Here is a 72,089-nt window from a genome sequence, read left to right on the forward strand (position 1 = left end):
ATCGAATTTATTGATTTCTGAGAACAATAATGTTTCCCCAGAGAAATAAACCAAAAAATGTGGACATTCAAGTCATCTTTCACAATGTTATACGGTAAACTAGCTGTCGTTTTGCAGAATTTTAAGTTAACGAAAAACTGCATGGTTTTTTCGACACGTTTTCTCCCCTAGAAAAAGTATCTAATGACACATGCTTTCGTTACGTTTCAACGATTTGACAAATCTTCATTCGATGAATATGTTATAACTTTATCAAATGAACGCCTACATCAAAACTTATTACAGATTCAGAAAATAGACAAAATTTCACGAAACATTTAATCAACATTAACTGAATATACTGGAAGAGGATTTTTTTATGACCGATAATGTAACGTAACGTTACAACGCGTCACAGATTAGAACTTTCAACGTATTTCAATAAAAGTCAAACCATCATATTTAAGTATATTCAGTTCATGTTGATTGAATCTTTCGCGAAAATTTCTACTTTCCGAATCTGGAGTAAGTTTTGATGTGGGCGTTCATTTGATAAAGTTATAACATATTTGTCGAATGAAGATTCGTCAAATCGCTGTAAACGTCACGAAAGAATATGTCTACTGTAGATCAACAATAATGATTCACCTTTCTAGTCCTAGTTGACTTTGTTCGGTAGCTGTGTTCAATTTTCTTATTTTGGTACAATATATACGCGAACGGAGGTCTTAGTGGAATGTACGTAATGTTTCAAAGATTTTCTTCCATTTAATTCCACTATGTTTTTATAGTTAGATGCACTTGCACTTCACTATTTAACAGATACCGGTATTTCGATTACTACTTGTAATCTTCTTCAGTGTTTGTATCAGGCTGTGGTCGGTGCGTACCTAGGTGCATGAAGCTGACCGTTTTTTGCATGTAGGTAAAATTTCGAAGAGCCATGAATATCCGTTACCTTGGTCTCGATTTAATAAGAAAGGAGACGAATGTTTGAAAATTTCCAGGCTTTCAGCTACGTCTAATTTCCAAGGATTAGAGACTTGACGCTGAATTTTAATATTAAAATTAGTAATCGAGTAGTAATCGAAATACCGGTATCTGTTAAATAGTGAAGTGCAAGTGCATCTAACTATAAAAACGTTTTTAATCCACCTAACAGTGCGATGAGACATTTCTTATAACTCTCTTCGGATATTATATCGTTTTAGAACATTTAGAACTTGATGCTTCGCGATGTTTTTGATAACACATACTACATGGGATAGTGGCAGGACTCAGAGAATCGCTCAAATCAGCATAGGACAACATCAGTGCTACAAATCTCAAACCAAATCAATGGGAAAGCGAAAAAATGGCCCATAAAATAGACATACCAACGAATTATTGTTAATGCTCTGTTAAAAAAATATCTAAATTGTGGTGGGAAAACTGAATTTTCCTAAATTATATATTGTACTGAGCCAAAAAAATCGATTTTTTTTTTGAATCGATGTGAAGTTTATACTTTACTCAAATTTCCAACGCTACTGAGAACTAAGAAATCAACGCTTTTTTTGAAAAGGGCGATACTAGCAGTGATACCATTCAAAGATAATCAACAGTGAATATTTCCAGGTTTGGTTTTATTTCCTATTTAAGAACTATTGTGTTTTTTAGATTGTATGATTCAGTGATCGAAACCCAAAACTTCATAAAGTATTTGAAATTATTAAATAAAAATTTGTTTTGCTATTGAAATTGACAAATAGTATCGCCCTTTGGCAATTGTTTACTTTTTCGGTCCCACCTATCAGCATTGAAGTATCATGATCATCATCATGTAGCATTAATGAAAAAAGCCTTAAGTTTTCATTTGTAAGTATCACCCTTTTCACAAAAAAAGCGTTGAAATGAAATCGCAGCTCCTGATATCACGCTATCTCTGAAGTGCATGCATGCATAGTTCCAAATTTTACTTCGACATCGACTTTTTCTAAAGGTGACTTCCCAGTAGTATCCTTGATTTGAATTATTATCGCTAATCCTAATGCCAAAGAACAAATAAAAACCTCTCGAAAACGAACCGTTTGGGAAAATCATCGATAACCTTCCGTCACTGGGTGCACAGTGCTCTGAAAATCTAGCGAAATCGTCTTAGGGCACCAGCGGGTCTAATTCAGAGCTATCTGCGCGGCGAGTTAAATCTGTAAAGAATACTAAAAATTAATTTCTATTCCATAATTTTCAGTTCAGCAATTCGAGAGATCATGCTCACCGCAAGCCATGAAAAATAGACTACGTTGTGAAGCGATGGTCACTATTTATTAAAAAATCACGGTTAAATAAAAAAAATAAACTATTGAAAAAATTCAATTAGTTTATAATTTTCACATACTTATTAGGAAAAATTGTTTAATAAGCTTTCGTAATATTATGTAGGAAAAAAGCTGAAAATTTCAGTATTTTCTCTATCTGCAACATATAAACCCTTAAGTAAACCAATTAATTGGTATACGAATTGGAATAGGTTCGCCAAATTTTGGAAGAAGTTTATAAAATAACCCTTTGAAAACTACCTAAAATTGTTGTAGTTCGATGCAATAAAAAAATCTACAAAAATGTGAAACACAGTGAATAATACATACAATAAAGACCCATTTTTATCAATCTCATGGTATATTTTAGGCTGACAAAATGGGGATATTGACTAAATCGGACAATTTTTTTTTCTTTATAATAAACTGAAGCTGTTAAAATATTCTTCCCGTCCCTTGGTGTAGTCTGATAACTATTTCTGATTATGATGAACTTTTTATTTTTGCATATTTCCATCTCCATGATAAGGAAAACATGCTCAAGAAAGGATTTACTCGAATTCAGTCTTGTTCGTCTGCTAGAGCCCATCAAACATATGTTCATATTTGGCTGATAAAATCGGGGTTTCAATGTATTATAATAGATATTCAGCATTCGAAGAAGTTTCTTGCGAGCGAGTGTAGAACGACTTTGTTTCTACTTACTTGAAGTCAGCGGCGTAGCCAGAAATTCGGTTTGGTGGGGGTTTGGTGAAATCTATCTTACTGTCCAAACGGCAGAATTCCGAAACCGTAATTTTTGAAGTTTCAAAATTATGCAGAATTAATTTTTCAGAAAATAGTAACAGAGTTCGTGTCTTTAGCGAATTTGTTGAGACTTTATTGCAGTCATGAATATTAACCTGAGAAAATTCACCATAAATACGTCATGGACGATATACCGTCAAAAATAATTTTTTCAAATGATGCGCTGTTTAACGTTTGTAAAACTCATCGAAGATACTAAACCTCCGAAATCGGCGGTTTCAAAATGACGCTATCTTGACCTTAAATTACTGTTTTTAAACATTTGACCTATACATACATACAACAAAAATCAAATTCTCATCAAAATAGATCAGGAACTGCTAGAGTCGAATGGAAATCGTAATTTTTCATAAATTTCTCTCTACATTCGGAAAGTGTTATCCTCGTTATCAATCATATTACGTTTTCGTCTCAACTCGACTTATTCCCAAAATAAAAACCGGATTTAATCCACCTAGTGGTGCAATTGTGCTTTTCTCATTTGTCCAGACTACGATTCCATGGCTGGTTATGTTCAATACAATGGTGGAAATGAATATTACATGTTCAGTACGATTTTCAGATACATACAATAGATCGACAGCCACGATCCTGAGATACTATGTGATACTGAAACATCGCTTGAAACCAGCGGCGGATCATGGAGAAAGATCCGGGAGGTCCAGGTCCTGCCGAAAATTTTCAACTTGTTAAGAAATTTTAAACTAGTATTAATTTTAAAGTAGCAACCCCTCACTACATTCTCCCTCCGGGCCGGTATGATTGACGATTTTTAGAGTGATTGCCTAACCTTTCTATATGAGAAAGGCACAAATGTACCAAAGTCCAAAAAAGGCAATTTTTGTCGATCATCTCAATGTTTCATGCATTTTAAAGTCATTTGGCATCAAAAATACAAATTTGATTTTGAAAATTTTTGATTTCAGTTTTATCGGAATTTGCTGTGTGATTGCACTTCTCAACTCGTAACTCCGGAACCGGAAGTCCAATCAATAAAAAATTCAATAGCAGCCGATGGGAAGGTTGTACCTTTCATTGGAGACTAACTTTGTGCAAATCGGTCCAGCCATCTCTGAGAAACAAAGGTCACATTTTTTTCCACATACACCCACAGACATTTTCCGATCTCGACGAACTCAGTCGATTGGCATATGACACTCGGCCCTGCGTGTCGGAATAGATTGACGAATTTTAGAGTGAATGAGAAAAGCAAAAACATTTTTAGCAAATGTTGAAAGTTATGCATTTTTTTGGTGAGCAGTTCTATGTTTCATAGACAGTAAATCAATTTTTACTTCGCTTTCTATTAAATAAAGACCCTTATTACAGTACATCTCTACAAAACCGAGCTCAATTTGAAAATAAATCTGAGGATTATGATTGATTACAGAACTCTGGAAGTTTCTATTGGAATGGTTTCAGGCAGGAATTTGATATTGATGCAATTAGACAACTGTGAAATCAAGACCAATAGATCAGTTACATATCAGGACCCCATTCCGACAATTTATCAAAAGTCCTCATGATGTTTACAACAACAGGTTATCAATCTACGGATCAGATAATTGTTATTGTAATATTGAATTAAATCAGTTTGCATCAATAAATTTTCAACTTCAATCCAATATTTTTTTTGGGTGTGGTGGAGGGGGGGGGGGGGGGTTGTATGGTGTTAAACACCTTCTCTGGGCTACGCCGTTGCTTGGAGTTATTTATTTGGCTTTTCATTTTCCGATATGTTTCAGATCGATCCGATGATCATTAGTTAGAAAAATTGCAGTCAGAAGGTTCGCACAAATGAACATTTTTGCACTGATAAGTTATCAAGTTCCTTCCAGACAACTTGGAAGTGTTCGGTGATTATTTCTAGCTGTTGTAGATAGTAAAATGAAATGCAAAATTCGATATATCGAAATAATGTTTAGCTTATTTCAATGGATTATTACTATATTGTACAATAAATAGGTGACAAAGAGTAATCAACAAACAACAAGCCATAACTTTTAAAATATTCAAAATAGATATTTGAAGTCTTCAGTAAACTTATTCGCAAAAGTAAGAGCTACAAATTTGCTAAAGACATCATTTCGATATAATCACTTCCAAGAAAATTTGTGAAAATATCTCACTCATAGGGGGATTAATCAACAAAAGCACAATACCAAAAGAAAGGGCATATTGCCTCCATTAAATTCTCCGAAGATACTATTGACCTAAAATAAGCCGTTTTGGCGTTCATAATAGATTACATGTTTTTGGTCACATTTCTGGCAATGGGAAATGATAAAAATCTTTCGTCCGCATTTAATGTTAAATATCTCTTTTGATAATAGTCCGATTTCAACAATCTATAGCTTGTTCGAAAGGTATTCGTTCAAGCTGTCTAAAAACATATAAATTGTTAATCTATGTTGTCAATTTCGGCAGATAATTTTAAAAAACTGCAAAAAACGCCATTTTTACGCATTCAAACATTCATATCTTGGAAACTAAACATCAGAATCAAAAACAAATTAATAGCGTTCATACTGTTTTTTAGTTCTTTCATTTAAAATTGGTTTGGATAAGATCGGTTCAGCCATTGCTGAGAAACACGAATGAGAATTTGTCCGTTACATACACACACACACACACACAGACACACACACACACACACAGACATTGTCCCAAATCGTCGAGCTGAGTCGATTGGTATATAAGACTCGGCCCTCCGGGCCTCGGAAAAAATCTTGAAAGTTTGAGCGAATTCTATACATTTCTTTTATAAGAAATGTAAAACATAGTGGAATTAAATGGAAGAAAATCTTTGAAACATTATTTTGGTAATTTGGGGCTCGAAAATCCTCGATAAAAACTACATCATTTGTGTATACCCCCTAGAAAGCATTTACATAGTTACAAAATGTAACTGAACTAGAAACAAATTTTATCAAAATTGTTCAGTTGAAAATAGCATTTTTCATACTTCGCACCGATTGCTGTCACCCGAACCATACGAACTGGCTAGTCGAGTGTCGGAGTTGAAAGTGCCAATGGATGGTTTATGTTTTGTCACTTCTAAGAATTCTGGAGATTTAGAGTAAATAAAAACATCATCATCCTCGTCGTCGTCGTCGTAGTCGTTGTCGGTACTGGTGGCGAATTCTAAGCCGGTCATATCGCAAACGGTATGTTGCCTCCAGAAAATATCACACTCCGGTCCAAGTAGGTATGTCCCGGACTGATGGTAGCAAACGGATTCCCTGCTACCGTTTGCTATGTGTGTTTGCATATGCTGATGCTCTAATACCTTGTGGCTGTTTTTTCTCATTTTCGTGTGCTTATTTTTTATTGCTGAACCCAGCTAAAACTTGCCCGGGTCCATCGGGACTACGAGTGAGTATCCGCATACGTTTATATGGGTGACGAAAAAGGATTTGCATCTTTTCCAACCATATGACGGCAGTGGGGGTGGGGGTTCCAAGGGTGGAGGGTGGATTGTGTGCACTTCGCCCACAGCTTTTGCACTTATTCTCGAAGCCAAGGCTGCTAAGGACGTTCGTTCGCTCTTTCGCTGTGTAATTCGTATCATGCATGAATCATGCGGGAGACGTGAGTGAGTGTACACTCCACAAGCGGCACACCGACCGGCACCAAGAGCGATATTGTGTACCGGTCGGTGGGTCGTTCAGGCAGATACATTTTCAAGTAAGATCATATCCTTGCGGGGATGAAAATATTTCCAGAGCTTAGAATTGCACCAGTGCTTTTGACATGAATATTTTATGAGGTTATTATATCGCTCTATTGCACGCTGGGTTCGTAATGAAACCGTGCATGTTACGGATCTCAAGTACGGCTACTTCAGGAAGGATGCACGGGAACCGATTTTAAATAGTTTGTAAATGATTCTGCACTTGCCACGTGGATGCATGGTAGGGTTACAGTGATAGCTTGGGGGCCTGTTCAATCATTAAAATGTAGTTTGAGTTGGGTCCCAAGCGTTCCGTGCGACACTTGCAAGTCCTATTTCTTCGACGAGAGAAGGCTCAATAGGTTTGATAAGTTTAATCTGAATCTTAGAGCATTTCTTTCGTTAAGGATGTTTGTAGTAATCTGACAAAATCATCTGAATGTTCTGTATTAATGCATGATTTAGAGATTAAGAGATAGCCCATGTAAAAACTGGGTTCGATATTAATTGCAGAATGAATGAGATAGCAATTTACAACCTTATTAATAATGGGTATATTTGATAAATGTATAAGAAATGGGTTAGTTGCCGATCCTCCCTTTGTTTATCGCTCATAACTTTTGTCTAAATGCATAATGGGGGGACATATGCATAGCAATGAAAGCCACAATCCTTAGCTAATAACTGCTAAAAAATTTCATTTATTCCGTCAATTCGTATATTTTGATTAACATTTTAGTGAAATGATCATTTGTTGCCATTTAGAAAAATGTGACCTGTTGGCGGCACCCCACTGAGCAGTAGTCAAATTTTCAAAAACCTGTTTTAATCCACCTAGCGGTGCAATTGTGCCTTTCTCAATCATGGACACAAGAATTTTTTAGTTGCTTATATTTATTAAAAGCTTTCAAATGTATACATTACAATTTTATTATACATGACTTGACAACTATATACAAGAAAAGAAATCATTATTCGAGTTCTAAAATTTTGCATAAGAAAAACCAGCCACGGTAATATTGAATTGAAAAAAAAAACGCGAAATCGGCAAAGTCCAAAAAAGTCGATTTTTATAAAAAAATATTTTTTTGTTATAACATAAAATCTCAACGTTTTATACATTTTAAAGATGTTGGGCATTTAAAATACGAATTCGATTTCTGGAATTTCATGGGGTTCCCCCTTTGAAAAAAAAATTGAGTTACGGCTTATATGGGAATTTCATATGTGACCGGACGGTTCAGTCTATATTTCCGGAACCATATCAGCGATCCATGCGAAATTTTGTAGACATTTGTGGGGATATTATAGCTATCATTTGGGACTAAGTTTGTGAAAATCGGCTTAACCATTTCCGGGAAAATGATGTGAGTTCGTAAATTTTGAAAGATGGGCGCTTTTCCCTTCCGGTACCGTCTATGGTGGTCAATGTAGTCATTGAACGTTTGGTTGGCCGTCGGTGACCTAAAACAGCAAATTTAAGTTGTTTGAGAGACATTTTAGCGAAATTTTTACCTTTTTTGCTTTCATCGGAGTATCGGTTTGAATCACAATTTGCTATGTGATCGCACGCCACAACCTGGTACTCCGGAAACGGAAGTCGGATCGGGATGAAATTAAATAGCCATTTACGGGGACGCAATACCTTTCATTTGAGACCAAGTTTAATTGAATCGGTCTAGCCATCTCCGAGAAACCGATGTGACTGTTATTCTGAATTTAGATACTTCTGCCGGGGCTTCCGGAACCGATGATGGTGGCCAATATGGCCAAATAGACTTTGAATGGATGTTAGTGACCTAATATTACAAATCGAAGCAGTTGTGGTCATATTTCGGAAAAATTTTCATCTTTATACATTCATTGCAGAATTTATTAAAATCGACATTTTCTGCGTGTTCGTACTCATCACCCTGTAATTCCGGAACCGGAAGTCGGATCCATTAGAAATTCAATAGCAGCCTATGGGAACGTTGCACCTTTCATTTGAGACTAAGCTTGTCAAAATCGGTTCAGCCATCTCTGAGAAAAATGAGTGACATTTTTGATCACATACACGCAGACGCACATACACACACATACATACATACATACACACAGACATTTGCCGAACTCGACGAACTGAATCGAATGGTATATGTCACTCGGCCCTCCGGGCCTCCGTTAAAAAGTCGGTTTTCATAGCAATTGCAATACCTTTCTATTGAGAAAGGCAAAAACGTTGTCAAGGGCATTATTCTATATAATAATATTTCTTAGTAATTTCTGTATTAGATGGCAACCATGTTGCGTGTGTTTACTAAAGTTTTGCAACACTGTTAACTGTCAAAGATAGAGGTTTTTAATTCTTTTTGGCTGCCTTGAAGTCACGCGTAGAAACAAAATCCTCCAAAAATTAGTGATTCGAATTGTTCCTACTCAAATATCCTATGTTTTTAATAAACAAAGGTCAGCGTAATATTTTGGTGTAGATGGTTCTATATATTTTAAAAAATATCAGTTTTATGAAACTTCAATAAGTAGAAAAAGTTTATGTTCCCAATCCGTCTCAGTGAAAAATCTTGTACCCCGATTAAGTTCTCGCGAACCGAAAGGTACCTATCTCCGACCGTTTCTGAGATACTAGAAGCGCGGCGCACCACGATGGTCATTGTTTAAAGAATTCACCGGTCCATTCTTGTCGGTTTATGTATATCTGAGCGTATGTGAATGGTTTCTTGTTTTGTTTTGGGGACGAGATAATCGTACGGAAGAAAGAATATGTCGAACATGTTAAGAAGCGTATGGGAACAAGACTACGAAAACTGAAGAAAGAAAAGAAAGGTATCAGTGGGAAAGGGGAGGGAAAGTTGACGGACAAATTATTCGGCGAGCTATCAAAATTTTATGGGCTGGCGATTCGGTGAAACTCAAATTCTGTAGAACATATGCGGAATGCAATGCTGCTCGTCATCGAACGAAAATCCACAACACTCAAAGTGTTCACTCTGCGTGGTGCAAGTGGCGTCAGGCTGAAGCAAAAGGAACTTTAGAAACTATCGAACACGTCAAGATCTACGAAAGTCTATCATATAATGATTTATTAGAAAAATGCTTAGGAGCTCACACCCAAAACATCAATGAGTCTCTGAATAGTGGAATCTGAGCCTTAGCACCAAAACACTTGCACAAATTCTGGCAGGCAGGCGGACAATATTGCGACTTATTTGGCAGTCAGTATCTTTAACCAAGTATTTTCATCGATACTACAAGCTATGGAGGTGATGGGAATTATGTTGGGGACTGAAGCTGAAAGAGGTGCTACTCGACTCAACAGTGAACTTCGCTCTGAACGTAAAGTGGGTGTCACAGCAAAACAAGCCCCAAATTCAACAGAGCGAGTACAATATGAACAACCAAGAACATCGTCGTGATGAGGAAACGGCTATAGTAGATTAACTAGTAAGGTGCTACAATCGACTTATACGCCGTACTTTATCTTCAAAATCGTTTTCCCATAAGTAGTGTTTTTTAAGCGGTCAAGTAAAACTTTTAATAGAAGTACTGGCGCGATTTCAATAAATTTTTTTTCAATTGTTCAGAAAACATACCGCTATGTTTGGTCGAGAGGGATTTGCAATATGTCAATTTGTTCCATTTTTAGGCCCCTAATAGGTAAAAAAATAACGCAAATATTGGAAATTTTCACAAATCGTTGCATAACATTTACAAATTATAAAATAAAAGAAATCCCTCTCTTCCAAACATAACCAACGTGACTACGATTATAACAAATATAAGTTTTCTGATTACAGATTACCCAATTTGCCACTACTTTAGTTAAGCGGGACCCATGCAGTTTCAAAATCAATGTCATCAATGAAATTTCAAGATCGTGAGAGATTTTTTTTTCGTCTTCAAAAGTAAAATTGAAAAGTCAAAACATGTATCTTCAAAATAAAAAAAAAGTTTCTAAATCCATTGAGTAGATGCTTTACAGTTTATTCCCAAAAAAGGCCTCGCGAGTAAAATAGGGGAACTGGTGGTAAAATGAACACGTTAAGCAAAGTCATTATTTTCTAACTTATAAGTGATTGAGATACTACAATCATCTTATACGTTTCTTGTTAGACATGTTTTGTACATATTTGGTGGAAATATTTCGACAAAAACACAAGTTTTCAAACATTATTCTTGATTTCAAAACATGTTCAAAAAAGAGACATGTTTATAGCGTGTGGGTAAAATGAACATGTGCTGGTGGTAAAATGAACACCTTCTAGTGACCTGCAAAATGTTTTGTATGTATGCAATGCTTAGCGTTGAAAAGCAATTTCCGAGCAATGCTGATGTCCCAGCGGCTCATGAGCATTGCATACACACAGGGCATTTTGTAGGCAAAAAAAACTTGTCACGGAAAAATTAAATTTTCATGTAATACTAACCAATTTACAATTCTGTGACATGGAAACACATCTACAAACTTGGGGTTATCCATAGGTGTTTAAACTTTAAGGATCTGTTGGAGAACAGTGAAGATATAGCAACTTGAACTTAGCGATTAATTTTGAGGCTTGGTACTTGGAGCAGCAAGATGGTTCATATTACCCCCACTACAACCTGTTCATTTTACCCCCTAAGACATTTTATTTTCAAACAGCCGTTCCGATTGAGCCGATTTGTCCTGATCCCTACTTATTGCTGTGAAATATCTGCAAGAGGTTCAACTACTGTCATGTAACACCATTTTCACATTAAAATTAAAATTTCACCACAAAAGACCTTATATTCTACATGTCGAATTTAACATCAGCGACAAACATGAATGCCGATTTTGGTTTTCATCATATTTATTTCATATTCGACAGCTTTTTATCAAAAGAAATTATTTCAATATCCTTTGAATACTCGGCAGGTTACGTTTCTCTGAAGTTTGTTCTAAATTTAACTAACATTGACTTGATTTGGCTACCTGTTCATTTTACCCCCCCTGTTCATTTTACCCACAAGTCCCCTACCCTCTTAACGGACCACTTCAATATCAACTGTGGTAATACCGCACCTGCATTATTTGATTTTTTTTCTCTGTTTTGGCAATCAGATTTGCGTCCAATTTTCTTCAATACCTAAAACAAAGTGTAACTAACATTTAAAGTTCAAGTTACTTTCTTTGAGCATATGTAAGAATTGAACGCTTGGTAGTACGCGTAGAAAAAATTGTGCACAGCTTTGCCGCCGATTTATCCTTACAAAGCATTCATTAAACTCTAAAAGAAGAAAAGGTCAACAGAAGTGATCGTCAAAGATTCCAAATTTCAAAAATGGATTATGAATTCCTTGCTGAAACGTTACCGGAAAACTATAACGTTTGGTCATGCAAAGCAAAACAAACCTAAAGGTGGAATATATGACTGGATAGTACGAGCGAAAATCAGTAAAGTAGTACAAAAGAATACTGGGATATCCAGTAGTGATTTGACCAAAAAGCTCACTTTGGTGTACACTCCAGCTTGGCAAATTTGTTTGCGAGAAGGTTGTCAGTCGAAACAAGTCAGCAAGCATGACAACAAGACTAGTTCCTCAAAACAATACCAGGAAGTAGTACAAGCATGTTCTGACCAAGTATAATGCATGCATTTAATGCATCGTAGTAATAGACTTTGGACAAATCCTTGGTCTAAAACCTTTAATTAAAACTACGAATCTTAGTGAATTTCACTTGTTTTCGTGTTTTGTCATATTCATTTTTAGTTACCGCAATTTGCAAGCAAATTTGTTGTCAATTTTCACTCCATGCATTTCGTCGCATGATCGGCTTATTTTCTATAATTTAGAATTATACCATTTTTCGCTCTTTTTAGAAATATGTGCATCGGACAGTAATTGAATAATAATCGTAAGGAGTGAATAATAATTGTACAGATTTTAAAAGTTTTATGTAACTATGTTGTATAATATTTCAATATACATAGTTTGAAATAACTGATAACATCAATTCTCATAAAAGCTACATCTTCTAGACACCCAAACATCTCAATGCGTACATACAAAAGAAATCTATCATTTAACAACACACCATTTAAAATTCGATGCATTATAAACATTATCGGCATTCACTGGAACCATTCATGCTTCATTCGTGAAAATTCACTTATATTATATATTATAATATTTTTCAATGTCGGCCATTTTGCATCCGTCATTTTGAATTTTGAAAATCTGACATCAAAATCGTAATCTACGCTCCAAAAAACATGGTATGTACCTTAGCAGGTAAAAAATACCTTTTTCGGCTTTTGACCAGGTTTCTAGAGAAATCCGCCACTGTGCACTGTAGCTCTCTGGACAAGTTATCTACGTAAATGCTTCATAGAAAACACTAAACATACCTTGATACCTTCGTGATAAGTAGAGTAAACTTTTATAATTCACAGTTTCGTGAAAAATACTACAGGAAGCGAAATTTCCTGTCCGGAAGTTTTTTGTAAATGCATGTTTGTTTACATGCACTTCAGCAACACTATGGCATACGCAGACGTTTGTATGCACTGTGTGAAATTGGTTGAAATGTGGTCAAAATTGAATATCCAACAATTCGAATGCCAAATATTACATTAGAGGAATTCCACGAAGATCCGTCCGAAAATCTCTAAAATCGTGACCGACCATCTTAGATTCCGATGAAACTTTACAGGTTTAACCGGCATGGAAGACTAAACATTTTCCAAAGTAAATAAGATTATTTTGACTAACGCGCAATTTTTTAAAAGGGCACAGACGTTTCTACTTGCAATATTTTAATTTTTTTTGTTAGATTACACTATTTTATACAGTAAAACTATCTGAGAATGAGTTACAGGTAATGAATAATTCTGCACGAAAAAATATACACTGAAAAAAAAATTGTGTCATTTTTCACAAAAACAAACAACAATAAAAATAAAAATTCAAATTGCAAAAAAAAACATTTTTTCTAATTTTTTATATTTTGTCAACAAAAACCTAAAGAGAAAAGAAATATTTTTAATGTGATTTCATGATGGAGAAATTATCAGAAAAAAAGTTTTTGTAACAATAACTTTATACGTGTATTTAAATTTCTTCCTGATTGACATACAAAACTGTAATTTTATTACAGAATATAATTCTAAGTATCATTTTAAATCAAAATGCATTTAACAAATATCTTCCAAAATGCGACAGTTTTCGAGATATTTGGAATTTTGCTCCAACATTCCAACAAGTTATTCGGGTTACCCCATAATAAATTGTCAAAAGTCTAATGTTTATCGCTTTAAAGCCATAAAAGAAGCTTTTTTAGTGTATTTAGATTAAAATATAATTCAACTATATAGTTTAATCATCAGATCCTATGGTTGAGTCATATTTTGATTGTTTTTGTATAGATTTCAAACGGTTTACAATATCGCATTGATGTAGAAAGTTATAGGAAATGTTATGGGCCTTACGAAAAACTAATTGTTGTCGATGGAGAAACGCGAATAACTTCTGAAAAGGTCGTAATAAAACAAAATAATTGTGTAGTTAAAACAAAATTTAAAATATCTCGAGAACTACTATAATTCAGAATTTTTTTGTTATGAGCATTTTGATTTAAAACGGCGCTTAGAATCACATTCAAAAATAAAATTGTACTTTTGACTGCAAATAGTATGAATTATAAACATTCGTCAAATGTTGTTGTTAGGAAAACTTTTTTATTAAAAGCTTATCCATGATCCAAATACACTGAAAAAGCTTCTTTTATGTCTTTAAAACAATAAACATTAGACTTTTGACAATTTATGATTGGGTAACGCGAATAACTTTTAAAAAGGACATAATTACATGAATTAATTGTTTTTGTTGTAGCAAAATTCCAAATATCTCGAAAACTATCGCATTTTGGAAGATATTTGTTAAATGCATTTTAATTTAAAATGATACTTAGAATTATTTTCTGCAATAAAATTACAGTTTCGTATGTCAATTAGTATGAAATTTAAAAACATGTATAAAGTTATTGTTAGAAAAACTTTTTTGCTGATAATTTCTCCATCATGAAATTACATTCAAAATGTTTCTTTTCTATTTAGATTTTGTTGATAAAATATAAAAAAATTAAAAAAAACGGTTTTTTTTGCAATTTGAATTTTTTTTCGCAATTATAAATTTTTGTTTTTGTGAAAAATGACAACATTTTTTTCAATGTATATTTTTTTGTGCAGAAATATTCATTACCTGTATTTCGTTCTCAGATAGTTTTACTGTATAAAATAGTGTAATCGAACAAAAAAAATTAAAATTATTGGACGTAGAAACGTCTACGCCCTTTTGAAAAATTGCTCTTCTATCAGAATATTGAAATTGACAGAAAAAATCATAGAGATTCATAAACGGAACACAAATGTAAAGTTTCGTTCAAATCGACGATGGTCATATTTTGCGGTCGGCCGGTTTCTCATGGAATCCCGCATCAGTGATGAATCAAACAGATACTAATAGTATTGTCTCTTCGTTGCAAATACGATCGGTTTCCAGTTTGCAGGAGAAGTAAACGTACCTGGCTGTACCACTACTCAAAGATTACCGAGATTTCAGTGCAAGACTTCTCATTAGCCTGGATTACGCCAATCTCGAGCACCGAATCAAAAGTCGTGAGGGTAGGCGAAGCGAACCGATCGCCGTCAATACCCGCTTGGGGTGGACGATTTACTGCAATTGTACTGGTAACGGAGACGTCGCACAATGACTGGAGGCCGGACAAAACCTCAAAAAGTTATCTATAAAATATTGATATTTTATATTTTTCCTAAATTTCTTATGCATTGAATGACGGTTGGAATGTCAAAAATTGTCGATTTTCAACCGCCTATTGATTGGTTTTTACTTAATTAAAAATACTCTTTCCGGAAAAGTTGCAAGATTTACCCATTTTCAGGCATTGTAATTCTCTCTTACTCACGCGAGAAGAAGCTTATCCGATGTCCAACTTTTCCGAGATAGGATGAGTCGCAAAATTTTCCGTCTCCACAAATAGTGTGAGAATAATTTTCAGGATAAAATTTATTTGATTTTTTCCATCTCACCGGAGAAGGTGATAATATTTTAATTTCGTGGAAATCAATAAAAGCGTCGAAATATACATTTAATTTCAAATAAAGGCGGCAAAGAAGTACGATAGATTTGTTTTTTCGTGTTTTGGAATAGCGACCAGTATTGCCACATTTAATTCTGTACCTAGAGTGAAAAATTCTTTTCCATCCGTACTATCTTTTGAGAAATTCTGTACCATAATCGGTACCAGTGGCGGATCCAGGGGGAGGGTCCGGACTCCTCCCGAATTTTTTTAACTTGTTGAGAAATTTTAAAATAATTTTTATTTTAGTTCGTTCTAAACTCAAAATCATTCCAAACAATATTAGACAACCAAAAATTAAATTAGTTTATTATATATTACTTATTGTACAATGAACATTTCAAAAGCGAAATTTCGGACCCCCTCCGAAATTTTTTTCTGGATCTGCCCCTGATCGGTACCAATAAAAAAGTTAATACATTCGTTTAACTAGTTGTATAATAATGTTTGGTAAATTTGGCCGTTTTTCACATCATCCTTTCCAAGCTAGTTTTATTCTTCCGCCATTAATAATTAAGGAATTCCACATCAATAATTGAACTGGTTTCTTTGACTTCCATCTTCTGCCTCAATTCCTTCTGCTCAAAGTATATTCTTGTCTTGTAGTTGTTCGTTCATGCTAACTAAGCCTAGGCATTGAGCTCTTTTTTAAATTCTGTACACACATTCTCTATATTATTTACTATTAGAAATGTTAAACAAAAACGGTTTTACAATTTTAGCTCCAAAAATCTGTACCATACTGTACTATTTCACAAAATTCAGTAATCTGTACCGTCAGAATCTGTACCAATAAAATTGAAAAAATCTGCACTTTTGTAGATAATTCTGTACTTGTGGTAACACTGGTCATAGTAAGAGTTGTTCGGGATGGGCTCAGGTTGTGGCGACCAATCGGTTTTGATTTGTTTGTGAAATCGTTTTCAGACTGGAGTTCTTTATCAAAAGCAGGTTGTTGAATGAAGGGTGGCGAGGACAATAAATTGTCTCTCACGTTTTTAAGTTTCTCAATTATCGTCCAGCTCAAATACGGAAGTATTTATGTAGGTATGTAAATATTTGAATACTTCGGAATTCCGCGCACACACGCACTAAAAAGGGAATTCATTAAAATTTTGTTTTTATGGAAGCGTTTTCGTGGGATTTTTAATTTTTCTGTTCACGGAGTTGTTTGAGGTTTTTTGTTTTTATGGTTAGCACTAATTAACCGATTTCATCAATTTTCTCCATCATTATTTCAGAGAGCGAGTAAAGGCGCTATAACCTTGGCTCATTAGCCAGGACAGAGCTAATAACTTCTGGCCCATCCCAGGAACTTGGTACCAAAGGAGTGACATTAACCCTCTTAGCCAATGCATTCCCAACGATTGCATTCGTCGTTTACAGATAACCGATATATTATATTTGAAACAGCATGATTTAATCACTTCTGCAAAAACAAAGCGGTAGTTCTCAATTAAAACATGCGTAATACCCCTGTCGACATCTCCTATTAATGTATATATTTGGAATCATTTCTAGATTTATGACTGCTTTGATGTAGTGTGATAAACTACAGTGAACACGGCACTGTATCATATCGCACAACTGCTAATCGATTCCACATTTTTCCATTAACTCATCCGCTGCATTTTTTCGTGACAATTGATTTCCGCATGACAATAAACGTGTGGCAGATTTGGCCGTCCATCGCTCATCCACTCTTCACGGTTCCATCATCCGATAATCGGTTTCCAAAAATCAATTAAAATTTTTGCTTACAGGTGTTCATTTTCGTACCTGCTGGTCCCCGTGAAGCACCGTCATAAAAGTTCAGCTGTGCGTTCAGGGTGGAAAGGTAGGTTGTGTATGTAGTTAGCTAGGGGTACCTACATACATAGGGTGTCTACGGGGCACCAGAGGAGGAAGCCCTCCAGCGTAGAAAATTGTGATTTTCTTCGTTATTCCTTTTTGCTGAACTGCGCAGATTTGTTCCTTGCTTCGACCACCTGAGAAAGAGGGTTCGGAGTTTTGAAAAAAATATATATCACCGCTCTAATCCTGCCCAGCGAAATCCATCAGCAATTTCGATGTTATTTTTCGCTTCAACGATGTTGTTTTTTTGCTACACGCCAAGCGAAAATAAAATAATTTCTGTTTGTGCTATCCATTTTCCGTCCATTTTCTTATTTGGCTAAATAAACTTGCTACTGCAATTGATTGCCCTTCGTCTTGAGGTATTGTTCCGATAGTATTTTTTAGAACTGCCGTTTTTCGGTAATCCTTAAGAAAATAAATGGATCCATCGGATTACAATAAATGGGAAAAACATTTTTTTTGCCTTTTGAACAAATATTAACTGGTTCGTATTGTTATCTTTCGACTGAAGATCCGAGCGATGAACTGAGCAAATCGGTGTCGTGTTGTGAAAGACGAGTGTGACATAACACTTCAATTTGATCAATGATCTTCTGGGTCGAACAAATTCTAGTATTTTCACAGATGAGCAGTTGGATTACTGGGGATGAAAAGAATTGAAATGTGCTCAGCTTACTGGTCACTTTTTTATAGAAAGGGTAATGAAAAGGTTCACCTGCATCCTGTTCTTTCTAACAGCATAGGTTTTACCGTTTAATCTATTTCTATTGGTTTTCTTTACCTACCTACAATGTAGAAGATGTTATTTACATCCTGGTTTTCTGCGATAAATGTTCAAACACATAATCATCTTCGTTGTTACATTAATGGCCCCTATTTTAAAAATCATTGCCGCGTGCCATCCGACGGGTTGACCTCAGCGAAGAATTGAAGCCCTTAGGGCTGATTTCTTCACCCTCGCTTAGCGCTTAAGCCAGGTTTAAACATACTGGTGAACCTGGTTTAAAAGTTAAGAGAGGGTGAAGAAATCGGCCCTTACTGTATCAAGAAAATTTCTGAATTTCGGTGAATGTTTGTTCCTCCGCAAATTGCAACCTTGCAGGGTTTATTATGAGCTTTTAGAGCCAACATATCTTATAGATGTTTTTCGAGAGTTTTCGTTTTTCTAAAAATAGCTTTTCCGTGATCACGATTGCCAAAAAGCTACTGAACCGACTTTCTTCATTTTTTTTTCAATTGTTGATAATTAATTTTTCTCGTACCTTAACGATTCCACTTTTATACAAAAATTTTTGTTTCATAGTTAATAATTTTTAAGGCAATTTTTTGAAGTCATTTCCTTGGCCAATACTCTAACAGGCTATCGTCACAAATAAACATACAAATACAAAAGTTTAAAACATAGATTTTTTAGGAAAAACGTTCCCGTATGAAGGAAAAAAAATATTATTTATTTAACTAATCGTGAAGGTACGAGGAATACTCCTATACTAATATATATTTTTTTGAGTTTTGGGATTTCTGTTGATCTGTTGGACTTCCATCGTGATCAAGTCAGGTCTCTTAAATAAAAACCTGTTTTAATCTACCTACTGGTAGAATTGTGCCATTCTCATTTATCAAAACTATCATCTAATAGCTGGTTACATTCAATATAACATTGCGGAAATGACTATTACATTCTTATTATACTCGGTAAGTATTTATGAGTGCACGACTGCCACGACCCTGATGAGCAACATGTCGACGATGACACACTTGAAACAAACAAAAATGTTAAATTTAATTAATTTAATCAGCGTGAGTTCATTGTTGTCTTCATATTAACATATTTTGAAATGCGGGGTGAGGGAGTGAATGGTAGGTGGACAATTAGTGGGAGGGGAGGATTTTACATATTTTGGTACACGAGTGGGTGAAGGGAATGCGGGTGTGAGGTTGGTCCAAGAGGAGGGGGGTGAAAGAGTTAATTGGTGAGGGGTTTGAGAGAAAAGAGGGGGAGGGATGGAGGGCGGGGGTGCAACAGCCAACTTCATATTATACCTTCCATTTGAGACTAGTTTAGTGAAAATTGGTTCAGTCATCACCGAAGTGGAATTCGTTCTGGAATATGCTCGGATAGTGCCCAATATATTCCAAGCATCGTTGATTCACCATCAATTAACTAGGCCAGCGAATCAAAGTAATTTGATGTTCATTTCAATAGATTTTTGACTTATGAGGTACTACGATTATATCAGTTGATAAGAGAAATTCCTATGTGACCGCAATAACCAACCACTAACTCCGGAACCAAAAGTCACTACTGAATAAAATTCAATAGCAGTCAATGGAAGAATTATATTTTTCATTTCAAATCAAGTTTGTAAAAATCGGCAAATACAAGATGTTTGGCTTCTATTTTAGTAAATAAAATCTTGTTTGTATTTATCGCGGTCCCGGTTTGAACAGTAGTTTTCTCTGTGATCACACTCCACAACCCGCAACTCCGTCACTGGAAGTCGGATTGAAATAAAATTTAATAACAGTACCTAATACGTCGATGAATGTAAAAAGGAAAAAAAATCCAAAATGTGACCACCACTGCTGGGATTTGTAGTTCTAGGTCTCTGACAGTCATTCAAAGTCTCTTTGGTCACATTGGCCACAATCGACGGTTCCTGAAGCCCCGGCGGAAGTATCCTATTTCAGAATAACAATTACTTCGGTTTTTCAGTGATGACTAGACCCATTTGACCAACTTAGCTAAACAAAATGAACGGTGTTGCGTCCCTTACAACTGTTATTAAATTTCATTTCGATCAGACTTCCGGTAGCGGAGTTACGGGTTGTGGAGTGTGGTTACATAGAAAACTCCTGTACCGATACTGCGATGAATGCAAAAAGAATTTTTTTTGCTAAAATGGGAATCGAAGTCTTGTTGACCATATTGACCACCATAGAGTGGAAGTGCCCGGGTAATGTGACCATCTTTCAAAATCCACAAACTCACATTAGTTTTTCGGGGACGGTTGGGCTGAGTTTCACAAAATTTGTTTCAAATGACAGGTATATTATCCTTTTAGACTGCTGTAAAATTTCGTACGGATCGATTACGTGGTTCTGGAAATATAGACTGAATCGTCCACATACGAAATTCCCATAAAATCGGAACAAATATTTTTATTTCAAGATGAGGACCCCATAAAATTTCAGAAACCGAATTCATATTCATATAAAATGCATGAAACATCGAGATTTTAAGTCATCCCAAAAAAAATTTCAGTGATGTCCAAAAAATCGTTCAGCTGAAAATCGATCGAACCTCTGTACTGATTTTATACGTTCACCCTATTTTTTCAGTATAACTTTTTTTTGTTCGAACAAGCTGCAACAATTTTTCAGCGTTTGTTTTAAAACTTAATCAGTAATGTTTCTCGAAATTTCGATGCGCTTTGTTCGTTTGCTATGAGAGCTTAAGTGAAAAAAGTGGTGTCCTACAATTATACGTTCGCCCTACTATTCTTTGGATAACTTTTTCTCTATTCACTGCAAACTGCTCCAGATTTTCAACGTTTACTTTAAAGTTTAATCAACGATTTTTCTCGAAGTGTGGAAACACTGGTGCATCTTGTTTGTTTGTTATAGCAATTTAAGTGAAAAATGTGTCCCTTATTTATCCTTTCATCCTATTTTCTCTGATTAACTTTTTTCCAGTCAAACGTGCTACACAAAATTTTCTAAGTTTATTCTAAAGCCTAATTTACGAAGTTCCTCAAAAATTGGAAGCTTTGGTGCGTTTTGTTCGTTTGGAAACAATTTTGAGAAAAATCGTTGGTTAAGCTTTAAAATAAGATACCGGCTTGAACCTCCGTTTGAACCGGTAACAAATCTTGATAGCTCCTGGTTTACCTAGAGTTTTTCAACAGCAACAGTCGTTCTCAAGACTATCTATATTTTTTCGACAATTAGTGTTTCTCAAGACTACCTACTTTTTCTACTCAATCAGTCTTTTTCAAGACTAAAACATTTTTCAAGAACAATTCAGCCTAAAGAAATATTTAATTCTTCCAACATACCTGGGTCCTCCCAGAAAGGTCGTGTGCCAAAAATTAAAGCTAAACGGAAAAGGGTATCTTCTCCACCCGAAAATTCAATTGACTGCAGCAACTCATGCGATGTTTTATTCGAATGTGAAGCTGATGAAATTTCTAAATTTCCTCGCATTGCGCATAATGCCAATGAGAAGAAAACGCAATCACCTCCGCCTATAACAGAGATGATTTCCGACTTCAAAGCCTTTCGAACTGAGCTTTCGACGTTCCTTCCGGACGTGAAAGTCTCTTTTCATTCTGGCCGAAGAGGAGAATGTCGAGTTACAGCGGAGGAATTGATTGGCCACAAACGACTACTCCAGTATCTTACGGAGAAGTTATATAAATTTTATTCATATGATTTCAAGACAAATAGACCATTCAAGGCTGTCTTGAAAGGGCTACCAAAAGGTCAAAGTTTGGATGAAATATCCAACGAATTGAAAAATTTACTTGGCTTTTCTCCTACACAAGTTATTCTTATGAAGAGAAAAGCTTTCGGCGATAACACGCCAGTACGCTCTGGAATTATCCAGGAGCTTTATTTAATTCATTTTAACCGTAATGAGGTTAATAATTTGAAAGTATGTTCCACGTGCGAGTAAAGTGGGAACATTATAGACGCCATGGGGGCAGAATTCAAAATCTGACCCAGTGTCGTAGATGCCAAGGCTTTGGGCACGGCACAAAAATTGTCATTTGGATTCCAAATGTATGATCTGTGGTGATAAACCGCACACGAAAGATACTTGTTCGGTGAAAAAACCACGAAAAGTTTCAAATGCGCTAATTGTAGCGAAAATCAGAAATTGAATTTCTGGGGTTGTCCTGTTCGAGAAAAATTATAAATTCTCGTTCTAGACAACAAAAACAACAAATAAAAAATGTACCTGCTTCTTCAGGTACACTTCAAGAAAACACGTCCAAGCGTGTTAATCCGATTCAAAATAGATTAACAACTTCTTGTACCTCCGTCACACCATTTTACAATGTTGTGTCATCTAATGCTTCAGTGGCAGGTAACAAGGCCAAAATAACGGCTAGCGTTACCACGCCCAAAAACTCGTTTGCACCCAACGCTTCCTTTAGTTCAATGGCTCTAGGTATCGTAACGGAAGAAAAATTAAAATACCTGCAGGACTCTATGTTACCTATGATGATTGCTATGTTAAATTCTACCTCCATGTTTGAAGCTTTTCAAGCGGGGTGGGAATTTGCTAACAAAATTGTAATGAAATTAAAGTTTAACAATGACTTTAAATAATCATTTAAATTTATTAAATTGGAATGCTCGTTCATTAAAAACGTGTGAAGACGAGTTTTTCAACTTCTTGAGGATACATAATGTGCATATAGCCGTTGTGACTGAAACTTTTTTAAAGCCAAATATTAAATTGAGGAGTAACTCTAATTTTGTTATTCATCGATTTTTTCGAATTGTTGGATTCGGCGGAGGAATCGCAATAGCGGTTAATCGCAGGATCAAACATTCCGTTACGCCGTCTCTTGACACCAAGGTGATCGAGAGTTTGGGTATCGAAGTTGAAACTGATCTTGGTATCATTTTTATTGCTGCAGCCTATTTGCCTTTTCAGTGCACTGGCGAGCAAATTAATTTCTTGAAAGGAGACTTACAAAAACTTACAAGAAATCGGTCGAAATTCTTCATAATCGGTGATTTTAACGACCAACCACCGAGCCTGGAATAATGCTCAAAGCAATTCCAACGGTAAACTACTTTTTAATGATTGCTCTACTGGTTATTATTCAATTTTGTTCCCGAACGGTCCTACGTGCTATTCGTCTGTAAGGAATCCATCAACAATTGATTTGGTTTTGACAGATTAAAGTCACCTTTGTAGCGAATTGATTACACATGCTGGCATTGATTCTGATCATCTTCCAGTAACTTTTTCACTTTCTCAAGAAGCTGTTTCCAATCCCATTAGCTCAGTGTTCAATTATCACAAAGCGAATGGGGAAAGGTACAAAACTTATATTGAGAATAATTTTAATCATGACCTTAATTTACAAAATAAAGCTGACATTGATACGGCATTACAAAATTTAAGTGATTCTATAGTTGATGCTAGAAATTTATCAGTACCAACAATACAGAAACAATTTAATACTCCTATTATTGACGACGATCTTCAACTTCTGATTCGCTTGAAGAATGTTCGAAGACGTCAATATCAACGTTCTCGTGATCCTGCTATGAAATGTATCTATCAGGATCTTTAAAAAGAAATTAAGCATAGATTCACACTCTTAAGAAATGAAAATTTCGGGAAAGAGGTTGAATAAATCAAGCCAAATTCTAAACCTTTCTGGAAACTTTCTAAGGTTCTTAAAAACCTCAGAAACCAATTACAGCCTTGAAGGAAGGTGACCACATACTTCTTACAAACGAAGAAAAAGCCCAAAAACTTGCTCAGCAGTTTGAAAGCGTCCATAATTTTAATCTCAACGTTGTGAGTCCTATTGAAACCGAAGTCTTACATAAATATGAAAACGTTTCAAATCAAGTATTGTCTGTTGACGATATTGTTGAAATAAACTATGATGAAATCAAATCCAGCATGAAAAAGTTAAAAAATATGAAAGCTCCAGGTTATGATGGAATTTTCAACATTCTTCTTAAAACCTTTCCGAAATCACCATGAGATACTTGGTCAAAATATTCAACAAATGTTTAGAATTAGCATATTTCCCTGAAAGATGGAAAAATGCCAAGGTTATTCCTATTTTGAAGCCAGATAAAAACCCAGCAGAAGCATCTAGCTATCGACCAATTAGCTTACTCTCTTCTATTAGTAAATTATTTGAAAAAATCATCCTAACTAGAATGATGTCACATATCAATGAGAATTCTATTTTTCTTCCTGAGCAGTTTGAATTTCGTATTGGACATTCAACTACTCATCAACTTGTGAGAGTAACTAACATGATAAAGGCAAATATCTCAGAGGACTATTCCACTGGAGTTGCTCTTCTAGATATCGAAAAAGCTTTCGACAGTGTTTGGCACAAAGGATTAATTGCCAAAATGTGGGATTTCAATTTTCCAAATTATATAATAAAAATAATTAAAAATTATCTTACTAACCGTACACTACAGGTTTCTTATCAGAATTGTAAATCTAATAAGCTACCCGTTAAAGCAGGCGTCCATCAAGGATCAAGCGTCGCGCCAATACTATACAATATTTTAACCTCTGATCTTCCAAATCTACCTACAGGCTGTAAAAAGTCACTTTTCTGTGATGATACTAGCATCTCAGCCACTGGTAGGAGTCTTCGTATTATCTGCAGTCGACTGCAACGAAGCTTAAATATTTTCAATGATTACCTGAAAAAATGGAAAATTTCCACTAATGCGGCAAAAACACAATTGATTGTGTTTCCGCAAGCCAAGAGCTTCTTCTCTTAAATCAAATAATAACCATATTATTAAATTTAATGGTTTGAATTTAACGTGGTCAGATCAAGTTAAATACTTGGGTTTGATTTACGATAAAAAACTCACTTTTATGGATCACATTGAAGGAATCCAAACAAAATGCAACAAATATATGAAATGTTTATACCCTCTTATAAATAGGAATTCTAGGCTCTGCCTAAAGAACAAACTATTAATTTATAAACAAATATTTAGACCGGCAATGCTATATACAGTGACAATCTGGGCAAGTTGTTGTGCTACCAGGTAGAAAACGCTTAAAAGGATTCAGAATAAAATTCTGAAAATGATTTTGATGCGTCCTCCCTGGTTTAGCACAAATGAGTTGCACAGACTCGCAAACATAGAAACATTAGAAATTATGACGAACAGTATTAAAGCAACTTCCCACAAAAATCGTTGCAATCTTCAATTGCAACGATTAGCTCTCTTTATAGTTTATAAGTTAGTTTATAAGATTTGTTTAGCTCCTTATTCAGAAGGTTTAAAACATCCTACTGAAAAAAATACTTAACTGCGAAAGCATATTATATCTTAATAATAATTAACCGAATCATGTAAACAATAGAGATGAAAAGTCACCACTTGTGGATGAACACCCAATATACTAAATTAGAAATGTAATGCAAACAAAACAATATAATCAAACAGAAAATAATATATAAAAAAGCTTTAAAATAAACGATGAAAATCTGGAGCAGTTTGTGTGAATAGAAAAAAGTTATCCAAAAAATAGTAGGGCGAACGTATAAATGTGGGACACCAGTTTTTTTTACCTAAACTCCCCTAGCAAACGAACAAAACGCACCAGGGTATCGAAATTTCGAGAAACATCGTTGATTAAGTTTAAACGAACGCTGAAAATTTGGTGCAGTTTGCTCGAATGAAAAAAAAGTTATACTGAAAAAACAGGGTAAACGTATAAATGTGGGACACACTGTACACAGTGATGGAAAATCGGTTTCTATGATCTGGTGCAACAGCCAAGAAAGATTGTTCATTTTTGTTATCTCCGATTGATATCATACACTGCTAAAACTGGGAAAAAATCATTGAAGGAGAATATAGTAGACTTAATTGTCTAAAGATAAAACTGATTTAGTTAAAGGTTGGTTTTCTGATGAACGTTCTGAAGGGCATTTTGCTTTGCATATTTTCGTGAAACCATAATAGAGCAACGTGTTCGTCAAAATCAACAGAGCTAGCTTATGAATAAACTCGACCGTTGTTTCTCGGTTATCGCTGGTAAGAACGGTTTGTCTTCGTCAGTTTTATCTTCACTATGGCGCTGAAGCACGGTGATCAAAATGAGGTTCCTACTAAATCGACGAATTTGGCATGGACAATTCTATTCGGTGGTATATTCCTTTATGGAAACTTTTTGGTACAATTTTGAGAGGAAATTCCTTCCCAGCACTGACCATATTTAGATAAAAAATCTGCTGACACGTGTTTTGGCGAGATGGCATCCATTCGAGAAGGCAAATGTCACGACACTCTACACATGGCAAACATTTATCGGAAATCATACAGCAGAGATCCAACTATCTAAATTACACTTCATCACAACTAGAAGTATGTCTCAGCGGTGTCGTGCAATATTAATGGTTTTGACGGCCATGAATTTTGGAATATTGGTCTTAATGTTACTTTAGCCACTCCACCATAGGGTGTACTATAACATAGAGTACACGTAACGGTAACGATTGTGCAAAACGTCCCAACACTGGAATCTTTGTTCCGAGCTTTTCCCTTGATTTTGCGTCCTGGTTAGCGTTATCACACCTTTTGCTCAGAGTGTCGTTTTGGATGATGTCCACTGCAATCTGAGGTTCAACTAGTCTGTCTGTTATCACGTTATCGTACACGTTCATGTCGTCATTAGTACTGATTTCTTGCAAACGATCGGATGTTCTTACGGATCGCTTTGGTATATCTGTCTTCATCGGCGTTTGCTTCTTTTTTGGGGGTGCTGGTTGTTGGTTTGGAGGCGTTGGGTGAATTTTTCTTGCAGAATTCGGTGCATAGCGTTCCATAATGCATCGTCTGGATACAGAACTGTCACGTGGAAGTCAATATATCCCCATCATTTGACTTAAAAAGCGAAATAGGTAGCGATAGTTTTTGTCAGCCGAATTTTCAGCCGATGGGAAAGCAAGACAAAAGTTTGCCCAAGTATAATTAGTAATAGATTCCCAACTTCCTACTGCACCTAAGATTGTTCACAATTCCCATTTGAATAACAGGTTCGAATTTCCAACCCAGGCTAAAACATTTATAATAGACAACAACAAAAATTAATGGTTTTAAGAAAACAAGTCATTATTTGTCCAGTTCTGTCTTTGATGAGAAATTAATTATTAAAATATTCAGTATCACTCAAAACCAGGTGATAGAAAAAATTTGTTGATGGTCCCATACTATATAATAAATATCCAACGCACATACTTTCAAGAAAGTTTATATTGAAGTTTTCATCTGAATGTAACGTAACAGTCCGCGATTTGGTCCATAAGTAATGGTTGGTGGTATTGCCATTTCCCTCATTTGTATAGAATCCAGTACCGTCGATTCCGCGTGTCCCTAACGAGGAAACAGTTGGTCTAGGGAAAAATTTCTCACGTCAAAATTGAGCACATCGTATTCAAATATCCATCAATCAGCGCAGGGCCGGAGGTGAAACAGAAGAGCACTTGGACGACCACACCTGTTAAAATTTTCGGTGTGGCAGCACGATGCGCAAAGCAGTTCAGGTACTTTTCTCGAGGAATATCGAACGCACATACACGTAGGCATCTTACCTTCGTTCGGCATTCGAATGTTAATGATTTGTGCATGTTTTGCGCCGTAACTTTCAGACCATTTCTACCACGCACCGCCGCAGGAGGCCTTAAGCTCTACCCCGGACCGAGAGCGAAGGCCTCCTAGCCGGTGTGACTCCTCGACGCATTCCTAATGGCCTACCTCCGATCGCTAGGAGGCTTCAAAAGTGCCAGAATGTCTGCCAGAGAGACACATAGTGGGTTTTAGGGGCCGGCCGGATAGTGGTGTGGGCCATTCCAGCCCAGCGCAGCCGTCCACAGTCGGACGCTGAAGAGATTACTCGTGAGAGGCTTCTTATTCCGCTTGCTGCTCGCAGGCTCCCATCCCATGCCAGGCTGGATAGAGTGAAGCAATGGAATCTTCATCAACATGAATGCTTCGAGTGATACTCTCTGAGAAAAAAAATTAGATGGAAGAGCCTATGTAGGCAAAGTGGCATTTAAATTATGTTAATTGATTTCATTTGAATAATATCGAAACGTGTTGAATATCATTCATAAATTTTGTCGGCTCAAGTGGTTTATGCTAGCTACTGGAACTGTCGGAGAGGAAAATTTCGATTGCGCAAAATTCGAAGGAAAATAAATAGGCATCAAGAATCTCGAGAGGTGCCTCGATAGCTCGCACTGTGAGTGCGGATGGCTCTTCACACCACCGTGGGGCTGCTGAGCGAAGAACGAATCTGACTGAGTTTAGCAAAACATTGCCTACGTTAGCCCACTTGAACTTTGCTATCGTAAATCTGCTGCTCGTGCAGATACAATGGCCGATTTGAGGCGAATTAGAGCCTGCAATTTAGATCATTCATTACGCAGAAACAAACGATTAGCTACACAACATTACACCAATTAGTCAATCGCGAAACACCACTGCGCTGTCCAATATGGGGAATTCATTTAATCGGCACAAATCTAGAGAGGCGAAAAACTAAAACCGACAACAACAACCACAGTCTCGGCCACGGTTTCGACAAACATAACACGTATGGTTCCCTCATGATCCACAGATGAATTCCCCAGCATCGCTCGTTTACATGGAAGCGTTCAACCCGTGCCCCGATTGTTCTAGCGAGCAGATTTATTAACGTTATTGGTGCAATCGAGAATTATTATAATAATAGAAATCGTCCCCAGAGGCAGATTGGCAAACTTCACTGGTTTATGGCGTGGCAAATTCCACTTTCTCTCCGGATTGTGCCTCCAGTTCGTTCGTTAGCTGATGCTGTTACGGAAGGTTTATAACGTATTACTGCCTCTTGGGAACACCAGCTGGGGATGCTCATTTTGTTTAACTAAACATTCGATAACTTGTTATCACTGAATTAATGATTTATTTCTATATGTAATATTAACAAATTTAATTTGTAGTTTTTTTACTTTTTAACAACATTCAATTAGCTAGAGATTACTGAGAAGGGAAAGTTATTTAAATACAGATCAGAAAACTAGAAGTCGCAGGATCAGAAAACGAAAAGTCGCAGGGTTATTAGAAACAGGCTTAAAATATTACTGACTAATCTTTTGTCTTCTGCTGGCAGGAGTCGTGCTTAGGCAGCTTTACTACGAATCGCTCAAGTCTACCAATATTTCTCGTGGCAAAGACAGACTTGTCCCTACTAAAGAGGGTTTAAATGGGATTTGTTATGTGTGATCGTACTATTCGATTCATTCTTCCGAACCAAACCTCCGATCCATATGAAATTCAATAGCAGATGATAATCCCTACCAATGGTCATTTCAGAAAATTGTGCAAATCGAGTCAGCCATTTCTGAGCAACAGTTGTGAATTTTAATATAGAAACTTACAAGCCACTTTTTCGAAGTTTCCGGTTCAATTGGAAGGTACCAAAGTGGTCAAAAAAGTTTAGCTGGGCATCAATGAATTGAAGTTTAAAATGTAACCAATTTTGAAAATATATTACTAGGGATTATCCATAAATAATGCGTTTTTTACACTTATTGAGGATGGATGGCACGAAAACCATTAATGCAAATGGGGTGACACTTTTTGTGTTTGAATCTTGAATGAACCCCTCTGAAAAATGTAATGTCAAATGGCTATCGTTTGACACACGGTTTTACATTTCTTACAAAAGAAATGTATAGGATTCGCTCAAACTTTGAAAACTTTTTCCGAGGCCGGGAGGGCCGAGTTTCATATACCAATCGACTCAGCTCGACAAATTGAGACAATGTCTGTATGTGTGTGTATGTGTGTATGTATGTATGCAGGGCCGCCGAGAGGGGGGGACCGGGGTGTTTCCCCCGGGCCCGGAGTTTTGAAGGGGGCCCGGATTTTTAACAGAAACTAAAATTTTGACAAATACTTTTTCGACAAAAACTTATTTGAGAATATAATTAAAAATTCAATATCTTGTGTATGAGGTAACTAGAATAGCGAAAATTCTAAACTACTGCATATTCGATATCAATTATGTTTATACCAACCTAATTCTCGCATCGAAACAAGATCAGACTCGAGCGGGCATAGCCGAATTTGTACATTGAATGCCATGTACGCAGCTTACCTGGGTTCAAATCCCAACCCCGCACACAGGAATAGAGATTTGTTGTAGGAAAATTCCTAACCTGAATGAAGAAGCGAATGACCTTAAGGTTAAAATGTCTATAATCGAAACAAAAATATGATCAGACTTGTAAGGGTTAAACAATTAAATGGTTTGATTAGAAGTCATGAGGTTGTCTTCAAATTTCGCCAATTTGAAATCGATTTTTTTGATATATTGAATTTCCAATCTTCGAAAGCGTATTAGTATCGAAAATAACTATTGAAAGAAAAAAAATCCTGCTTAGGGTTGCCACAGCGGTTTTGGGGGCGAATTCCGTGTCTTCGTTCAGGTAAATCCGAATTCGCCCGGAAGAATCCATTGGATTATTTTGCAATTTTGCGTTGCCCTTTTTTACCAGGAATCGCCTAGCACCCAGTCCTCATAAACATCATCCTCGGGCTGCACGCCCTAATTGTTAAGGAGGGCCCCTCTTGGCGTTGACAAATATTATTTTAAAAGTGCCATTTGGGTTTACTTTACCCCATTGAACCTTCGTTTCAATGGATTAATGTTCCTCACAAAGATTCTCGAAAGAAACTGAAGTGTGATTTCACACCCCGTGAGGAGCAGAGCAAAGCTCGCTCGGGTTATCCTTCACAGCGAGAGTAGTTGGTGCTTTTAGATTCTTTGTGAATATCCGAGAAAGCAACATCAGTTACAACATCGAACTAAATCAACAAAACTGTTAACAAATGCAAAAAAACATACAACTAAATGTGAACGGCACAGAAAGGTGGAGTGCTTTACCAAAACATTACACTCTGCGGTGAATGTGATGAAAATAAGATATTTTTCCTCCTAGTGCTACGAGCTACAAAGGAAATAAAAAAGTGCATACCTATTTGTTTTTAAGCGTTTTATACAATAAAAAGCAATGGAAGCGCTCCAAAATTCTGTCGAGTGATCACTTTAATTCGAAATTCTAATTGATTTCAACGCATACCCATGTGTCTCTTGAAGTCTGCTCAGTAAAATTCTGCTGGTCAAAGTACCACTAGAGGCGGTAACCCTACCTCTATTTGAGAGCTCAATTGGTCAAATGAGTCATCAAAAACTCTTGATATACCAAAAGAATTCGAAATTAATCCAAAAATTTAAATTTAAAATTTAATATATTTGGTTTGCCGTTCATTGATACAAAATTTATAAAAAATCATATTCAGATACGAGATGATACATAAAAACATTTTTGTAAAGGGGTCATACTCAAATAACGTAGCTTTTTTCGGCGATTCTCGACTACCAATTCCCCCTAGCAGAGGCCAGGGATGGAAAAAAATAAATACGTTTTACAATTCTTTCAAATACGGCCTTTATCAACATTTTCATTATAACAGCAAATTGCGTGCACAACTTCAAGCCACTTTCGTGACGCGTATAGTGTTAATAGTTTTGTTTTGAATTTTATATGTCATGGAGCATGAAAAGAAGATCTCTTAGTTCACAATCCTTCAGCTGCCAATGATTCTAAGAAGCATACGTACAACTAAATTACTAAATTGTGTTTGATTGATTTCGAAGAGAAAATTTAACTCTGCTGCCAAACTAAATCAACTAGTTAGCAAGATTACCTAACACAGTGGCTCAAAACAGCGTTTTGAGGTACTTAATTCATTGGAGTCAAAACTGTTCATATTAGAGATTTTACATATTCTACAATGTTTATGTGTGTGAAAAGCGCCACATTTTGGCAACATTGTTGTTTTAAAAAATTGATCATAGTAGGCTATAAAAAAATTAACTTTTGAACCGAAAGAGATAGCGCTTGGCCGTCTTCAACAAAGTGTTAAGCTTCCAGCACACGCGCTAGTACACAGAGTGCGCGCCACTCAGAAAAACAAGCGAAAGCGTCTTTGAACACCAGCGCCTACTCGTTCAGTGAGCCATACGCGCGACTTCAAGAGGTCCAGACATACAGCTTTCAACAGGGTATAGCTTCTGAACGGGTGATAATGGACAAACGGTTTTGCCTTCGTTTTATAGGTGAAACCCAGTCCTATTAGAATAATTGATAGTATAATTGCAGTTTTTGCCGAAAGCTTTCGGGTTCGAAAACAGGTTAAAATAAAATCAAAATCAGCCATAAGTCTTTACACAGCATTCGCAGCTATTTTGTTTCTTCGAAAAAGTTGTGTGTTTTGTAATGATAAAAAATACCTTCGAACATTATTAACGGGAAAAATCAGAAACAAAAATGTTTTAAGTAAAAATAAGAATTGTAGAACTTCTTCATAGAAAAAACCTTATAACTCAATAACTGTAAGTGATAGAGACAACATGTCTTCTGCAAAATTTATGAAAATACTCTCCTCTACAACTTTGAAGACGGCCAAGCGCTATCTCTTTCGGTTCAAAAGTCAAATTGTTTATAGCCTACTATGACCAATTTTTTAAAACAACAATGTTGTCAAAAGATGGCGCTTTTTACACACATAAACTTTGTAGAAAATATAAAATCGCTAAAATGAATAGTTTTGATTCCAATGAAACGTAGCTTTGAGCCACTGTGTAATGTAGCAAGTTAAATCCGCATACAAAATCTTTTCGTTTTAGAGGAGTGAGCGTGAGATTTTGAACGTCGCTTCCTGAACGTAACGTTTTTATTTTATTTTTGAACTATTTTCTAGAAATCAGTTACAACATTCTTGTAAAATATTTTAAGGTATGCTAACACACTAACACAAATGAAAGAATAATTCATGTTTTTATAGGGTTATGAATGTTTTCGAATCCAGCATAGCGTAAAATCCAACCAAAACCCATATGAATATGATCCATGTTTCTCATTTTTTTTATTCCTACATGCATTGTTTTTTATTTTGTTAAAATTTCATTGATCTATTTTTTCAAGTTGTGGATTGTATTTGTATTTCTACAATTGTAAGATTCTCCCTTTTTTATCTATTTGCATATTTTTATTTATCCATCTTTTTACGTTCCTTACTTTTGTTTTTTTTTCTATTGCTATCACTATCACTTACTTTAATTTATAGTTTTTCTCTGTTATTGAATTTTATTCGAAATTTTTCGAGAAAATTCTGCTTTCTTTATTTTTTTTCTTATCATATTTTAATACCCTGCTGTTTTTATTTGTTTCTTTTGTCATTCCATCTAATTTTTAGAATTTATCTATTTACTAGATTTATTCTTGTCATAGTCTTTTTCTATTTCCTTTTTTTATATTTTTTTGGATTTCCAAAAGCAATTTTACTTTTTGAAATTCATTTCAATTTGTCCTATAGTTTAATTTTTTACCTTTCTCCAATTTTCTTCCTCATTTTATAGTTTTTAGCTTTCCGTTTATCGTAGTTTTATTTTTAATTATTTTCAATATAATTTTAATTATTTTTTATACCTTTTCCTTAAGATTTAATTCGTTATTGTTATTTCTTCATGTTTTCCATTTAACCTATTTTGAAAGTACTATTTCTGTTGACCATTTTCCTATACTTTTACATTGAATTTTTTTTATTTTCCTAAAAAAAATATTTGATTTATCTTTTCTTGATACTATGCGCACTTTTTCTTAATTTTACATTTAGTTCGTTGTTTGGATTTATTTCAAATTTCATTTCTAGTGCTTTTTCTATTCTTTAATTTATATCCATTTTATTCGTGTTTTTCGTGTTGATATCTTCATTTTTGTGTTTCTATAGTATATCATGTTGGCTTTTTTCTACTATTTTTTTGTTTTCCATTTTGTCTGTTTGCTCCGTTTTTGTTCAATACTTTCAATTTTCTTTACTTTTTCGTCTTTGATTTTGAAAAACTGAAAAATTGAAATGATGAAACATTTCAATTTTTCAGTTTTTCAAAATTTTCTGGCTCGTCCATTTTTTTAAAATTTCTCTATGGTTATTTTATTTTTATCTTTTATACATACTCCTTTAGTTTTCTGCATTCTTAATGTTTTATTTATTTTTTCTATTGCTTTAAATATGTCTTGTTTTTAATTATAAATAAATTTTACTATTCTTGATTTATCGAGTTTTTTAGTTTTTTGCATTTTTTATATTAATGTTTGTATATTATTGTTTAGTAGTTTTTTTCATTTTCATTGATTCTAATTTTTTTCCTACTTTCCTATCGATTTTCCATTATTTTCACCATTTGTTCAATAATGTCCGACTTTTTTGGTTTGGTTTTTCTCGATTAAATATTTTTTGACAATTTACATTAATTTGTTTATATGGTTGATTTTGTTGTTTTAGCACTTTTGTACATTCTTTTAATATTTAGTTTTCCTATTGCTTTTCTTAATCTTTTGCCGTTGATCGCCTTTTAGATATTTTTAATTTTTGTAATTACTACATTTTTAATCTTCCAATTTCCTTACTTTTATAAATACTATTAACAAAAATGGCGTATGGCCCGTATTTTCTCTCTGCGGCCCTGTATGTATGTACAAAATGTCATGTAATTATCTCAGTAACGGCTGAATCGATCTTAATGAAACTAGTTTCAAATGAAAGGCCTAACGTTGCCATTTGACACTATTATTTTTGATTTTCGATATGTTGTTTACTTTCTGAAATATAGGTCATTTTGTCAAAACATTGCAGGTTTTTAGTAAATAACTTTCAAACAAAGCAACGTTGTCCAACAAGCTGCACATAATTAAAAACCTTGTAAAAATACCTTTCTATCAAGCTATATATTGTCAAAATCCGTTCACGAGCAACGGAGATATTAAACATTTTGTATTTCTATTCCTCGCTTACCAATTTTCACTAATTAAAAAGAAGACCGTTTCATATAGAGTATTGCTTTACTGGTGTTTTAGGGGCAAAACTAACCCGATTTTGAACATCGGGGTATGAAAACACATCTACGTGATTCAAGGAATTGAATTAATTGAATCGATTTTGAAAACATTTTGTGAATTACCTATATAATAATTGAACTATTTCTCAAAAATCAATATGTAAGTTCACTAAAAAAACAAAATAACGCGTTCATAGTGATTTTTTTTCTAGAGTTAATGTATTTATCCCTTGGATTAGGCGTTGCGTTCAATCGTGAAGTATATATTGGATGGTATATAAACCCTCTCTCTCTCTTTCTCTCTCTCTCTCTCTCTCTCTCTCTCTCTCTCTCTCTTTCTTCATGTTGGTGGCAACTGTCACGACTCACATCTATCTTGCTATTTCTCTATCCATTTCTAAGTTGTGTGATAAGATTCTCTGCTAATCTTTATTAATATTCAAGCTAATTTCATGTGTGCGATGTAATTGTGAAGGTTGAAGAAAACAAAACTATTTTTTGTCTGTTATAATATTACAATGTTTTTTCAGCATGATGATACGTAAAACTTTTTCTCCGTTTGCTCCGAGGACCGAGTATTTTAAGTTTCCCCTGGTAATCTAAAAATGCTCTATAAACTCGCAAATAAACTTTCCGAAGTAACTCGTATCAAATCACCAACAAAAAATCATAATATCAGCATCCAATAAGCTAACACCATAGACAAACAGACGTAACAACTCGAAGAAAATTCTAAAAAAATCATCGCCCACGTTATACTAGCAACATCTGTTGAACACATTGCACAAAATGTGATTCTGGCAACAATGGGAAATTTTGTTTTCAACCGAAGTCCTGGCAACAATGCCCACACCGCTTGTCAACTGCAAGATATTAGATGAAAGGTAGGAGCATTGTTTCAGTTGTTAAATTTGAAGAGCGAAATAGAAAAATCGCCTATGTCACGTACTTCAACTTCCATAGCATAATAACTACAATTGACAAATTTAAAGAATGCAGAGCTACGTCTGCATTTTGAAAACCCAACTCAACCATTTATTGTTACGGGAAATTAGGCAACACCAAAATTGTTTTTCTTTTCGTGTGAAGAAATCAATTCTTATCGTTAATTGGTCGTATGATTGATTTTTGTCTCTATTAACTCTTCTTTGCCGTCGCTCTTTTGGAATCCCGGAGAAATCAGGAACTCTTTATTTTATTTTTCAAACTGGCGTTTACTTTTACTATAAAAACAAGGTTATGTAGCCTATTTTTAAAAAGTTGGCTGCGTTATCGAGGTAATTGGATCAAGATCGCAGAGAAACAACCCCTAAAATTTCCTTGCCAATATCAATTCGCATCAACGTAACGATTTAATTTTTAGTTTTCCGTAAATGAAAACTCACTATGTAGGTTATGGGAGAATTTAATTTTATAAAATACTAAGCTGATGGTTCGTCACGATGATTCTGCATACGAGTACATGACACTACTTTCTCTTTCAACGGAATCTTTGATCTTTCTCTTGAGTGCAAACTATGCTCGATGTGTTGGTCTTCTACGGAACTGTATCCTAACGCAACCTAAATATGTAGTTATTATCATTCATAATAATCCCACGACTTGATGTTTTATCTTATAGATTGAATATGGCCTCAGCGTACCTTTAGTTTCCATAGCTCCAGAACCCCGCCAACGTTGAAATCCTCCGTAAGTTTTGGAGACAGATTCGAATCTATTGCATACATCCGAGTAGTTTCGTTACACCGAACCAGTTAAATTGGCAAGATCTTAAAATGTATCTGCTCACCGATCGACATCATGCAGGAAACTACGAGATGATTTTGAACAATTCTTGCCTTGGATACATCGTCAGGAATAAATTTCACATTTGTGGATCATTGTTGTCATTTTTCTTCGAAAAAACAAACGAATATGAGGAAGAAAAACATAAACAAATAACGTGGTGGGCTTTTCTGTGGCCAGAGGTTTTGATTCGGTTCAGTCATAATTATTTTTATCGGTAATTTCGAGATAAAAAAGTGTTCGAATCAGAAGATCCGTGGTGAAGTTCAGCCTTTTCTCTCTTTTCATAGTGCGCAAAAGAATCAGGATGCTTGTTCGGATCTTTATGTTTATTTATTTTATGGGTCGCGGACGCCATGTTCAATTTGACGTGTATAAAACTAATACATTCAAAAGTGACGAATGCTTCCACCTTTCTTTCCCTTCATCTTGGTTTTCGGGTGCTTGCGGTAACGAAGTGACGCATTATGGCTATGTGCCAAAATCGCTTCACAAGCGCTACGCTCGGTGAGGTGGCGCATTTTTCATAATTCAAATCAACCGTTTTTTCTGTGGGCAATGAAAATTCATCTCGTGTTACGTCTGTTTGTCTGTGCTAACACCATCTCCTTTACACAACGAAACAACCAGTACGTACTACGGCTTGCCAGAGGAAACATACAGATAAATTCACCACGGTGCACCCTGGAACGCGGGCCGTGGTGAATTTATCTGTACGCGCACCTGACGCCACATATAAGTTAAAGAACAAGAGAGCGCGGTTCTCGCACTAAACCACCCCATCGCCAATCCATTTATTCAGCTCTGAAAAAAAGAGCTTTCTGCTTTTTCTGTGGTGTGTCATCATTGTATCTTCCGTGTATGCTTGAAACTGGCACGTCATTTCATGATTAGAATGAAATGCTATCAGCGCCTGGCGGCAGTCATGGTATCTTTTACCTGCCATCAAAGAATGTGAGCTGACATGAAACGCAGCAGCTGATACGCTTACAACGTCAGAACACAAACTAACGAATTTTTATTGTGTTCCCTTTTTATACGCGTCGCAGTTCATTCGATGAAAAAGAGGCAGTCCCAGCAACACTTGCTTTTTGAGCGAACTGTACCGACCAATCATGGATGAGATAATTACTACTTTCATAAAATACATTACTTCCGCTATTTCTAGTAATTGTACATACTACCGAATAGGATACAAAATTGTTGTACATATTTCCAATCAGATAGCGCAATAATCTTATTTTCCCATTCAGTACAACGGCAGATATTCACGTTTAAAAAATCGGGTAAAATTCCGGCAGAAAATTTTGAAACGGGAATTTGAAACGTTAGAAGTATTCTACTTCAAAATGCACAATTGAAAAAAAAACTTTTGTCAGACGATAGTGGTTCGTTTTTGGAACATTAGTATCTAAGATGGAAAAGAATTTGTGACATGTTTTTGAGTAGAAAAATGCAAAAAAATAGATTTATCAAACCACATTTACGTAGAATCTACTTAAGATAAAACTAATATTCTCAAGAAAGGAGTTACTCGAATTTGGCTTGGTTTGTTTGCTAGAGCACATGAAATATATTTTCATATGAGGCTGATAAAATTGGGTCAAAAAGCTGACACAACTGGCGGTAGACAAAGTCGGGGCTGACAAGATCGCTAGCAGCTGTTTTATGTCATGAATAACACACGCACGTGAACCGTGTGCGTGTACGTGTGTGTGTTAACCACCCTATTTCCCACTGGCCGGCAGCGGTTTGAAGAAAAAAGTTATTTCCATGTGTTTATACATATACAATTCAGACTCTCGGGGGTGGGTGTAGCGTAGTTGGTAAATCGATTGCCTTGTACGCAACGCACCTGGGTTCGAGCTCCGATCCCGCACATAGGGTTAGAAATTTTTCATAAGAGATTTTTCTAGCCCGAAGAGGCGAATGACCTTAAGGTTAAAACCTCTATAATCGAATTAAAAAAAATCAGACTCGATTATCCGGGGATTCGATTATCCGTGGAAAATGATTCGATTATCCGGGTGTTTCTAAAAAAAATCAAATTTCAACTAGAATGTCTGATTATAGTGCTAATTCGATCATTGCAGTCAACAAAACTTTTTTTCGGGTGGTCTAGGGTTCCTCCTCACAAATATTGGCCTACCTCAAAATAGCTTATATATGGGTTTTATCGCGCAAAGTGGCCAAAAAACTAAAACTTGGTATCGACCTTCACGGATTGGAACTAATTTTGAAGAAATTGTTCATCTACAGCCAATATATAATATCCTAAATTTTTGTGTCATTTTTAACCATCCCTCGGTGCATGGGAACACCCTACTTTGAACTAATTGTTTTAAAAAAATAATTGTTCTTCGGATTATATCTCTGGTACTGTTTGCACTAGAATCAATCAAGAGAGATGATTTTTGAAGGATTTGTTCAATGAATCTGTAAAAATGCTAGTTTTAACGGCAGTGTTGCCAAATATGCAACATTTTAGTGTTAAACTAAAAGTACATTTTTCTTGTGATGCACATATCGGATACTGCAGACCTTTTTTACCTTTTTTTACTTATACTTACTCGGTCGGTTTTTGGCACTCTCTTTGGATAATGATGACATGCCTTTCGGGATTCTGTTTGGATACTTTATAGGATTCTGATCGAAGTTTTCTTAGCATTTCGATGGAATCTATTTAAAATTTCGATTGAATCCTTATCCGTATTTATATGGTTTTACATTTCTTATAAAAGAAATGTATAGAATTCGCTCAAACTTTCAAGTTTTTTTCCGAGGTCCGGAGGGCTGAGTCTTATATACCAATCGACTCAGCTCGACGATTTGGGACAATGTCTATGTGTGCATGTAACGGACACACTCTCATTCGTGTTTCTCAGCAATGGCTGAACCGATCTTATCCAAACCAATTTTAATTGAAAGGCCTATCACCCAGACAGAACGCTTTTAATTTGTTTTTGATTATGATGTTTAGTTTCCAAGATATTATATGAATGATTGAAAGTGTCAAAATGGTGCTTTTTGCAGTTTTTTTAAATTATCTGTCAAAATTGACGACGTAGATAAACACTTTATATATCTTTGGACAGCCTATACGAATACCTTTCGAACGAGCTATAGATTGTTTAAATCGAAGATATTTATCATTAAATATTGACGAAAGATTTTTATCATTTCCCATAGACACAAATAAGACCAAAAACAGGCTATCTATTTTTAACGCCAGCTCGGCTAATTTTAGGTCAATAGTATCTTCGGAGAATTTGATGGATGTAATATGGCCTTTGTTCTGGTATTATTTTTTTTGCTGATTAATCCACCTACGAGTGAGATATTTTCATAAATTTTCTTAGAAGCGATCGTATTGACAAGAAAAACACTACAGAATAACTGCAGTGCTTTCCAGGATGCTTTTCAATACTGGCTGTGTAAGGGCTAGAATAGAATAGAATAGAAAAAATACGCTCCTCTCTTTAATTACAGAAAGGAATTGAAATCATTCACATTTTTTATTGAACACCCGTTAGATATGACGTTGAATTTAATTGAATGGGGATTTCTTTTATATATTAAATTTGCCGGGAAAATACAAAAAATAAAAAAATATAACCTAACTTTATTTGATCTATTTCGCGATGGGCAAGACTTTGATTATGGCATATATTACATTACATTAACCCTATCAAAATATTATTGTAACTATTGGCAACTGATATGATACTATCATCTCATAGAAAGTACGCCATAAAACTTTTTTTTACTCTAATTCATTTCAATTTTATTTTAAAATTATGGTATATTTGCAAATTTATTGGTACTCAAAATGTTATTTAGTTTCTCTACTATACATAACATAACTATTTTTATTTTATATATTTCAAAATATTATGATGACTGGAATAATGTTCACAAACCCGCAAATAACATACGCTTTCCATTTCGTTTAAAGCATGTGAAAAGAGAAATAAAAAGAATTGCATCCTCCACGATGGAAATGATAACCGGAACATCACCATTATTACAGCCCCAGCCAATACCGATCAACCCGCGACGTTTCAGCGAAATGGCTGCAACGACGCGTACATTACCAGCACTTTCCATCTCGCGAGTCGGTGCGATGGCACTTTCCATCTGCCAGGCAGCATCGGGCATCTCGGAATCCGGTGCCGACACACTGCTGGCATCCTCGTGACGACAAAAACGGCAAGCGACCATGACGACGAATGGCTGTCTGGTTGTTTAGTATAATGTTGATTATAGCTATCATCTATTAACATAATTTCAAAATAATGACATCTAATGACTATTGGAAATCGATTCAATTAGGGAAATTATTATTACCATTTCGAGAAATAAGGTTCGCAGGAGGTAGCCACCCCATTATCGCGGAAGAACAAGGATATAAAAAATAGGAAAAAGCGGTTACCTCGATTCTGTACAGAAAAATGTAAAGCAGCGCTTGGTTTGTGCTGGGTGAAAGATTTTCAAGAACTCCATTCATGTTAAATTGATCCCGGGAAGTCGTTGATGATGAATGCATTGCTAGATATGATGGTGCGATACTGGTATGCTAATTTGTGGAACCAGTTGAAAAGTATGATAAAAAGTGCCAAACTTCTTATATTACGTTTATGCGTAAACATGTAACTTTGAAAAAGGTTAAAATATTCAATCTCTGCGCTCAATTAGGTATCTACTTTACTGTCTGCATCAAGAATCAAGTACCGGTAGCTAATCACCTCCAATAGGTCATTTCGCTATTTTCATTTGCGTGGTGCCACTCCTCGGGTTCGGGTGCTTTGACCGAGTCAACCAACTAGCAACCAGTCGAAGTAGGCGCTGCCTTAGGTAGCACAATTTGATGATTCTTATCGCGCAGATTATAAATTTGCGGCGAATAAATAATGACCAGACACAATCAATTCCCATTACGGTCATAATTGTGACCATTAAATTATACTGATATTAAAACATGATAAATGCCCTAATATGTTACACGCTATCATCACTGCTCGGTGCAGTGATTTGTGGCACGTTTTGAGCGTTGCTTCTCGAATTTCGCAAGTTTATGGTTGGGTGCAAGTCTTCCACCAATGTGGCGTATTGTTTAATGTATCGATTGCTTACGACATTAGAACTGACGATTCTTGCTCACAACATGCAATCGAAACGTACCAGCATCGATGACGGCAAACGGTGGAAATACTGAGTTCTACCTTTTTCAGGATGCTCAGAAATTAACACTAAAATTACTTAAGTGATTTTTTCTGGGCCACCTGAGAAACTATCGAAATAAAAATCTTTTAAGAAGTAATTCGCGTCCAGTTCAAAATAGTACTTTTCATGGAAGTTTGCTGGTCAAAATACACCAATAGTAGCTTTATCTAAGATTATACTTAGGCCATGGCTGATTTATCCTTAACTCCGCACCAATAGAAGCATTTCACTTAAACAATACTACAAATCAATCATCTCTTGCTATTTTTCCTTCTTACCACGAAGTCTTCGGAAAAAGCTAATATTTGACAAATGGTATGTGAAGTAGGCTGTCCCAAAAAAAAAATCCCAATCGAAAAGTCATGGTGCTCAACCCTATAATGAAAGATAAGCATATGTTAAGCACTCTTGTAGAACAAATCAAGTTTCTAAAAAATCATCTAGAGGTTCCGCAAATGCAATTTATGGTAAATGGTCATTTTTTAGCAAAATTGTTGTATATAAGTGGATTTCGCAACTTTTTCAAAGCCCAATTATTTTTAAAATATTTTTATATTTTTCTGAGAACCTAAGAGAAAAAATCCCATTTAAAAGTTTTTTACAAAAAGTACTTATATTAATTATAGAACCTCTTAATCATGGCGAAAAAAATATTTTTTTGGTTAATTTTGAAGAAAATCCACACAAATCGAATTTCAATAATTTTTTTTTCAATAAATCAAGGGTATGTTTTAGAAAGTACTGTTCATGGCAAAAGTTTTCGTGAACAAATATTGTGAAAATTCGGTCGAGGGGCTGAGATATAACATTTTTAGTAAATGCTTTCAAACCATGAAACTTTGCTACATTTTTTTAATTGATCGATATCTCAACCGTAACTTGACCAGTGTAGGCATATTGGGTGTCAAATAAAATGGATTTCACTCAATCTTACAAAACATTTTCATATGTGGAATCTACCATCTTATTCTAAGTAGTAGTTATTGCGAGATTTATGGGATTGTGCATGATCAACAACTTTTTCGAATAAGAAGTGATAACACCAATGATGCTATAACCTATGTTACATTTACGATTGATTAGATTTATTTATTAATGTGAATGTATGCTAAGTCTTGTAATAAAACACTCAAACACACTATTTGATATGTTATCGAATACATACGGCATGGTTGAAGCTTTAGAAGATTTATTTTGGCCATTTCTGTTTTTGGCGATAGTTAGTAATAACTCGTTTGTATCAATACCATTTTTGAGCCATCTTTGTTGGATTCTTACCATGAAGCTTATAATCGTACAGCTCGATAATTACTGAAATATTTTCCGAGCATGCTTAAGATTTCCGAGCAAACTTTGCCATGCCTAAAACGATTCTTGGTAGTCCGTGCTGATTGATTTGTGTTAGAGACACGTTGTATCGAAATATTGGAGTAAAGTTTGGATAACATAATCTGGTATCGTGGGTTCAAAATATTTAGCCTAATCAGACATCCATGATAAAATTGATTGGACAATGGTTACAAGTTTGAAAAAGAAAAGTTCTTGATCAGAGTAAAAAAGCTCGAATCTCTGTACGCTACCAGATTAAGTTGCCCAAAATATATTCCAATATCTCGATATAACTGGATTTGTCTTTAACACAGATCAATCAGCATGGACTACAATGAATCATTTCAGGCATGTCAAAGTTTGTTCGGAAATCTTAAAGTTAAACTGAAAATGGTACAAAAATTTACAACGAGATAATTCAATTTTCTCTACTGCGTTTGCTAAATCTTCACTAAATTCAATCAATAGTACAAATACTATATAAGCGTATATATTTCTTGGCGAAAATCGGTGAGGAAATTAACTGCTATTTTCGTTTTCCTGTATTTTCCTGTTCAAACTTAAATGACAGTAATGATCGTACTGAAAGAACAGTAGTTTTATGCGGAGAATTCTACGAGATGGCTCTAAAAATGACACTGTTAGATACGAATTATTACTGACCATCACCCAAAATACGCAGAGTCAAAAAACTTCTAAAACTTAAATCATGCCATATTTATTCGATAACATATGAAATGGTTTCAATTTGAGTGTTTTATTACAAGACTTAGCATACATTCACATTAATAAATAAATCTAATCAATCGTGAATGTTACATCATTGGTGTTATCACTTCTTATTCGAAAAAGTTGTTGATCATGCACAATCCCATAAATCTCGCAATAACTACTACTTAGAATAAGATGGTAGATTCCACATATGAAAATGTTTTGTAAGATTGAGTGAAATCCATTTTATTTGACACCCAATATGCCTACACTGGTCAAGTTACGGTTGAGATATCGATCAAATAAAAAAATGTAGCAAAGTTTCATGGTTTGAAAGCATTTACTAAAAATGTTATATCTCAGCCCCTCGACCGAATTTTCACAATATTTGTTCACGAAAACTTTTGCAATGAACAGTACTTTCTAAAACATACCTTTGGTTTATTGAAAAAAACTACAAGGGACAGCCCTATGGAGTTGTACGAATTGCAGACGTAGGACTGCAATACGTGAAATATTTAATTTCTTATTACATTTGGATTGATAATTAATCAAACATATTTCTTTCTACAGTTCACTTCATGAATCAAACCGTCTTGCTCATCAGATCATTTTATTTACAATGGGCGATCGAATCCGATTAATGAAAGCAGACAGAAAACTGTGATGGAAAACCGTACTAATATCTGGACCTGCTTTAAGGTTGGACAGAGTTTCTAACAGCATGGCGTTTTATTTAGTAGTGTTAGTGAATCTTACCTTTGATACATTATGACTGATTGCTCGCACTGCACTCACAGTTGGATTACAAAAACTAAATCACTCTATTTCTGGATATTGGATGTTTCTCATTACCAAATAAATTCCTTTCTATTCCAAAGATTCTTCACAAAAACTGCTTTTCTAATCCTAGCACATTTTTTTTCTCATTCACTAACACTTATAAAGATGCTGCGACGGTTGGCGTGCGAAAAATCCTTTCAATTTTAGCACAGCTTTGGACCGCGAAATATAGGAAAAACAAATCACTACCACAATATGATATACAACTATTTTTATAAAATAAAATACGCAACAAATATGCGCGAGAAAAAAAATAAACTGCTTTTTGTTTATCTTTATCATGATTTCGAAGCCTTTTCACAGAGAGGCGCACACACTAGCACAAGCCAAGCTTGGTGCAAAACTGCCAGAATGCTTTTTCGTTATATTATCGCACCAATTTTAAAAACTGGTATATACGGTGTAAAATTTCAAAGCAAAGCAAGTTTTGACTTTTATTATCACTAACTTTTGATGATGATTAATATAACATCCTTGTTCTGAACAAAGTTTAATAATATTCACTTCCGACAATATGCACACTCAAGAATGACTGCGATATTGGCAGCACTGTTACCAGCGAAAGCAAAGGCATTCATTCGAATGCTATTCGTTCAATTTGTACATGATTTATTGCAAAAAGTGAATTGATACGGAAATTAGTTTTGAAGAGGATGTATGGCAAACATTTGACCCATCAACTACTTCGCATCTGAGAGGTATGACCGTGCTTTTGGAAGAAACAGATTTTTCTTGTGACATGCTAATGGATGCACAGTGTGAAGGTTAGTTATAGATTTATTTAAATTCTACTCTTACTTTTATTGACGTCATTTAAATATGAAAATAAGGCCAAAGCAGTAACGGAACGTTATAGTTCATCCAAATATGTTCAGAGTTTTATGGCTATTAAGGTATAATTTCAGCCATAATTAACCATCTTAAACCGGAATGGCTTTGATTACTCATACTTTTATGCCTTTCTCATATAGAAAGGTTATTTCACCACTAGGTGGATTAAATGAGGTTGTTGTAGATCCGATTGTTTACCCTGAATCGTACGCTGAACCCTTACTATCTAAATTGGTCGATGTTAAGTCAGACCAGACTAAGTCGCAAAATCTTGAAAAGTGAGATAATGATAGCACTGGGTAATGATTTCTGATTTTAAATATGTTATAGTAAGAAGGAAGTATAGCAAAACTTTATTTCGAATTATAACGTAAAGTATGCTGCGATTAAAATTTTAAACATGTTTTTCTCAAAATCAATTAAATGTCACATAGTCCGGTTTGATTTAACAACGATCAATTGAGGTTCACTCCAAATCCATGATTTATTAAATTCCTTTTTGTAAGAAATTGTATCTGTTGAGGATCGAGAGCATGTTCATCGTTTCCTCTAACCAAGACACTACAATTTCATTAAGCAAATTTGTCATAACTGGGTTGTGAAGTTTCAATAAACATTTTTAATGAAATGTTTTCACAAACAAGGCTATGACTTTCGTTAAAAAACATAGTTTTTCATCTCTTGCAGCGAGCATCATATCTCGTGAAAATAATGGGGTTTTCTTTTATCAACTTATCCATGTTTCAACCGACAGTTATTGCCATTTTTATAGCTGTCATTAGTTTAATATGGGTCAATAAGCCAAGTACTGTTTTTTTTATTTTAAAGACTTTAATTAATTACGACCTTACCTTCCATTCAATCACCTTGCCTCTACCCTTTTGGTGGATTAACTGTCAGATACTAACCTATGTGGCTAATCGAACTCTCGCGATTTAGATAATAAACGAAGAATTTTATTCTCCATTTAATGACCAAATTGTCGGGTGGAAATTGAAGCGCTCGTTTTTGGTTTCGCTCAAACACATAAATCACATTCCGACGAATCAACGAAATGATTCGCAACCCTTCATAAAAATGCGACAATATTCGCAGCACCTTATTCCAAATTGAACATTAGAACAATTATATATTAAAAAAAATATTTTGTTTAATTAAAAAAAGTAAAATTGATTCCAAACGATAACAATACTACTTCGTCTGAATAAAAGGTTAAATTAATATTAGTACAGCAGACTATTGGTTTCACACATACCAATTCTCGTCGTGTAAGGAATCTCTGTTCAACCTTAAAATTTTAAAAGGTTTTCTATTGTGTGCGGTAAACAACCAGACTGATGCTTAAAAATCATGTTTTAGACAATACAGTCACAGTTCTTGCTTTATAGTTTTATTTTGCCGTTATTGTAATTCATATATCGAAGCAAAACATATACAATAATCGAAAATAGTTTTATGGATGGACTTAGACGCATTTTTTGCAGCGATTTTGCGTGCCAGTACGTCGTATCCGTACACGAATGGAAGATACGCAGCAAGCAAAATGAGTTAACGCTGGTGATGATGAGTGGAGCGAAAGAGACAAATAGTACCACGACGCTAGCCTCAGCTACACTGGCTGTGGGAGCATGCAACACAGTGCTCTGCTCTGCATGCCGTCCAAGAGGCAACTGAGCTTGCCCAACCAAATCTGCTCTTTAAATAGTCGATGATGACGTCATTCATAGAAGCGTTGCGCGTTAGGTACATAAATCTGTCGTACCAGACTAGGGAAGCGCAGCCTTCTGTGTGCAAATGCGTGGTATTTTGACTATGTTGAACATTATTTAAAATTTTAATGCCATGATATCAAAAATCTTTGGGTTTATCTATTGGAATCTATTCTTAGAAGTATTTCTGAGCGATATGCGCAAAAAAATTGAAAATTTACCGTAAGATGGCTGAATTATAAGCGTTTAAAATTAGACCACTTTTCGTTACATACCATTTTTGTTCAATTTGCAAAGTATATAAGACATTTTGTAAAAAACTTTTAAATGGGATTTTTTCTCTAAGGTCCACAGAAAAATAAAAAAATATTTTAAAAATAATTGGGCTTTGAAAAAGTTGCGAAAGCCACTTATATACAACAATTTTGCTCAAAAATGGCCATTTACCATAAATTGCATTTGCGGAACCTCTAGCTGATTTTTCAGAAACTTGATTTGTTCTACAAAAGTGCTTGACATATGCTTATCTTTCATTATAGGGTTGAGCACCATGACTTTTCGAACAACGATTTTTTTTGGGACAGCCTAATGGTCACCCATGTAGCAATTTTTTTCTGCAACTATTTCATAATCAGTAGGCGATAATAAGTACGTATTGCTGTGACTGACATCTTTCTTCATAACTCAAAAAGTTTTAGACTGATTTTCAATATAGGTATGATTGAGCGAAACATTAAAAACTTGATCCCGTTCCGTAGCCATAACGATACGAGAATAACCAGTTTTCAATAATATTGCACCATAACGAAGATATATGAAAAAATCATTTTCCGTCGTCAACGTAAACTGTTCTTGGCAGCACTGCTCCATCGGAATCCAATCAGATTAATTGCAATAACTTCAGTTCTCGAGCTGATCCTTGTAACTGTTAATTTTCAGATTAAAGGCAATAATCACATTAATGAGCCTTACTTGTTGTGTAAATCCGGAACTTGCTGCTAAGACGGTTGAACCCAGATTTGAGATTTCCACGGATCATCAAACGACACTATGTCAACGAGCCGATAATTTTAACCAAAAAACGACTTTATTTACCAGAAACAACGTGGATTAGGTAAATCACAAGTTTATTGAGGTCCGTCCTCGAGTGATAAGTTTATAATGACTAATTGATTTGCTCTTGCGCAATCCTTATATACAAAGCAAAGCAGAAAATTGCATAATATGTGAGAATAACAAAATCGAGATATATAACGAGAGAGTTAACGAGTATGATTTCCTGCTTTAGTTTATCATTTCCTACCGTTTCCTGTGCTATCAATTATCAATCGACTGATAGGGTTGTTCTAAAATTAATTTTCTTATAAATACTAATTTAACAAATTTTCGATTAAGCAACTCGCCTCAATCAAAAGTTATAGCTGTTTAAAAACGTTGTTGTCCACAAGCAACATGGGCATGAATGGGTTAAACATCTCATATCGTGATCCCAAATCTACAAACTGAGACCTCTACGAAAAGAGTTATGCGCCGAGTTTTACGGATATTTTCCAACGATTGAATCTCCAGGTGACTTAGATGAGGTCGTAAATAAAACAAACTCACTCATAGTAGAAGCATACCAAGATGATTATCTGCTTCCAGTTATGCATGCTTTTAGAGTAACCTCTGGGTGGAATGCCGAATTTACTAGAATCAAAAATGTATGTAGAATAGCTTGGAATCTCCGACATGCAAACGAATCAGAAGCATTTAAGTTGGCTCGCAAAGGTTATATAAATGACCTTCGGTCCTCTGAACGAAGTAGTTGGAAAAGCCTTTGCATAAATGTCTCAAGACTCAATATATAGCAGCGAGGCAAGTCTACTACTCTCCTGATACATAATGCTGTTTCACACATTGGAAAAGTGTGTAAAAGCAACCAAGCTTAGGGATTTTCCTAGACATTGAAGTGCTTTTGATAACGTGTCTTTCGAATCCTTTTTGGAAACTGCAAGTGGTCACCTTGTCGCCGATGACGAAAATATAACCAGCTAGGATTTCTGACAGACGGTTTTGCTGATGATTATTCACCGGTCAATGGATTGGCACACTCTTTGATTTGATGCAGAACATCCTATGTGTTTATGAGCAATGGTGTCTTCATGTTAAATTATCATTCCGTATTTGCTCTAAAACGAGTCGGCACTAGAATATTTTTTAAGAAATATCTTAATGCATATATTAAGAAATATCTTATGCTATATTTCTCCATAGTGGAGAACAATTTAGGTTAAAGCTATTTATTCTCCAAAGCAGAAAATTGTTTAAAACCGCCTTTGCGCGTCAAGGGGACAAAATCTATAACTAAATTAAATTGGAATTTTAGTTTCGACTTCATTAATTCTCATCAGATTAATCAGAACTCTTTTTCTTGCGGGACATCACGCATGCTCAGGAACACAGAGAGTTTTCGTTTTTTTGAAGCTAGCGTCAATTCGGCGCTAGATTATAGCGTTTTCGTTTTTTCATGGTGCTACACTGGTGTTGTGCAAAAAAAGAGATAGACTGATTACACATAAGTTTCAATGAATGTAGTACCGACTACACCGGTGTAGTGTCGGATTTTGATGAGACAAAGTAGAAACGCAAATTCCAAAAATATTTTTTCTTAATCTTCATCATGTAAAACTGTACTAACAATTAAACACGAACATATGTCACTATCTCACAGTTTTTTCATGTTTCCACCCAATGTTATACCGTGAAAAAACAACTCCTAGCACCCCCTAATTCAATGGTAATTATGGAAGTGGTAAATTATGAAACAAAAAGAAATAATCAGGGGAATTATGAAAACTCCCATCATTTTTTTCCAGAAGCCTTTAGCATCCTATTGAAAATTTAGCATGATGTTATCTCCTAACATGTTCTAGATAAACCCTCTCCACTATACTCACTAGCAAATGTATCTAACTGCGGACGCCTACCAACCAGTCAGTGTTGGCGTTGGTGGCGGCGATGACCAAATAAAAATGTCGATTAATCAATTTCTAGGCGTCCCTTCGTCTGCACAGGATTCCTGCATCCGAACCTTAAAACAACCGACAATCGCTCCCGCCAAATCGTCTAACACGAATGGAAGAGGAGAAAAATCTGTCGAACCCATCACACTCCGATCCGGTCCGATCCGATCGGATTCGATCCTCAATTCCCCGGAGGGTGCCCCTATCTGCAGCGGTACCGTGCGGCTATCGCAGTGTGTGAGCAAATTTACCGGGAACCGAAAAACGATAAATTATCTCTCCTGTCCACCTCCGCCGCCTCCAGGTTTAGGTTCCCCGGCAGCAGCATCATGGGTTCTTCTTTTCAATCACATCTTCGCACTACTCGTTTTGGCACCTCAATGACTGATTTTGTTCGATTCACCTCTTCCTGGTTTGATTTTCAGGGTCTCGCTCTCCTCCGTATACTTGGACCGTCCCTTCGTTGCTGGTTGACCCATAAACCATATTCTCTGTTGGATATTTTTCGGAAAAGCTATTTTTTCGCCTTACTTGCAGTTTGGTACTTTTTTGGGTCATGTATCGCTTAAATTTATTGAAAATTTTGTCGTTCAAACTGGTGAATGATTGAGCGAAAACTTTGCTTGCAATGATGTAGCCTTTCTGGGATTCGCTTTATGTCCTTCTTCAACCTCAGCAGGTAGTATTTTCTCCTGCATGTGAAAGGTCACTTTTCAGGTGTTTTTTTTTCTCTCAAGCTTTGCGAAACTGTCTAATGATATTTTCCCTAATGATTAACGATTGCAGAAAACACACTGGGACCGGGGAGTAATGATTCGAACAAATCCTTTGCTGGTTCGTTTGAAGGCATTTTTGCAAGCTCATCAACTGCCATCAGGTATCCGTCAGTGGACGATTTCGGCGTTCGATGTAATATCTGTGCGGGCGTTTATGCTCTGTTGGCGATAATGATACTTTATTTTAGGCTTGTCGATCGTCGTTTAACTGATTGGCGGGAAGGTTCAGTCGCATGCGATAATTAAAATTTAATTAATTATGTCTATGAAATAGGATATGTGTTCACAATTGAGCTTTTTGTAACTCGTTTATCTATGATTAGAAATGCTCCAGAAACTATCATTTTCTAAATAATTTCGTTCACAGGTAATGTATCCACTAAGATATCAAATCAAACTCATGTGTGTTTCAGATTCAGTAATTTTAACTCGAATCATTGCCATTCCGTTCATATATTCGAATAGAAACTGTAATTCCATTCGATGGCCTAAAGGCAAATCTTCAATAATCTCAATGCCCTATCATTTTCTTACTAGATAATATTAGCTCGTGTGGTTAACAACCTACCTTAAATCTCAGTTATGGCTCCTAATCGTCTGCGGCTGTAATAAATCCTTGAAAATTTCAACCCACCACAAATGCACCAGTTATTGCCGGCAGTGGCCTAATCCTAATCACCTCAGGTGTTGTTTATCACAAGCCCTAATAATCATTGCTATTTTTGTTAATCCTTAAATACCTTTTCCACTGCACTTACATGTCCACTGTTTCTACCGAAGTTTGTGAAGCAATTTTCGTTAATCTTTTCCAAATCGAAAACTTGCTGCCTGGCACTAAATCGAAAGTAAACAGTTGCATTCATAGATGGATAAGTGTTATTTTGCCTACCTGGTTGAGCACTAAATAACCACTCCTTCGATTTTCTGTCTCCCCCAAACCGCAAAATAACACACCAACACCGCTTCTGATTTCCTTTGGCGCTAAAATGGATAATTCCAATCTCCATCCCAGAACCCGAACGCCACCGTAATAAACGAATTCTCAAGCTGTCATAAAACAAAATTGTTCCGTTGTTGGTAGTACGGTACCTGCTTGTCAGCACACCCAGAGCAAACCACTCGAATATGGAAATTAGTGGGCAAACATAAAACTCAAATTGAAGGTGCCACACTGTCAGGTATCAATCTTTACCGGACGCATTAACAGTCTCACACCTGGAAATTCTCTGGTTGGCGTTTACAAAAGCTAAATGTTGATTATAATTGAGGTACTCAGTGCATGAGCAGTCCAACTCCAAAAAACCTGTTTTAATCCACCTAGTGGTGCAATTGTGCCTTTCTCATTTATTCAAACTATTATTTAATAGCTGGTTCGTACAATATAACATTATGGAAATGTCTTTCATTCTTATTACACTTGGTAAGTATATATAAAAGCACCTTTTTGTATTCATCGCGGTATCATCCACAACCCGTAACTCCGGAGCCGGAAGTCGGATGAAGATGGAATTTAATATCAGTTTCCGGGGACGCAACACCTTTCATTTGAGACTAAGTTGATCAAATCGGTCCAGCCATTTTCGAGAAACCAATATAACCGTTATTCTGAATTTGGATGCTTCCGGATCCGTCGATGGTGGCCAGTGTGGCCAAAGAGACTTTGAATGACTGTTGGAGACCTAGATCTACAAATTCAACAGTTGCGTTTACATTTTGGAAAAAAAAATCATCTTTTTACATTCATCGCAGAATTCGTTAGAATCGGGATTTGCTGCGTGATCGTACGTATCACCCTGTAATTCAGGAACCAGAACTCAGATCCACACAAAATTCAACAGCAGCTGATGGACCTTTCATTTGAAATCAAGTTTGTCAAAATCGGTTCAGAAAATTCCGAGAAACCGATGTGGACAAACCAACAAATTTTGTTTTGTAACCATACTCGGCGGCGACGCAATACTCAACTGCATATTTTGCCTTCCATTTGAGACTTGGTTTGAGAAAATCGGCTCAGTCATCACCGATGAACCGATGTGACTTTAATTGTGGAATATGCCCGGAATTCCGGACTTCCGAAATCGTCGATAGTGTACAATATATTCAAAGAATGTTTGATTGGCAATCAGTGATCTAGATCTGCGATTAAAAGTAATTTGGTGACCATTTCAATAGTTTTTAGCCTCTAAGGTATTACGATTGTACCGATTTATATGGGAAATTCCAGTGTATCCTTACTAACACCCCTGTAACTCCGGAAGCAAAAGTCAGAACCGAATGAAATTCAGCAGCAGTCAATGGCATTACTGTATCTTTCATTTGAAATCAAGTTTGTAAAAATCGGTAGAGAATTCGTTGTGGAATGGGTGTGATACTAGCTTAGGAACTTGGCGGGTTCTCCGGGGGCGTCATGAACCGTCATAGGTGGCCAATGTGGTCAAAGCTGCTTTGATTGCTCATTAGTGATCCCGACACGCAAACTAGAGTAATGTTACATCAATTTTAATATGTTTTACATCATTTGAACATCATGGTGGTACCAGTTTATATGGGAATTTGCTGTGTGACCGCTTTCTTTAACCCGTAACTCCGGAACCGGAAGTCGGATCAACTAAGAATTCAATAGCAGCTTATGGGAGCGTTATACCTTTCAGATGAAACTAAGTTTGCGAAAATCGGTTCAGCCATCTCTGAGAAAATTGTGTGAGTTTAAATGACACACACACATACACACACACATACATACATACACACACAGACATTTGCCGATCTCGACGAACTGAATCGAATGGTGTATGACACTCGGCCCTCCGGGCCTCGGTTAAAAAGTCGATGTTTACAGTGATTGCATAGCCTTTCTTTATTTGAGAAAGGCAAAAAGGTGCGAAATCGGCAGTCCCAAAAAGTCGATTTTTACAAAAAAAATTTTTTTCGATATAACATAAAATCTCGACGTTTCATGCATTTTAAAGATGTTTGGCATCAAAAATACGAATTCGATTTCTGAAATTTTATGGGGTCCTCCCTTTGAAAAAAAATTTGAGTTCCGGCTTATATGGGAATTTCATATGTGACCGGACGATTTAGTCTATATTTCCGGAACCATACAAGCGGTCCGTGCGAAATTTTACAGACATCTGTGGGGATTTTATAGCTATCATTTGGGACTAAGTTTGTGAAAATCGGCCCAACCATTTCCGGGAAACTGATGTGAGTTCGTAAATTTTGAAAGATGGCCGCTTTTCCCGGACACTTCCGGAACCGTCTATGGTGGTCAATGTAGTGAACGAAAGTTTGGTTGGCCGTCGGTGACCTAGAACAGCAAATTTAAGTTGTTTGAGAGACATTTTAGCGAAATTTTTACCTTTTTTGCTTTCATCGGAGTATCGGTTTGAATCACAATTTGCTATGTGATCGCACGCCACAACCTATAACTCCGGAACCGGAAGTCGGATCGGGATGAAATTAAATAGCCATTTACGGGGACGCAATACTTTTCATTTGAGGCCAAGTTTAGTCGAATCGGTCTAGCCATCTCCGAGAAACCGATGTGACTGTTATTCTGAATTTAGATACTTCCGCCGGGGCTTCCTGAACCGATGATGGTGGTCAATGTGGCCAAATAGACTTTGAATGGATGTTAGTGACCTAATACTACAAATCGAAGCAGTTGTGGTCATATTTTCGAAAAAATTTCACCTTTATGCATTCATTGCAGAATTTATTAAAATCGACATTTTCTGCGTGTTCGTACTCATCATCCTGTAATTCCGGAACCGGAAGTCGGATCCATTAGAAATTCAATAGCAGCCTATGGGAACGTTGCACCTTTCATTTGAGACTAAGTTTGTCAATATCGGTTCAGCCATCTCTGAGAAAAATGAGTGACATTTTTGGTAACATACACACAAAAAAAACATACACACACATGTGTGTATGTGCACACACATACATACATACACACACAGACATTTGCCGATCTCGACGAACTGAATCGAATGGTATATATCACTCGGCCCTCCGGGCCTCCGTTAAAAGGTCGGTTTTCAGAGCAATTGCAATACCTTTCTATTGAGAAAGGCAAAAATTTCACCTTTTTACATTCATCGCAGAATTCGTTAGAATCGAGATTTGCTGCGTGATCGTACGTATCACCCTGTAATTCAGGAACCAGAACTCAGATCCACACAAAATTCAACAGCAGCTGATGGACCTTCCATTTAAAATCAAGTTTGTCAAAATCGGTTCAGAAAATTCCGAGAAACCGATGTGGACAAATCAACAAATTTTGTTTTGTAACCATACTCTTCAACTCGTAATCCGGAACAAGATGTCGGTTGAAAATCAAATTCAATAGCAACCTATGGGAATAGTATACCTTTCATTTGAATCTTAGTTTGTAAAAATCGGTTCAGCCATCTCCAAAAAACCGATGTGGACATTTTGTTAACAAATCCGCACATACACACATACATACATACATACATACATACATACATACATACATACATACATACATACATACATACATACATACATACATACATACATACATACATACATACATACATACATACATACATACATACATACATACATACATACATACATACATACATACATACATACATACATACATACATACATACATACATACATACATACATACATACATACATACATACATACATACATACATACATACATACATACATACATACATACATACATACATACATACATACATACATACATACATACATAGGGGCCTAACGAACCCCCCCCCCCCTCACAGCCCTACTGCGAGTTGGGGAGTTTTGCTAGGATATGGTGGGGCTAAGATTGGGCTCTTCTGAACCTCTAAAAAAAGCCATAACTCCGAAAGCAGCTCCGACGAAGCGAGTCTGTGCCGCTTCTGCTAAGATCCTAAGATTCCAATAATCTAAGATCTGGGCAATAAAAGCACTCTAGCCCAACCGGAGTGCCAACCGGCACATCAGGATCGACGCCAGTAACATCTTGATTATGGTATACTGGCCATGGCGAACGGCAACGGACAGGACACGGATGACGAAAAGGATGGCGACTTAGGGCTGACAGGCGTGCTGTTCTACTCCCTGAGTAAGGAAGGATGACACCGACGTGAAATGGCGAGTGGGCTAACAGCATGGCTGCCTCCGTTCCAACAAAACCCTGGCAGGTCTCCGGGTACGTTCGAAACTCGCCATCATTTGGTTGGTGGTACTAGGTTCGGTTGAAGCATTCCCGATTTACGCCGATCCGGCTCTGAACACTACTCCCCATGAGAGATGGTGTCAACCCTTGCATGACCTCACTGCTGCTTTTCGGCAGCATAGATAATCATGGGATCGCGAGAGGCGACTATGTGCAGCGAGTGGAGATAGCGGCCCGGAGTTGGGACCCAATAAAATAAAATGGAGAAACAACAAGCAACCGATATAAATGGAGCAGGCACGGCAAATCCGTTTGCCAGAGGTGGGTTGGTGAGGTCACCACCACCAATAGTAGCTGAAGTCACCCAGCAAGAGCAGGAGGAGGGGAAGCCGAAGCAACAGCAACAGCAGCAACAAAAACAGCCGGAGCAGAGCGGAAGGAGCTACACTCCACAAACGCCAAAGGTAGTGGTAGCGAGGCACTTGGTGGAGGAGCTCCACAAGTTCGTGGACATGAGAAACAATGTCCACAAAGACATTAAGGAGATGGTCATCAAAATCCGGAAGGCGCTACTGTCTGCCGTGAAAGAGTACGATACGGCAACGCAGAGGGCAGATTCAGCTGAGCGAGCATCCGCGTCGGCTAAGGCCACTGTCCTCCTAGCCCCTCCGAAACAGGGTAAGGAGAGGCAGATTGGAGTGGAGTACACGCCAGTTCCCATAACTCCAAAGAGGACAAGATCCTCACCAGGAGAAGAAAGACCAGGCGGGTCAAAGAGGCAGACGCTCGAGGATGCTGTTGCTGCCGAAGAAAAGGACGCCACCTTACAGGGTGAAAGCTGGAGCACCGTTGTAGGTCGGAAGGAGAAACGCGGGAAACAGCAAAAAAAGAAGGAGGAGCGAAAAGGGGAGCAGAAGAGGAAATCAGAACCCTCGGCTCGTCAGAAGGCGCCTAAGGGAGAAGCCGTGCTCGTCAAAGCAAATGACGAGACTACGTACGCCGCACTGCTCAAAAAGGTCAGAGAGGACCCGGAGCTGAAAGATTTGGGGGAAAACGTGTTAAGAGTCAGGCGTACCCAAAAAAATGAGATGCTCCTCGAGCTTAAAAAGAATACTACGACTAGTAGCTCTGCCTTGCAGGAGACTATAACTAAATCAATGGGTGGAAAGGCAGAAGTTAAAGCCTTAAGCCCGGAGATGGTAATCGTGTGCAAAGACCTCGACGAAATAACGACGGAAGACGAGCTGAGAGGTGCTATGAAGCAGCAGTGCAAACTGGGCGAGGTGCACATGACGATCCGGTTAAGGAAGGGATACGGAGGAACGCAGATAGCGATGATACGTTTACCGGTAACCGCTGCAGACAAGGCACTGGAGGTAGGTAAGGTTACAGTTGGATGGTCGAGATGCCTACTGAGAGCCGCCCCACGAGTAAACAAACAAGCAGAGAAATGCTTCAAATGTTTAGGCTTTGGACATTTAGCAGGGGCTTGCAAAGGCCCGGACAGATCCGGGATGTGCTGGAAATGCGGAGAGACGGGCCATCTTGCGAGAGACTGCACGCAGAGGCCGAAGTGCTTGCTTTGCACCCCAGCGGAAGGAAACGACCATCAGACGGGTGGCTTTAAATGCCCAGCGTACAAGAAGGCGACTGCAGGCCAACGGTGATGGAGATGACCCAGATAAACCTGAATCACTGTGATACCGCACAGCAACTGTTGTGGCAGTCTACGACAGAAACTATGTGCGATGTCGCTTTGATCGCAGAGCCTTATCAAGTCCCCCCTAATAACGGTAACTGGGTGGCGGATAGATCAGGAACCGCAGCGATACAAGTAATGGGAAGATTCCCTATCCAAGAAGTGGTAGAACGTTCCTATGAGGGTTTCGTGATAGCCAAAATCAACGGCATCTTCGTATGTAGCTGTTACGCTCCCCCAAGGTGGACAGTAGAGCAGTTCAGCCTAATGCTGGAGCAGTTAACCGAGCAGTTGATCGATCGGAAGCCGGTAGTCATTGGTGGTGACTTCAACGCCTGGGCTGTGGAATGGGGCAGTAGAGTAACCAACACAAGAGGGTGTATCCTGCAGGAAGCTCTAGCGAAGTTAGACGTACGATTGTGCAATGAAGGCTCTGTTAGTACATTTTGGAGAGACGGGAGGGAGTCCATCATAGACGTCACATTCTGTAGTCCCTCATTGACGGCGAACATGGATTGGAGAGTATGCGAAACGTATACGCATAGTGACCACCAGGAGATTCGCTACCGTATCGGCCAACGGAACCCCGCGGCAGTACAGAGAAGGGTGACCGGCGAACGAAAGTGGAAGACGAAAGCCTTCAACAAAGACCTCTTTGTTGAGGCACTTCGGCCGAACGGCGGGATCGAGAACGTTGATGCGGCTGACCTAACAAGAAGGATTGTGGCGGCTTGTGACGCCACAATGCCGCGAAAACTGGAACCACGCAACAAACGGCGTCCAGCTTACTGGTGGAACGAGACGCTTAGTACGTTACGCGCTGCTTGTCTCAGAGCCAGAAGGCGGGCCCAAAGAGCAAGGTCGGAACCAGATAGAGAAGAGCATAAGGCATCGTTTCGGGAAGCTAGGGCCGCTCTAAAACGGGAGATCAGACTTAGCAAGTCAGAGTGCCACAAGGAGCTATGCCGAGAAGTAGACGCCAATCCCTGGGGTGACGCATACCGAGTCGTGATGGCGAAAATGAAGGGTCCGACGACGCCAGCCGAAATGTGTCCGAGCAAGCTGAAGATAATCGTCGAGGGTCTTTTCCCGAAGCACGATCCAACTATATGGCCACCGTCACCGCACGGCGAGGAAGAAGGAACAAACATGGATCGGCAAGTGACTAACGACGAGCTAGTAGATGCATCGAAGCGCCTAAAACCAAAGAAAGCCCCTGGTCCGGATGGAATACCAAACGTGGTACTGAAAGCTGCGATCCTGGCATATCCGGACATGTTCAGGATAGTGATGCAGAAGTGCCTAAATGAAGGCAACTTCCCCGAAATGTGGAAGGTCCAGAAGCTGGTGTTGCTGCCGAAGCCAGGGAAGCCACCTGGCGACCCGACCTCGTACAGACCCATATGCCTGCTGGATACACTCGGAAAACTCCTGGAAAGGATCATTCTTAACAGGTTGACGAAATTCACGGAAGGTGAGCGCGGACTGTCCAAGATGCAGTTTGGTTTCCGCAAAGGAGCATCGACAGTGGATGCAATTCGGATAGTGCTCGAGAGTGCCGAGAAGTCATCTAAACAGAAGCGAAGAGGAGATCGATACTGCGCTGTGGTCACGATAGATGTGAAGAACGCGTTCAACAGTGCCAGCTGGGAAGCCATCGCTACAGCGCTGCATAGAATGAGGGTTCCCGACTATCTGTGCCAGATCCTGAAGAGCTACTTTGAGAGCAGAGTGCTACTGTACGAGACGAGCGAAGGACAGAAGTCATTGCGTGTCACAGCGGGCGTTCCTCAGGGATCCATTCTCGGTCCAACCCTTTGGAACGGGATGTACGATGGGGTGTTAACGCTGCAGCTGCCTAGGAAAGTGAAAATCGTAGGCTTCGCGGACGACGTGTCACTAACGGTGATGGGTGAGACACTTGAAGAAGTGGAGGTGTCGGTGACGGAGACAATAGACGCGATCGAGAGCTGGATGAACGGGGTTAAGCTGCAAATAGCTCACCACAAGACGGAGGTGTTGTTGGTCAGTAACTGCAGATCGGTCCAACGGATGCAGATCGACGTAGGAGGGCACGTGATTGCATCGAAACGTGCATTGAAGCAATTGGGAGTTATAATCGACGACCGGTTGAGCTTCAATAACCACGTTGATTACGCCTGTGAAAAGTCGGCGAAGGCAACGAACGCAATAGCGAGAATCATGCCAAACGTCGGCGGTCCGAGAAGCAGCACGAGACGTCTGCTATCTACTGTTTCGTCATCGATACTCCGATATGGGGTTCCTGCCTGGAGTGCTGCGCTGAAAACCAAGCGGAACCGTGAAAAGCTAAACAGGACATTCCGACTGATGGCCGTACGAGTCGCGAGTGCCTACAGAACAATATCGTCGGAGGCAGTATGCGTTATCGCCGGGATGATCCCCATCTGCATTACCCTGGCGGAGGACGTGGAATGCTATCAGCGGAGAAATGCACGTAACGCTAGGAGACAGGTTCGAGCGGACTCGTTGGCTAAATGGCAACAGGAGTGGGACAACGCGGAGAAAGGAAGGTGGACCCACCGACTCATCCCAAATGTATCGGCCTGGGTACATAGGAAGCATGGAGAGGTGAACTTCCATTTGACGCAGTTTTTGTCCGGGCACGGATGCTTCCGGAAGTACTTGCATCGGTTTGGACATGCTTCGTCACCCCTTTGCCCGGGTTGTGCGACCGTGCAGGAGACACCGGAACACGTGGTCTTCGAATGCCCTAGATTCGAAGAAGTTCGTAGGGGTATACCTGGTATGACAGCGGACAATATCGTCGAAGAGATGTGCCGTGACGAACATACCTGGGACGCTGTCAACAGAGTGGTCTCGAGCATACTCTCCGAGTTGCAGAGGAAGTGGCGTAGAGACCAACAAGAAACCGCAAATCGGGTTTCGAGAGAAATTCCGCCGCCGGGGAACTCTCCAACCGAGTAGACTAGGTCCACCGCCGGGGACCAGTTGAGTAGTGCGTGATGTAGCACCGAGTTGGGTCGTCGGGGCGCCTGAGAACCGGACGTCAAGCTTCACCGGAATCGCTGAACCGACCTCGACATCCTTCCGGGTAGCTCGTGAGTAGGCTATATCCACCGCCGGGGATTGGACCGAGTAGACCGCGTCGCAGAGCTAGCAGTGAGTCGTTGGGGCGCCGGTGAACCGGAAGTTACGCTCCAACCGGAATCGCCGGATAGACCTCAGCACCTACTGTATGGCCCGTTGAGTAGGCTAGATCCACCGCCGGGGACTAGATCGAGTAGATCGGACGAAACGGAACGAGAGGAAGCCAAAGAGCTCATGAAATTTGTGGTGCTAAAACAAAAGAAGAATCGGTACCGGGGGAGCCTCCTTCGCCGGGGAACTCTCCGTCGGCGTAAGCTAGATCCACCGCCGGGGACTAGACTGAGTAGACCGCGACGAAATACCACCAGTCACAGGTCGTCGGGGCATCAGCGAACCGGACGCTCTGCTCCACCGGAATCGCCGAACTGACCTCGACATCTGGTTGGTTGGCTCGGTTTCGGGAGAACTTCTCTCGCCGGGGAATTCTCCGTCGGAGTAGGCTAGGTCCATCGTCGGGGACTAGACCGAGTAGTTCGCGAACAAGTCTGGTGCTCAAAGAGTAAACGGCGTTGAATGGTGCGAGAAGGGAGTTGCGGTGCTAACCGGCACAAGCGAGCCGCAGGGCTCGGTGAAATAGACAGTCAGAAGTTTGCCGCTCAGACTGTACTCGTAGGGGAGGAGTACTAAGCCTCGACTCACAGCCAGCTTTCCGACTGCCATGCAGAGCTTGCCAGTCTGTGTGGATAGTAGAGAATTGGTGGTGTGTAGAGGAGTGGGGCTGTCACCCTACGGAAGAAACGAACTAGTAAGTAGTTGAATTAGAGTGCGTGCTATGCACATAAAAACCCCTCCCCGAAGTAATGCCGTAAGGTAGTGCCGGGGAGGAATCAGGTTCTGGGCAAGAGCAGTGGTTTTTAGCGGGTCGGGTGATGGCAGCCCAAACCCGTTCCCTGACAATGGGGTTTTTGTACATTTTTCCTCACTCAGGGTTTTTCTGAAATTTTTTTTACTGCTCTCAAAAAAAAAAAAAAAAAAAAAAAAACATACATACATACATACATACATACATACATACATACATACATACATACATACATACATACATACATACATACATACATACATTCATACATACATACATACATACACACATACATACACACAGATATTTTGCGATCTCGGCGAACTGAGTCGAATGTTATATGAGACTCGGCCCTCCGGGCCTCTGTTAGAAAGTCGCTTTTTGGAGCAATTGCGTAACCTTTCTATATGAGAAAGGCAAAAGAATAGTATTTAATTAGCTTAATCGGCATGAGTTCAATGTTATCTTCATGTGATTATATTTTGAAATGTTGGTGGAATGGGTTTAAAAGTGGAGGGAATGGGGGGTTAGTAGAGTGGGAGTGGAGGATACGTCAGAAATCCTTCATCTTATTTTGGTATACGGGGTGGATGAAGGAAATGCGGGCGTGATGGTGGTCCAAGGGGACGGTAGTGATGAAGGAGGGAGATGTAAGGGCAAGGCGGGGGGGTGGGGGGCGGAGGATCTCTGATGCAATACTCAGCTGCATATTTTGCCTTCCATTTGAGACTTGGTTTGAGAAAATCGGTTCAGTCATCACCGAAGAACCGATGTGACTTTATTTGTGGAATATGCCCGGAATTCCGGAATCGTCGATAGTGGACAATATATTCAAAGAATGTTTGATTGGCAATCAGTTCTGCGATTAGAAGTAATTTGGTGACCATTTCAATAGTTTTTAGCCTCTGAGGTATTACGATTGTACCGATTTATATGGGAAATTCCAGTGTATCCTTACTAACACCCCTGTAACTCCGGAAGCAAGAGTCAGAACAGAATGAAATTCAGCAGCAGTCAATGGTATTACTGTATCTTTCATTTGAAATCAAGTTTGTAAAAATCGGTAGAGAATTCGTTGGGGAATGGGTGTGATATTAGCTTAGGAACTTGGCGGGTTCCCCGGGGGCGTCATGAACCGTCATAGGTGGCCAATGTGGTCAAAGCTGCTTTGATTGATCATTAGTGATCCAGACACGCAAACTAGAGTAATGTTACATCAATTTTAATATGTTTTACATCATTTGAACATCACGGTGGTACCAGTTAATATGGGAATTTGCTGTGTGATCGCACTCTTCAACCCGTAACTCCGGAACCGGAAGTCGGATCAACTAAGAATTCAATAGCAGCTTATGGGAGCGTTATACCTTTCAGATGAAACTAAGTTTGCCAAAATCGGTTCAGCCATCTCTGAGAAAATTGTGTGAGTTTAAATGACACACACACATACACACACACATACACACACACACATACATATACACACACAGACATTTGCCGATCTCGACGAACTGAATCGAATGGTGTATGACACTCGGCCCTCCGGGCCTCCGTTAAAAAGTCAATTTTTACAGTGATTGCATAGCCTTTCTTTATATGAGAAAGGCAAAAACCTATTTCGAGATATAAGAGAAAAATGGAAACTACCGAAAATGGTCTTTTTATACAACATTGTAACTAGAATACTTTTTACTTTGCTGCTTTTTGTCATATGTTTGCACGGAAGCAAAGGATTTTTGACCAAAAATTAGTGTTTTATTTCAACCTTATCTTTGAGATATTAACTTTTTACAAAATCAAGTAAAACGTGTTTGGAAAATAAATTTCCTAAACTACAAGTTACTGTGAAAATCTTTAGCACATAGGGGGACATGGGGAGACTTGACCAGGTTTTCAGTTAAACCGACGTAAATGTCTAAAAACGTTTTCAATCCTTCAAAATTTATTTAAACATAATGCGCAGCAGTATTGTGCGCATTCATGATTTTAGGCAGAATTTTTGGTTTACTTTTTCCAAAGTTATAAAAGTTTTTCAGAGATGAGTTTTTTTAGTCAAGTCTCCCCAACGCGGGGAGACTTGACCAAGGCCTGGGGAGACTCGCCCATGAGAATTTTGTAAAATCAAAGCAATAAATTATGATGTAAAACATACTGTCTTCATATTTTTACATATTGTCCAGATCCTTAAGTTCCAGTAAAAACAAAAGTATTGCATTTCATAAATTTCGATTTTTTATACATTTCGTTTTAAGGATTAACTGTACTACTCAACATTGCTTGTTCACATGTTACGAAATCAGCCATATTACTGCTAACTTTGTTTACTAGTACTAAAAGATTTTTAAGGTGGGAATTTTTTGTGACGTGTTTAACATTAACAATAGGTACCACAGCATAGTAAATTTCAGAAATTTTGAATCTTTCTTCAGCTTATTTCCACTTGGTCAAATCTCACCATAAAATCTTGGTCAAGTCTCCCCAATATTAGTTATTGCGTAAAATGTCGTGCAAATGTTAGTAACAACCAATGTTGCTTCAGAATCTTCATCGCGACGAAGCACGGTGAATATGAATCACCTGCATTCGTCCAACATCGTTCTTCGCTGTTATATTCAACTTGCTGTTGATATTCATCCACGAATGAATCCGACTGCCAATCCGTGTTTACCCGAATGCCTTATCCATACGTTCTTGCCTTGCTACTCATCGAACGACCGAATGAACTGCACGAGGAAGCTATGCAGCGAATGACGAATAAACGAATCAGCAAACCATTCCTCACCATAGCGATGATCGCTTACAACTATTGGCGAAGATGACTTCAATTTTATCTTCGCAGAATGATGGCTCGCGAAGAAATATATTTTTATTCTGATGCGTTGTACTTTTCGGAACAAGCCAATGCGCTACTGGTTCTTCAGTACAAAACTATGGGTTAAATTAACAGCCGAATCAAGGCAATATTTGTTAAATATAGTACAATCTTAATAGAAGCCTTGTGTGTCAAGTATTCAAAGGAGATTGAACCCCTGTTTGGTGATAAAACTCGGCATAAGCAAAATAAAATTCTTTTGGATGAAGTTTTGATTTTAATCTGCTCATGGTGTTATATCACAATAATTTAACCTATTGCGCATGTTTTGCTAGTATCACGACGAATTCGCTTAACCAGCACGGTTGTTTAAAAATAAATTAGCTGTAGAATGAACAGTGTGTTGTGGGTGTAATATGGACAATACAAATATTACTTCTTGTTCCCCCATCGGGAAAGACTTGGCATAAAAAACGTGCTGTAATTATTTTACTCCATATTGTCGAGATTCTTAGATACCAACAAAAAATATAAAATTGTTGAATTTCGATTTTTAATGCATTCCCTTCTAGGGATTAGCTATAATGATTACATTGCATGTGCACATCTCACGAATTCAACCATGACTGCTAACTTTGTTAACTAGTGCTATAAAGTTAGATTGATGTTTAAGGTGAGATTTTTTGTGACGTGGTTAACATTAACAGTAGGTACCACAGTTTGATAAAAAAATACATCATTTAACGCAAATTTATGAATTAGGGGTCATACACTAATTACGTAAGGACATATGGGGGGAGTGGGTGTTTCAAAATATCTTACCAATTCTCACCTGGGGGAGGGAAGGTTTGTCCTTTCTTAAGTAATATCATAAAACATGCATGAAAAATGAAATCGATAAGAAAAATATTCTTCTCATAAGAAAAGAAACTATTTCTTATTTGTGCCATGAACATTTTATATATCAATCAAAAGGAGCACATACTGTACATCATGGTCATGGAAACGCAGACCTCAAATCGAAGTGTTTTGCAGCGACAAAATATGATTGTTAAATTAGTTATGGAATTTATTGTTGCCAACGTAAGGGGCGGCTTAATTGTCGATGGTTTTGGAGCAGTTACAGAAATTTCTTGACTCTTGGTGGTACATTGTTCTGATCGGGAACTGGAGTCACAATCTGCTTTACGAGTTAAGAAGTGTTGAGACCATTCGTGTTGTTAGACCAACATCCTTCTTTTCAAACTTTCGCTTCAAACCCGCAAGGTATATGAAAAATTTTCTGTCATGTGATTGTCAAAGAACTTGTTGGCTGTATAGTTCCAGAGTGTGAACTGTATTTTACTTCAAGAAAATTCGAAGATAGCTATGTCGGAACTATGCGTACGATAAGCGTTATAGTTGAAACTCCGAACAAATTCACATCAGAAGAGGTTATAAATTCTTTTGAGTTCTACATCACAAGAAAATAGATTCAAAGGAAGTGGAATATAGCGAAGCAAATTATGTGGAACAAATCGGAGTTTCTAAATATCTCTTAAAATTTATTCTGAAATTTCTACTGGGCGAGATTAGGATGCAAATGAAATTTCTACAGATGATTATACACACACTTAGAAAAAATCGTATAAATTTACGTCTCCTGATCCTGACATATACGAGCATCAAAAATGACTTAGTTTTACGTTTGATTTTAATTTTACATGACATTGAATTTCGTAAATCATGTAATTTTACTCCACATATGGCGTTTGTTCTGTATGACAGTAAGTGTAATTTTATGTCATTGCGCATGGAAAATATGTTTCATGTAAAATTAAATGGAACACGGTGATGTTTAATATTTAGTCATTTCGTGAATTACGGTTTGTTAAATTGTGTCATGTTTGCAATTACGTCAATGATAAAATTTATAATTTTTTGGTGTGTAGTTAAATTTTGTCCTGAGTTCTCTTTTAATAATTCAATAAGTATCGTGTTCGCTATCGAATAATTTAATGAATTAACAATATGATTTAAAATTACACAAAGTAAGATAAAATCTTATGTAAGGGGAGAGGGAGTTCACCAAAATCATACGAACTCTCATCTGGGGGGAGGGCGAGGTTGAATAATTCTAAAAAAAGCCTTACGTAATTAGGGTACGGCGGCCCCGAGCAGAATATTTTCTATGATGAAAGTATTTTCCATTTCAAACATTTATAATTACCTTAAGGGATCGAAACAAGCATAAAAATATTTTAAAAAAATTAAAAACCAAAGAGAATACGTTATAGCCAAATGTAGAAGCTTACACTTAGTCAAGTCTCCCCATGTTCCCCTACTCTATCGTCAGAGCAATTAAATTTTCGTACATTTTCGAAATATGCTAGAAGTACCAAGTTCCAATCAATTTTACATTTAAATTTCGCCCACTTAAAATAAACAACTTGATCAAATTTAGTAACGCAAGCTTCAAGATAATCAACACATTTCTGATCAAAATAAGTCGTTTAAAAAAAAGCATATCGCGGAACGCATTTTCACGCTAGACATTTTGAATTTATTTATAAAACTGTTATGAACACTTTTTCATTAAAAATATTTCTGTTTAATATTCCAGTAGCACTGATTATGGCAAGCAAAGCTTATTTCCGTTCAACTTCATAGTATGTCATGACTTGTAGAACACTTGAGCGATATTGGAAAATATTGATATTTTTAACGTCCATTTCTCATATTCTCCACAAAAGAAATTTTGAAGTCTTCGAAGAAAAATTTTGCCTTTAAAAATCTGGCCTAGAGGATTGATATGTCTTGACATATTGATTCCCTAGACTCTAGTTTGTTCCGTGAAAAAATTATGAACACTTTTTATATAGGATTTTGAATGAATATTGCAACATATAAAAAATTGTTTTGGCATTTTCAGCCCATTTTTTTTCTAAAAAGTCGTATATTCTTTATGGAAAAAACAGGTTTCACTTTCAGGCACTTTATTCGAAGATGACGAAGTTCTTATAACTTTCAAATGAAAATAGTTTAGTGGTTGGTGTCCTTAAACATCTCATGCGCTCTAAAATATTTTTAATATGTCCAGAGATTACATTTATGTTAAATAATAATTACTAAATTTATCTAAAAACAGTTTTAAAGTGTCACAGCACTGTAGAATAAAAAAAAGTCGATTTTCAATTTATTAGTCAAAAATGGCTTTAGAATGTTAAAAATCATGTCCCAAAACATGGAAGACGCAAACAATACATAAATATTCAGATTTTCCATTCTACCGCAATGCCTCTTATGTATATCTCGTGTGTACTGAAAACTTTAACCGTGTTTTTCTCGAAGCCGCAAATGTAACTCGAACAAATGATTTTTGAACGCTTGGAAATTTTCACAGTATATTCAAAATTGATTTCTCCAGCGACGTACGGAGGATTTTTTTTTATTGCTTAGCTTTTTAAATTAATTTTGTGTCCATTTTCATGACATATTTGGCGTGCTCTACAGTGGTGTAGCCCCTTAATAGAATATATCCAAATTTTATTTCTTGATGTCATGTCAAGTAAGATATACATATTCAGCATTTTTTTCTGTTATGCTTTGTTGTACAACTTTATTGAAAACATGCTAAATTTTGCTGAAATTAAAACCATATTAGCTGCTATTTAAGCTAAAGAATAGTCTTTCATGGTACAAAAACTTATGTTTACAAGCAACAATTGAAGTTTTATAGCACGCTACAAGTGCAATTTAAATGTTATGAGTGGCTATAAAAGTACGATAAAACCTCAATTGATACTAGGGTATAAGACAAACCAGTTCAGTTTTGGCAAAAAGTTTAATATTTGCTAAGTTTGGTTGAAATCGGAATGCATCGATTTGTCAAAAACTTGTGGCTTGATTATACTTCTATAGATACAGAAATTATATTATATAAGAGTATTTCGTCTTACGATTGCTATTTGTGCCAAATGGTCCTAAGAAAATCATTAAACGTAGATTCAAGGAAACTATCACCCAGTGTTGATTTCATCATTAGAAAAAAAGTTATTTGAAGTACCAATAGTCTACTATGTAGATTCATAATTGTGTTGATTCGGTTTTCGCCCGCGAGACATCCGCAGATTTACATATGTAATTGATTTGTTTTGCTTTGCTTACGCAGCTTCCCGTTTCAAATCTGATAAAAAAACATCAGCAAATAATCATTATGTAATACTAATTGTTGTTTATAGCAAAAGTCATCCTATTCCGAACATAGCAAGCATTTCTGCACCACTTCAGTCATGAAGCTCTGACCCTTCCATCAATGAACAAGAAATTTGTTTTTCTTGGTCGCAATGCAGGAGGAATGAAGAACGAAGAATCCTTAGCGAAGAATGGCTAGTGGCGATTATCACCTAAGCCATTCGTGTGCCGATCCGAACGATGCGTGAAGATGAACATTGCATGAATGGCTAAATTCAACAAACAACGATGCGAACAAGCAGCGAACAGCAGTCATCAGATTCGGATTTTTTGTTTGTTTGTATTATTCATTTTCGATGATTCTGTGCTTTCGTGTGACGAACGGCGCAGCGTTATTCGAGGCATGGGTGAATGACACGACGAATATCGCATCGATGATGAACGAATGAACTAGTTCGGCGAAGAATATTTGCAACATTGGTAACAACTATTCCAATGTTCCGATTTATGTAGAACCATTTCACCACTTCATAAGGAATACGATGATATATGAGTAATTAAAAAGTAATTATTAGTCAAGCAGATATGTCCATACAAAGTTTGATAAAAAATTACATCATTTAACACAAATTTAGTAATTATGGAATATTTTCTATAAGGAAAGTCTTTTTCATTTCAAACTTTTAAAATTACCTTAAGGGGTCGAGCAAGTATAGAAATATGTTTGAAAAAAATTTAAGAACCTTGTAGAATACGTCATAGCTAATTATAGAATTTGCGCTTGGTCAAATCTCTCCATGTTCCCCTGAGGTACACTGAGAAACAAAAATATGCTGAACCTAATTTGGACCTCTACATATTTTGGACCCTGTTATTGTATTTGCCCCCTGCACTCTCTACATTTGTTTGGTTTGATGCAAGAATTTTCTTGGGTTGTCTATCAAGTTTCAATATCATTATGTATTTCATCTCTAATTGTTTAAAATTAAACAACAATTAAACATTTTTAAATTGGATTTAAGTATACAATTGTAATATTTTTCACTGATTCAATTAGTTTGTCTGATTTGGTTTTATGCATGTTACGTGTTTGAAAAGGTTTATTTGTAATGTTTTATCTAAATTATTGTGGAAGGGTCCGAAATGTGAAAAAATCATGCTGGAAAGAAATGTCATTTTCTAGTTTATGTCGATGTATAAAACATCCATTGACAGTTTTCTTTCAAGAGCACTAATTTTGGAGCAGACTCGTGCATTAAAAACACATAGGCAAGCAAATATTATTGACGTTAACGTTATTTCACTTCCTCTAGGGGTCCAAAATTGGTTGGTTACCCTAGCATACTTCTTTTTCCCGTTTCTTATATTCTGCTGTGGTGCATTTACAAGCTTAAACTTCTAGTAAGCATTCAATGAGTGGATAGATCAAATATGTCCAATGCACAAAATTTACTGCAGAAGAATCGAGAGGCAGATGGAAAAGTTTTTTTTCGCTTCGTGTTCAACCAACCAACCAGACCGCTCTGCTAGATTTCTGTAAGTCTTGGTTTGACAGCCCTGTCAGATTTCTGCGCGTATCCTGTCGGATTAGTTGAGCTAGGGCGAACTCGGTTTCGCTCGCGTTTTCTGGCAAATTTTGACAGGAACCGAGCAAAACCCTGGCAAAACTCGGACATAAACTGTGCAAAGATCCTGGCAATTTCTACATGGTATAATTTAGCACGAATCAAGCAAAACATCTGACAAAGATGTGGTAGGAAGCGTTCAGAGATCTTGGCCGTACATTTCTGGCTGGATTCTGGATAAAAGTGAGCAGCATCGGTTTGTTTAACCGCTTCTGTCAGAAACGGTTGTTGCATTTGAGCGAATTCGTTGCCAGAATTATCGCACAAATCGCGCAAAATGCTCGCAGAAACTCTGCCAGCATCAATTTTGCTTTGCTCAAATTTTGCTAACTTTCTGCTTGCCACGCTTACCGGGTACCATCGTCTCCATGCTGTCCCATTTGTGATCGCTGCTGCAGTGATGTGAAGTTTGGGTGTACCCCATTAGGCATTAATACGTTAGGCATAGACTTTTGGCATAATATACGTTAGGCATAATGGACGTTTGGCATAATGGACGATTGGCATAATGGACGTTGAAGTATCCTTTACGAAAATAACTTTTTGGTGGTGACAGCATCGGGTTGTAAGAGCACAAATGTTTGAAATTTTTTGATGTTGTAGAATTTCTCTGGAAGCTGATAGAACTCGATCACCATCTATTGTAAATACCTTAAAAAAGCTTAACTCAAATAAATGATGTAGAACGAATGCACATCGAATGAACGAATAAGAAAATTGCACATCTCTAAAATAGGCTAATACTCTTGTTTAAAATCGATCTATTTTGTATTAACGTATGAATAACGTATATCAACCCCTTCATGCCCATTATTTTTGTAAACAACATTTTTAAACTGCTAAAACTTTTGATTGAGGCAGAATTTACTCAAAAAACAAGTAAGAACAGTAACTGGTACTATTAGAACTTAGAACTGAAGTTATTTCTATTAGCCTGATATAACTCTGCTGGAGCAGTACTACCAGAGATATTCACAGTTAGCGATGATAAATAAAATTTTGACATATCTTCATTATTTTC

This window comes from Topomyia yanbarensis, chromosome 2, assembly GCF_030247195.1.
Source record: "Topomyia yanbarensis strain Yona2022 chromosome 2, ASM3024719v1, whole genome shotgun sequence".
Lineage (NCBI taxonomy): Eukaryota > Metazoa > Arthropoda > Insecta > Diptera > Culicidae > Topomyia > Topomyia yanbarensis.